At 44.0% G+C, this 72,089-nt stretch overlaps 1 protein-coding gene across 1 annotated transcript; it reads left to right on the top strand.

Moving 5' to 3' along the window:
• Nucleotides 1-26,209: 26,209 nt before the first annotated feature.
• On the top strand, nt 26,210-61,302 carry LOC138671771 (matrilysin-like). The gene is made up of 5 exons (XM_069759919.1): nt 26,210-26,328; nt 34,677-34,894; nt 58,067-58,215; nt 58,413-58,538; nt 61,124-61,302. The coding sequence occupies exons 1-5, from the start codon at nt 26,218-26,220 to the stop codon at nt 61,300-61,302; spliced, it is 783 nt and encodes a 260-aa protein (XP_069616020.1). The 5' UTR covers nt 26,210-26,217.
• The last annotated feature ends 10,787 nt before the right edge of the window (nt 61,303-72,089 follow it).

Here is a 72,089-nt window from a genome sequence, read left to right as displayed (position 1 = left end):
GCAAGGTGCTTCGGGGGTACACGTTGAAGTTGACCGGGATTGCAGGTCTGACAGATGTTACATGCATGGTTGAGTGCTGTCAGGACTGTAGAAATACCTGGAGCCCAATAGAATTTTTGTACCAGGGCTAGGGCCTGTTTTTTCCTCGATGTGTGGGCCCATGTGCCCATGTGGCAATAGCAGGGTACATCCGCTTGGGGAGACACACAAGTTGGTCCTTTTTCCAGAGACCATTGTCCATACGTGCACCATCAGCTTTCCACTGCTTCACTTCTTCCTTTGGAGACATTCTCTGCATCGTCATTAAGCGGTCTTGCGGGGTTCGACAGAAAACTTCAGTCTGTTGTGAATCATCAGGTTCCTGTAGAGGCAGTGTTTCTTGTAACTGTTTACGCTGAGAGCGTGTGGTCACCAAAGCTGGTATGGTCTGTTCAACGGGTAGGAGAGCAGCAGCTTTTGCTTGCATATCCGCAAAGGCGTTACCAACAGTCTGTGGACTCTTCCATAGTACCGTGCTCCTTAACTTTGATAATGGCCACCTGAGTATGTAATTTGATTGAGTCCATGAGGGTTTTATCAGCTTCAGCATTCTTCACTGGAGTTCCGGCAGTAGTAATAAACCCTCAATTGGCCCATAGAGCTCCGAAATCATGAGCAATACCAAATGCATACTGTGAGTCCGTGTATATATTAGCCCACCTGTCTTTGGCCAGAACACATGCAGTAGACAGAGCCTGAAGTTCTGCTTCTTGTGCTGACAGTGAGGGAGGGAGTGCAGCTCCGGGCATTACAGTGTCTTCCGTAGCAACAGTGTATCCGGTGTGGAATCTGCCAAAATCATCAGCATATCTTGAACCATCTTTCAGGGCCTTGTAGAGAGGTTGCATTATGCGGGATGCGTCCGGTATCCACTGACAACAATAAGTACATAGTCCAAGAAAACGCTGGAGTTCAGTCTCATCTTTTGGGAAAGGAAGGGAGCTGACGGCTATTTTTCATTCTTCTGTGAGGTGTCTGGCACCCTGAAGGAGACAGTGACCCAAAAATATCACTTGACCAAGGCAGAACCGAAGTTTCGAGGCCGAAACCCGACAGTTCAGATCTGCCAGATACTTGAGAAGGCTAACAGTGGCAACAATGGCTTCCTGTTCTGTCTGTGCACACAACAAAAGATTACCCACATACTGAAGCAGCGTGACATAAGGATATTTTAACTCCCAGGGTAAAAGACAATGGCCCATATTTTTTGCATACTGATTGGGACTGTTTTGGGCCCCTTGTGGCATAACTGTCTACGTCAATTGTCGTCCCTGATAAGTGAATGCAAACAGAAACTGGCAATCTGGGTGTAATGGAATGCTGAAGAAGGCATTGGCAAGGTCGATGAGTGAGAACTGTTATGATCTGGTGGCCTAGGAGCAGCATGAGACGGACTCTGGAGAAGGTGGTCCCTGTACTGACCGCAAACCCTGAACATAGCAGCGCAACTAGAAGTAGCCGTGGGGGGTACTTAACACTCCCCAGACCCCTCAGCACAGCCTCAGAACTAACTTCCCCTAAAGACAGAAACAGGAAACCTATCTTGCCTCAGAGAAAATCCCCAAAGGATAAATAGCCCCCCACAAATATTGACGGTGAGAGGAGAGGGAAATAACATACGCAGATATGAAATCAGATTTTAGCATAGGAGACCATACTAGCTAAAAAGAAAGAATAAAACAGAGTACTATGCGGTCAGTATTAAAACACTAGAAAATATCCACCACAGAAAATACAGATCGCCACATCTGACTAAAGACATGGGGGGTATATCTGCATCTCCAGAGACACAGCTTGGCTGCAAAAGATCCTTCACAGACAAAGCTGGACAAGAAAAAAACATTAATATGCACAGAACTATAAGGTCCACAGCAGGTGGACAGCAAAAACAAAGCCAGGACTTATCTTTGTAGTAAAGCACAGCAAACTGGAGAGACCAGCAGGGAATTGAATCCTCCAAAAACAATGGACAACTGGCAGGGACTAAAGAGTCCTGCAAAGATATATACCCCAGTCAGTTTTGCAATTAGTAGATACACCTGTCCAATCCTGCAGTCCAGGCACAACTGCATTACCCTCTACAACCACCGGAGGGAGCCTAAAAGCTGAATTCACAACAGAACCCCCCCCCCTTGAGGAGGGGTCACCGAACCCTCACCAGAGCCCCCAGGCCGATCAGGATGAGCCCGATGAAAGGTACGAACCAAATCAGCGGCATGGACATCAGAGGCAGAAACCCAAGAATTATCCTCCTGGTCATAACCCTTCCATTTGACAAGGTACTGAAGCCTCCGCCTCGAAAAACGAGAATCCAAAATCTTCTCAACAACATATTCCAACTCACCATCGACCAACACAGGGGCCGGAGGGTCAACAGAGGGAACAACGGGCTCCACATATTTCTGCAACAAAGATCTATGGAAGACATTATGAATAGCAAAAGAGGCCGGAAGCGCCAGGCGAAAGGAAACCGGATTAATAATCTCAGAAATCCTATAAGGTCCAATAAATCGAGGCTTAAACTTAGGGGAAGAAACCTTCAAAGGAACATGACGGGAAGATAACCAAACCAGATCCCCAACCCGAAGCCGGGAACCAACACACCGACGACGGTTAGCAAAACGTTGAGCCTCCTCCTGAGACAGCACCAAATTGTCCACCACATGAGCCCAAATCTGCTGCAACCTGTCGACCACAGAATCCACATCAGGAAGGTCAGAAGGCTCAACCTGCCCAGAAGAAAAACGAGGATGAAAACCAAAATTACCAAAAAAGGCAAAACTAAAGTAGCCGAACTAGCCCGATTATTAAAGGCAACTCGGCCAATGGCAAAAAAGCCACCCAATCATCCTGATCAGCAGACACAAAACATCTCAAATAGGTCTCCAAGGTCTGATTAGTTCGCTCAGTCTGGCCATTTGTCTGAGCATGAAATGCAGAAGAAAAAGACAAATCAATGCCCAGCTTGGCACAAAAGGCCCGCCAAAACCTAGAAACAAACTGGGAACCTCTGTCGAACACAATATTCTCCGGAATACCATGCAAACGTACCACATGCTGAAAAAACAACGGAACCAAATCCGAAGAAGAATGCAATTTAGGCAAAGGCACCAAATGAACCATCTTAGAAAATCTGTCACAGACAACCCAGATAACCGACATTCTTTGGGAAACAGGAAGATCGGAAATAAAATCCATAGAAATATGTGTCCAGGGCCTCTCAGGGACCGATAATGGCAAAAGCAACCCACTAGCACGGGAACAGCAAGGCTTAGCCCGCGCACAAATCCCACAGGACTGCACAAAAGAACGCACATCCCGCGAGAAAAAAGGCAACCAAAAGGACCTACCAACCAAATCTCTGGTACCAAAAATCCCAGGATGGCTAGCCAACACAGAACAATGAACCTCAGAAATCACTTTACTAGTCCATCTATCAGGAACAAACAGTTTCCCCACAGGACAGCGGTCAGGTTTATTAGCCTGAAATTCCTGAAGAACCCGTCGTAAATCAGGGGAGATGGCAGAAAGAATCACCCTTCCTTCAGAATGCCGACCGGCTCAAGAACCCAGGGGAATCAGGAAAAAAACTCTTAGAGAGGGCATCCGCCTTAACATTCTTAGTACCAGGAATGTACGAGACCACAAAATCAAAATGGGACAAAAACAGGGACCATCGAGCCTGTCTAGGATTCAGCCGTTTGGCAGACTCAAGGTAAATCAGATTCTTATGATCGGTCAGGACCACAATACGGTGCTTGGCCCTCTCAAGCCAATGTCGCCACTCCTCAAATGCCCACTTCATAGCCAACAACTCCCGATTGCCGACATCATAATTGCGTTCCGCAGGCGAAAACTTCAGAGTAAAGAAGGCACACGGTTTCATCAAGGAACCATCAGAATTCCTCTGAGACAAAACGGCCCCTGCCCCAATCTCAGACGTGTCAACCTCAACCTGAAATGGAAGAGAAACATCTGGCTGACGCAACACAGGGGCAGAAGTAAATCGGCGTTTAAGCTCCTGAAAGGCAGAAACAGCCGCAGAGGACCAATTCGTCACATCAGCGCCTTTCTTTGTCAAATCGGTCAGAGGTTTAACCACACTGGAGAAGTTGGCAATGAAACGACGATAAAAATTAGCAAAGCCCAAGAATTTCTGAAGGCTCTTCACAGATGTGGGCTGAATCCAATCATGAATGGCCTGAACCTTAACCGGATCCATTTCTATAGATGAGGGAGAAAAAATGAAACCCAAAAAAGAAACCTTCTGCACTCCAAAGAGGCATTTTGACCCCTTCACAAATAAAGCATTATTACGGAGGATCTGAAATACCATCCTGACCTGTTTCACATGAGACTCCCAATCATTGGAAAAAATCAAAATATCATCCAAATATATAACCATGAATTTATCAAGATAACTCCGAAAGATATCATGCATGAAGGATTGGAACACAGGTGGGGCATTAGAGAGTCCGAATGGCATCACAAGGTATTCAAAATGGCCTTGGGGCGTATTAAATGCAGTTTTCCATTCGTCACCCTGCTTAATACGAATAAGATTATATGCCCCTCGAAGGTCAATCTTAGTAAACCAGCTAGCCCCCTTAATCCTAGCAAACAAATCAGTAAGCAAGGGCAAAGGGTATTGAAATTTGACCGTGATCTTATTCAAGAAGCGATAATCAATACAGGGTCTCAAGGAGCCATCCTTCTTGGCAACAAAAAAGAACCCCGCTCCCAACGGTGAAGAAGATGGCCGAATATGCCCCTTCTCCAAAGACTCCTTAATATAGCTCTGCATGGCGGCATGTTCTGGCACAGACAGGTTGAAAAGTCGGCCCTTAGGGAACTTACAACCTGGAATCAAGTCAATAGCACAATCACAGTCCCTATGCGGTGGAAGGGAACTGGATTTGGGCTCATCGAATACATCCTGGAAATCTGACAAAAACTCAGGAATTTCAGAAGAGGGGGTAGAGGAAATTGACATCAAAGGAACATGATCATGAACCCCCTGACAACCCCAACTAGTCACAGACATGGATTTCCAATCTAACACCGGATTATGTAGCTGCAACCATGGAAAACCCAGCACAATATCATCATGCAAATTATGCAACACCAGAAAACGACAATCTTCCTGATGGGCTGGCGCCATGCGCATGGTCAGCTGTGTCCAAAACTGAGGTTTATTTTTAGCCAACGGTGTAGCATCAATGCCCCTCAAAGGAATAGGGTTCTGCAAAGGCTGCAAGGGGAAACCACAACGTCTGGCAAATTCTAAGTCCATTAAGTTCAGAGCGGCGCCTGAATCCACAAATGCCATGACAGAAAATGATGATAATGAGCAGATCAAGGTCACAGATAACAGAAATTTAGGTTGTATAGTACTGATGGTAACAGAACTAGTGATTCTCTTTGTACGCTTAGGGCAATCAGAAATAACATGAGCAGAATCGCCGCAGTAAAAACACAACCTATTCTGACGCCTGAATCTTTGACATTCAGCTCTAGACAAAATCCTATCACACTGCATAGGCTCAGGGCTCCGCTCAGAGGACAACGCCACAGGGTGCACAACTATGCGCTCGCGCAAGCGCCGATCAATCTGAATGGCCAGAGACATAGAATAACTCAGACCAGCAGGCGTGGGGAACCCCACCATAACATCTTTAACGGATTCAGAAAGACCCTTTCTGAAAATTGCCGCCAAGGCATCCTCATTCCATTTAGTCAGTACAGACCATTTTCTAAATTTCTGGCAATACGATTCTGCCGCTTCTTGACCTTGACACAGGGCCAACAAGATTTTCTCAGCCTGATCCTCAGAATCAGGCAAAAGCAGCCGTGGGGGGTACCTAACACTCCCTAGACCCCTCGGCACAGCCTCAGAACTAACTTCCCCTAAAGACAGAAACAGGAAACCTATCTTGCCTCAGAGAAAAGCCCCAAAGGATAGATAGCCCCCCACAAATATTGACGGTGAGAGGAGAGGGAAATAACATAAGCAGATATGAAATCAGATTTTAGCATAGGAGACCATACTAGCTAAAAAGAAAGAATAGAACAGAGTACTATGCGGTCAGTATTAAAACACTAGAAAATATCCACCACAGAAAATACAGATCGCCACATCTGACTAAAGACATGGGGGGTATATCTGCATCTCCAGAGACACAGCTTGGCTGCAAAAAATCCTTCACAGACAAAGCTGGACAAGACAAAAACATGAATATGCACAGAACTATAAGGTCCACAGCAGGCGGACAGCAAAAACAAAGCCAGCACTTATCTTTGTAGAAAAGCACAGCAAACTGGAGAGACCAGCAGGGAATTGAATCCTCCAAAAACAATGGACAACTGGCAGGGACTAAAGAGTCCTGCAAAGCTATATACCCCAGTCAGTTTTGCAATTAGTAGATACACCTGTCCAATCCTGCAGTCCAGGCACAACTGGATTACCCTCTACAACCACCGGAGGGAGCCCAAAAGCTGAATTCACAACAGTGAACCAAGCAGCATCCCAAGATATCTGGGACAAAATTATGTGGCTTAGGCACCACCGGAGTTTCTAGAACAGTAGCTGCATTAACTGCCTGTAGGTCTTGTACCAGCCGGTACACAGGGGGTTGGCCGGGTGGGGTCCTTTTCTTAACGGGAAACAAAGGCATGTTACATGGAGAAACACAGGTTACCAGGGCACCATTATCGAGTAATGTTTGTATTTGCCTCTTGAGGCCCTGCTCCTGATCATATTTCAAAGGGTATTGATGGACTTTGGGAAAAGGGGCACCAGGTTTGAGAAACACTTTTACTGGTTCTACAGGCATTATTGGGGGTGAATCTGGGCCTATCAGGGCCATCATAACCATGGGAAGGGCATGTAAGATACAGATCTCATTATGTTCATCTGCATAGGGGTTATATAACGTAAGTACCATCTCACCATCATTTTGGAATTATATTCTGGAGTGGAACTGTGATAATAAATCTGCCCCCAGTAAATTTACCGGACATGAGGGAGAGATTACGAACTTAGCAGTAACTTCAGGGAAAGGTCCCACAGGGATGGGTTTTGTGAGAGTATATTTATTGGGTCTGCCATCTACTCTAGTTAAAACAAGCTCTTGATCTGAGAATTGACATGGCAGGGCTTGGAGATTCCCAGACATAGGGTTAAAATGGATATTGGAGTATGGGACTGGATTTGTGTAAGGTGGGAGGAGGGCTGGAGCTGGAGTCTGGGCCACTGATAAGGAACGGAGCTGTGTCCTTGAAGCTGCAGTGGGGTCTAGAGAATGAGCAAAAATCACTGCAGCTGCTGATTTAACCTCTAATTTCCCTGCTGATGCAGAATGGGTTCTTCTGAAAACTTTGTACTACTTTTTTTTTAATGCATCGTCCGGAATGGAAATCTCAATATCGGGTCTGACTGACATTATTGCCTTTTTCAATTCAGATTTAAGGCCGGACATCAAAGCTGCCACAAAAAGGTGTAAATGGGCTTTATTATACAGTGAAAACCACAGATCTTTAAATACTACCATAAGATGCCCATAGAACTTCTCAGCAGTCCAGGATATATTGGTGCCTTGGGGTTAAGGGGCATAGGGCTTACAGTCGGGAGAAGAGGCTTAATTTCCTGGGGAGGGACCATATTACCTAACAGGGAGCCCCCCTGTTTCAGATTATTATTTTTAATTATTTGTCTTTCTAACACATTACCCTCAATCACTTTCTCAGTTCCTTCTTGCACCACAAACATCCAGTTTTTGTCATAGTAATAGACAACTTTTTCAACGTAACAAAAACAAATCAGAATTCACTTTCTCTGTTAATCCTTAATTTGCTATATATCAACCACTCAACTTGAAGCAGGTGAATCTTTTACCAATCTTTCAATTACACTGATAACCAAACTATCACTTACAAGTTTCCTTCTAAAACAAGACACCAGATCTTACTCTAAACTTACAATATTTCTTTCTAATTCAATACAATATTGTACTATTGCTTCAAACAAAACTCAGATCTCCCAGCACATACTACACAAGGATAGAAAATTCCGAGAGAACGCAGCGACTTGCCCCCTCCATACCAGAGACACAGAACAGATAAGAACATCACAGCATTCCTCATCTAACTTGTGGGGCACGGACTTCTTCTGCTTTAAGAGACGCAACATGACTCACAGAATACTACGCCCTGCTGCAGCTCAGGCCGCTGACAACGACATTCAACACTGTGTCCTAAAGCACGGAACCCCGCGTTCAACGTACTATAAATATAGAGCCTCACGCTTGATATTTCCTGTCCCTAACCTGAACAACAGTGATTACAGACTGTCCTGTCATGATATTCCAAACCGTTGGGAGGCGGTCTCCTAATGAGAGCCCTCCACTGAAATACAGGTGGTCCCCTCTCGGGACGTCTTAATTACCTATCTATACAATATCACAGAAGCTGCGTCTCCTATCCCTTTCTCTAAGCCGCCCCCCAATCTACAACTTTCTCAATCTTTCACTCTATTTCGCTACTAGACAATAGTCACGGGTAGGGTGATTGAATGGAGTACGATGACCGGTGAAGGAGGTATGGTGTACACGAGGACACGCAGAATGCGATGTCTCTCAGTTGATGGTTCGAAGCGTGGCACGGGATCGCGCTCGGTCTCGCCACTCGACCGGTCACCCCTCGGACCCAAGGAGACCACAGACAAACCAATAACGACTGAAACACTAGCAAGTGTGACACATACAGAGTATATGATCTCCACTTACCGTGTTTGGAGGGTGATCAGTCCTCGAGGTCAGCCATTACGGGTGTCGTCCACGGACGTCCAGGGATGGGTCCAGGGGGTCTCGGATCGCTGGCCACGCCCCACGTTGTTTGCGCCAAATTGTCGGGGTCGTCACGACAATACCCTTCATTCACCAGTCATTTCAAATTAGACTATGAGCATTGGTACCGGATAAGAATGAGTCAGACAAAGTGCTGGTTCAATCTCAGTGCATGCTCGTGCTTCTACAAGTATTTGCAACGGTCACAGCAACTGAGCTTTATTTCCTGATACACAGCATTATGTAGTGTATTAGGGGAAGGCGTGCAATAGGCGGGGTTAGGCAGGGTTTAAGCAATATATGTCTAGTATCCGGTCTTTCTGGTTAGTCCTGACGTCATCTGGTGGATCCTCCTCTCTCCACGTATCTCAGGTTTCGACTTCAGCAGAAACGATACTTAGCTTCTCAGAAACGAAACTAGGGCATAGGTGAATACTGGCAGCCATTTTAAATACAGTTACATTTGCATCAGCAAGCAAAGGGGAAAACTTATTGTTTTACAGCATAAGAATATAAAAGTACAAAAAGTGTATGAAGATATATCTTTTCACCTTGAAAGTGGCACCCCAATTACCCTTGTTTTCCCCAACATCACAACATTCCAACTGACTGTAGGGAACCACAGATGTCTGAGTCTGCAGATTTGTTCACACATTCCATACCATGGCCATCGGAAGTGTACTCCAAAGATTCACAGAGTCAAAAGGAGAAAATCATCTGCACCGATGCCCACATTCTTTTTCAGTTTTATCCAGGGCCAGACGAAGTAGGGTCCAAGTAGAATCCAAACCCTTGTCAATAGACGTTAACCCGGGGGTCGGTGGAGGTGATCGTGATGAGACTCAGATACTTGAGGCACTTGCAGATTGTACTGTGCTTTTCAGGACAGGAAGAGGAGGAGGGTGACTCTCAGGGTAAAGACTAGGAGAACAGAGAAGATTACAATGAGGTCGTGGATCCCACTTGGTGTAAATCCAGAGGCAAGCAGGTGAGTAGCTCACCAAAAGCGTGACGTTGCAACGATATCGTTAATGATATCGTTATGTGTGACTCCCCCTTAAGTCTTTTTTTGAGACTGCCAAAATAACACAAATGTAGACTAGCAGGCCTCTCCAACCACCGCCCAACCCATGAACCGCATCTTCTGATTCTTCCTCCTCCCTCACTGTGGCAAGTGTTGTCATACAGGTCTCCAGCCGCAGAACCTCCACTTGTTTACCTGCTACAGTCAGGGTAAGTAAGAGCCTGTCAGCTGATATGGAAGTGGACATGCTTGCTTTTTTTGTGTTATTGTCTGGATGATAGGGGCCAGCTGAGAGCTCTTTGCTCCATAGATCACATCGGGTGGTTCTGTGTGACTCATGGCCTGTGATCTCTGTGATAATTGGATTGCCAAACTAATCTGTTGGTTACAGAAATGCAGCCTTTCTGCCTTGTGGATACAGGCAATTTCCGAAAGCTGATAGCTGTCACAGTTCCCCAGTACCAGCTGCCCAGTCACCATTACTTCACTAAGAAATATGTACCTGTGCTACACCAGTATGTCAGAGACAACATCACTCGTTCTCTGAAAAATTATTTGTCTGCCAGGGTGCATTTCAACACTGACACCTGGATGAGCAAGCATGGACAGGGGTGTTAAATGTCGCTGACTGGTCACTGGGTGATTCTGTTGGCCGTGGGGGCACTTGGGTAAGGGACTGCTCCACAAGTCTTGGAATCCCCAAGGCTTGAAGGGTGCTTGGGGATTGAGAACTAAACCACTACACATCATAAGATGGAGAACTAAACTACTAGACAACAGGGGTTGTAGAACAAAACTACTGAACAGCTTGGGTTGGAGAACAAAACAAATACACACCATAAGATGGAGAACTAAACTACTAGACAAAAGAGGTTGGAGAACCTTGGAGATCACAGTCACATAGCTCAAGAGTTGTGGACAGCTATCCAGGCCTAGTTAGAGCAATGGCTGTTTCCACTGAACCTGGATCCAGGGAATGCAGTGTGCAATAATGATGAAAACCTGGTGGTGGCCCTACGCTGGGGCAACCTCACACATGTGCCTTGCATGGTTCACGTCCTTAACCTGGTGGTACAGCAATATCTTTGCCACAATCATGGCCTGAATGCACTACTGCAGAAAGCACGGTTTCTGTGTGCTCACTTCCCCCAATCGCACCCCGCAGGTAATTGACTTGCATTGCTACAGAGGTCTTTCGGCCTACCGGTTAACCATTTGATTTGCAATGTGCCGACATGGTGAAATTCCATTGTGCGCGTGTTGATGTGACTATGGCAGCAGCAATGACCCCTGGTGTAGTATGTCCTTTTGCATAGCCTGGGCCAATGCAGTTTGGACATGGTGCAAATCACTCTTGCACCTATACACCATTCTGCACAGTTTTGAAATGGCTACTAAGATGGCTAGCACTGAACATATCAGCATTATTATTACAGTCATCTACATGCTGGAGCACACTTTGAATAGTCTGCAGGATTAGGTGGTGGTCCCAATGGAAGAGGAGGAGGCAAAGGAGAATGCAGAAGGGATAATAATATATCTAAGTTCTGGACTTTTGTTGCAAAGGTGGGTGCCATGGGAGGATGGAATACAGTCAGTGAGGGGAGCTCATAGTACCAGACAAACTGTTATTGAAGGTGCATGTGCCGAGGAACAAATGGAGGAGGATGAGGAGGAAGAGATGATGGATGCGCAACAGTCAGGAAATGAAGACGATAATGACCCCCTCTCTGTTTTCCGTGGTTGGCAGGAGGGGTGGAGGAAGTAAGCTTGAGTATTACCCCACCAGCAACACACCATGGACTTGGACCTCATGGAAGCTCCTGACACATGAGCACCTTCTTGCTGCAATGTCTTCAACATGATGCCCATATTCTTAGGGTTAGAAATAATGCTGATTACTGGGTTGCCACTATGTTAGATTTACGGTACCAAAGTACATTTTGCCAAATGCTTCTCCCCTGGAAAGGGATATGCAAATGCAGGAGTATCGAAACATGCTGGTAGACAACCTTAACAGTGGTTTTCCCTAAGTTAGAAGTGAGGCACACAGTGTGCATCGCAGTTCTAGACTTTCAACCCAAGGAACATCAAGGTGTCAAGGTGTCAACGCAAAAAACATTAGCAGCAGTGTAAGTGGGATAAGCAATTTCTGTGAGTCTTTTCACACATTTTTTAGACCAGCCCTGTGCACCAGCAGAACCAAGTGCAAGTCTAACACGTTGTGAACGACTGGAGAGGATGGTGCAGGAGTATCTCGAACTCAATATCAATGCCATCAGGGGAAATTTGGACCCTTTTACATTTTGGTTTTAAAAAATGAAAGAGTGGCCTGAGCTCGCCTGTCAAGCCTTGGACGTTTTGTCATGCCCGGCAGTCAGCGTTCTCTCAGAACAAATCTTCAGCGCTGCTGTTGGTGTCCTGAAGGATAAGCGCATCCGGCTGGCCCCATAAAGTGTAGACCGCCTAACTTTCATCAAAATGAAAAAGTCATGGATCTCCATTGACTTTTGCACCCCAGTCGCAGACTTTGCAGACTAGGTGATGGTCTCGTTTTTAGTGTAATGCATTGATCTCGCATTATTGCAGTTTGTGCCACCTTTGTCGTGGCTTCTGTGTCTGCTGTTGCTACTGTTGCTGATGTTACAAATATTTTTTTTGAAATGTGGAGACTCCAAGTGGGGTCTGCTTCATGTGTGCTGCCTGTAGCAGTAGGGTTTAAAGACCAGCAGGTATGCATTTAATTTCAGTCAATTACCTGTATTATTATCCTTACATTTTTCTACCAATAATAGTCTACAAAACTGATGTTTGTGCCATCTGATTGAGGCTGGGAAGAAAAACAGTTTCAGCTGTTGCACGATGTATCAGAGCTCCCAGAACTGCAAGCTTACACTGGTCCATCATTCACCTCGTCTTAATTATACTATTTGTACTCTGGGTCAGTTGATGCCACTTTTCCTGGTGTCTACCCTCAATTTCAGCTGTTTCAGAAGATTTTTGCCCCCCCCCCTTAAGGTGTTGTGTACGTTTAGCTTTGTCTCATATTGAATTCAATGGATCAATGGAGTTTGGGTACGTTCGACCAACCATTCAGCGAACATCGGGCCGTTCATCGGACCGAACCTTGTATGGTTCACGCATCTCTAATAATGAGACACTACTTGAAGTCGATAGGAAAATAACTAAACAAAATTAATATTAATACAATTTTATTGACACCTATAATGTATTCCACAAGGAAATACAAGTTTTCCAAGAGAACTGGCACATCTATTTAAATGATCCCATTTTACATAATTACACAAAAACCTGGCAATGACCTTATGTAAAGCACCTACAATTAAAAACATTGTGGCCTTGAGCCAATTCAAATCACAGGTTAATAACAATACTTATAGTGTGAATCATTCACACTTATCATACGGTATTTTCAAATGCAACTTTTCTCTAATAAATATTGCTAGAAATATTCTGCATCAACAACTACCTTTCGTGCATAACATCTTTTGTGATATATGTCATTAAATACCAATGTAAAAAGCAGCATGTTGGTATGTCCGTGCAACCCCTCTTCGTGTTCTCTCCCTCTACTAGCCTACCTTTGCCTGACATTGCCATCTCCGTGTGCGGGTCCATCATTACTCCAAAGCAACATGCCCGCTGCCTTGGGGTCATCCTTGATTCCGAGCTTTCATTCACCCCCACACATCCGATATCTGGCTCGCTCTTCTTATCTGCATCTCAAAAACATTTCTAGAATTTGCCCTTTTCTTACTTTCGACTCTGCAAAAACTCTTACTGTTTCACTTATTCATTCTCGTCTGGACTATTGTAACTCTCTACTAATCGGCCTCCCTCTTATCAAACTCTCCCTGCTCCAATATGTCCTGAATGCTGCAGCCAGGATCATATTCCTCACCAACCGTTACACCGATGCCTCTACCTTGTGCCAGTCATTATACTGGTTACCCATCCACTCCAGAATCCAGTACAAAACTACTACCCTCATCCACAATGCACTCCATAGCTCAGCAGAACCCTACATCTCCTCTCTAGTCTCAGTCTACCACCCTACCAGTGCCCTCCGCTCCTCTAATGACCTCAGGTTAGCATCCTCAATAATCAGAACCTCCCACTCCCGTCTCCAAGACTTTACACGTGCTGCGCCGATTCTTTGGAATGCACTACCTAGGTTAATACGATTAATCCCCAATCCCCACAGTTTTAAGTGTGCCCTAAAACTCATTTGTTCAGATTGGCCTACCGCCTCAACGCATAAACCTAACGATTCCTGTGTGGCCTATCATAAAAAAAAACAACAAAAATACAAAACAAAACCATAATCAGGTTCCTCGCATCATGTTCTCATACACTTTATGCAGTATTAGCCCTCTGTGTCTGTACTGCTACATACTTAGGGTATGTTCACACGTTCAGGATTTCCATCCTTTTTTTTTCCTGACTGTTTTTTAAAAAACTGCAGCTCTTGGCAGAAAACGCAGGTCCTTTTTTTGGTCCTTTTTTGGTCCGTTTTTGATGCGTTTTTTGATGCGTTTTTTTGATGCAGTTTTCTAGCCAGAGTCTGTGTGTTTTCTAGGAATTTTTTTAGGGTTAAAATGGCTGAAAATACCCTAACCCTACCCCTAACCCTACCCCTAACCCTACCCCTAACCCTAACCCTACCCCTAACCCTACCCCTAACCCTACCCCTAACCCTAACCCTACCCCTAACCCTACCCCTAACCCTACCCCTAACCCTAACCCTACCCCTAACCCTAACCCTACCCCTAACCCTACCCCTAACCCTAACCCTAACCCTACCCCTAACCCTACCCCTAACCCTAACCCTACCCCTAACCCTAACCCTACCCCTAACCCTACCCCTAACCCTACCCCTACCCCTATTCTAACCTTAGTGAAAAAAAAAAAAAAAAAATTCTTTATTTTTTTTATTGTCCCTACCTATGGGGGTGACAAAGGGGGGGGGGTGTCATTTACTATTTTTTTATTTTGATCACTGAGATAGGTTATATCTCAGTGATCAAAATGCACTTTGGAACGAATCTGCCGGCCGGCAGATTCGGCGGGCGCACTGCGCATGCGCCCGCCATTTTGCAAGATGGCGGCGCCCAGGGAGAAGACGGCCGGACGGACACCGGGACGCCGGGTGAGTATAAGGGGGGGAGATTAGGGCACGGGGGGGGCATCAGAGCACTGGGGGGGGGCATCGGAGCACTGGGGGGGGCATCGGAGCACGGGGGGCGGGATCGGAACACGGGGGGGGCAGCCACACTCCGCCCACGCACTTCCGCCCGCTCCCCGCACTTCCTGCTGCAGCGGTTCTGCACATCAAACCGCAGTAAAACCCGCAGATATATTTTTGATCTGCGGGTTTTACTGCGGTTTGGACCTCACAATGGAGGTATATGGGTGCAGAACCGCTGCGGCTCCGGAAAAAGAATTGACATGCTCCTTCTTTTTTCCGGGAGCTATTCAGCGCGTCTTTTTTTTTACAATTTCCGGACCATGTGCACAGTGTGTCCTGTTTTCCATAGGGTACAGTGTACTGTACCCTGCATGGAAAACAGCTGCGGAACCGCAGCGGCAAAACCGCCGCGGTTCCGCGGTAAAAAACGCACTGTGTGAACATGGCCTTAGGCAGTTAACTGGTTCATGCAGCTTTACATGAACACCCGATCCTTACACTATGGCTGGTCCGAATAACTAAAGCAATTGTTACCATCCACCTCTCGTGTCTCCCCTTTTCCTCATAGTTTGTAAGCTTGCGAGCAGGGCCCTCATTCCTCCTGGTATCTGTTTTGAACTGTATTTCTGTTATGCTGTAATGTCTATTGTCTGTACAAGTCCCCTCTATAATTTGTAAAGCGCTGCGGAATATGTTGGCGCTATATAAATAAAATTATTATTATTATTATTATTATTATTAACCTCAGCATAAGAGAATTAGCTGCAATAGATCAAAAATGAGAAAAGGTTTTTTCAAGCGTGGATTACATCCATCATTTTAGTATTAAGCATAACAAAGTCTATAAAGATCTCCATTTTGGTCCCATTGAACACATTTCTCAAGACAAGCGGAAGAGCATTCAGCAATTAGACAGGAAAGAGATCTATTGGATTTATAGACTAAACCCACTGAATTAAATTACTGATGTATTCCTATGATAAAGTCATCAAATTATAATATATATAATTTTTATGATAAGCGCAGCTTAATACCTTATATGAACTGCCTTGGTGCACTTATTGATGTATACTTATGATGAATTTATTAATGGATGTAATATAGACGCACGTGGTCAAAATTGTTTGTACCCCTCATTTAATGACAGAAAAGCCCACAATGGTCAAGGAAATAACCTGAATCTGACAAAAGTAATAATAACTAAAATATCTATGATAACGAACAAATGAAAGTCAGACATTGCTTTTTAACCATGCTTCCACGGAATAAAATAAATAAATAAATGATGGACAGAAATGATGGTACAAAAGGGACATGTTAAATCACGGTGTGTCCACTAATTAGCATCACAGGTGTCTACAATCTTGGAATCAGTGAGTGGGCCTGTATATATGTAAGCAGGCTGCGAGATGCAGTGACGCACGAGAGGCAGAGCAAGGGTTAACAACTTCATTGAACAAAAACAGTACACCTCGCAGGAAGATAAATAGTTAAATTGCAAATGCAAGGAAAGAATAAAAGTGAATAGCAAAAATAGCAACAGTTCATCCAGTAAACTTATTGTGTATGGTTTCCTCAGCTGCAAATGTTCCGATGAGGGTAGTAGTCCTTGTAGCTGTCAACAAAATGTACTCAAGGGGTACAAGGTTAGCGATCCATCTTCTGGCGGCAGTGGTTGGTCTCAGGTACCTTCCCTGAGCCCCTAGTCCATAAGCTGGTGCAGCCAATGCAACAATAGCTGCAGAAATCCGGGGGGTAAGGCTACTTTCACACTAGCGTCGTTTGGGATACGTCGCAATGCATCGTTTTGGCGAAAAAACGCATCCTGCAAAGTTGTCTGCAGGATGCATTTTTTCCCCATAGACTAACATTAGCGACGCATTGCCACACGTCGCAACCGTCATGTTGTGGTGGACCGTCCAAACAAAAAAAGTTGAAAAAAATCATTAAAAAACAGACTGTAATTTGCCAAACTACATGTTGACTAGCCACAAAGCTTCTGGGAGAATGTCCTATGGACAGATGAGACAAAAATGAAACTTTTTGGCAAGGCACATCAGCTCTAGGTTCACAGACAGAAAAATGAAGCATATCAAGAAAAGAACACTGTGATGAAACCTCCACGAGGGGGAGCTGGTGAGGGAAGAGAGGTTAAACATTAAGCAAAGTAACCCAGAGCTCAGGCACAGGTGTCACAGGTAATGAGAGAAGTCAGACAAGCCTAAAGTCATACACAAGAATATCAGCGTGGCACAGAAGGGGCGAGCAGGAAATAGTCAGGGACAAGCAAGACGTCAGAGCCTACTGGGAACGTGGTAACCAAATCGTGAGACGTAAGACAAAGTCGGGACACAAGCAAAGTCAGAACCAGGAGGGTAACGTGGTATCAGAGACAGAAAACCAGAGCCGAAGTCCAGGGAACAGATCGAGTCATACACGGGTACGGGCAGACAGAGAAACAAGGATCACCAAGATCAGGATACAGGTCAGGGGCTCAAGCTGGGAAGCATGAACTATCAGTAACAGTGGTAAGCAGGCTGTGAGGGACTGAAATAGCCCAGCTAGCTCAAGAACGAGGCTGATGAGATTAACCCCCACATGACCTGTCTCAAAAGAGGAAAAATGAAAATAAACTCCAGACTGGACCATGACAGTACCCCCTTCTCAATGGGGGGCCACCAAACCCCCAGGCTTCCCTGGATGATGAGCGTGAAAGGCCCGGACCAAGCGATCAGCATGGACCGAACGCGCTGGCACCCATGACCGGTCCTCAGGACCGTCACCTTTCCAATGGACCAAGTATTGAAGTGAACGGCGGAGCATATGAGAATCCACCACCTGTTCCACCTCGTACTCGGTCTGGCCATCTACCACAACAGGCGACGGGTGCGAGGGAGACTCGCCAGAGGAGGGCACCGACGACTTCAAAAGTGCCTTATGAAACACATTGGGGATCCGCAAAGACGGAGGCAAACGCAGACGAAAGGCCACAGGATTAATCACCTCTAAAATTTCATACGGACCAATAAACTTGGGGCCCAACTTAGCAGAGGGAATTCTCAGCCTTATATTTTTAGTGGATATCCATACCTTATCCCCCACCTGATAGGCCGGCCCCACAGAACGTCATTTATCCACAAAAAAATTATATTTACCCTGAGCCTCCCCAATGTTTCTCTGGACCTCCCTTCAGATCTCCCCCAAGCGCAGAAAGGCCGAATCAGCCCCTGGACACCCCGAATCCAGCCGGGAGAACTGACCAAAATGAGGGTGAAATCCATAATTGCAGAAGAATGGAGAAGTACCAGTGGACTGATTGACACGATTATTGTAAGCGAATTCCGCTATAGGAATTACAGAGAACCAATCATCCTGTCTAGACATAACAAGACACGGTAAAATCTGTTCCAAAGACTGATTGGTCCTTTCAGTCTGACCATTGGTCTCAGGATGGTAGGCCGATGAAAAGGTTAGACTGATGCCCAGCCTTTTACAAAAGGCCCTCCAAAATTTTGCCACAAATTGCACCCCTCTATCAGACACCACACTGACAGGCACACCATGCAACCGGATAACATGCTCAATGAATAGTGTAGATAGAGTCTCAGCATTAGGAAGGCCAGTTAAAGGTACAAAATGTGCTTGTTTACTGAACCCATCAACCACTACCCAGATCACAGTTTTTCCATTAGAGAGGGGAAGATCAGTGATAAAATCCATGGACAGAAGAGTCCATGGTCTATCTGGAATTGGCAGTGGTACTAATTGCCCGGCTGGCCGGTTGCGGGAGATTTTTGCACGAGCACAAATTTCACAGGACGACACAAACCCTATGACGTCAGAAGTCAAAGAGGGCCACCAGAACAGCCTAGTGATGGCTTTACGAGTGGCCGAGATTCCAGGATGTCCACTCAAAGCAGAGTTGTGGAACTCCTGAAGCACCCTCAACCGATACTGGACAGGCACAAAGAGCTTATTTTCAGGGATGGACGACAGAGCAAGAGATTGGGCCTCTCGAATCTCCTGTTCCAATTTCGGGTACACCACAGCCACCACCACCCCATGCTGAAGAATGGAGGAAGGAGGCTCAGGCGGTGATACTGGATCTAGACTGTGAGACAAGGCATCCGCCTTCACATTCTTGGACCCTGGTCTGAAAGTGATGGAAAACTGAAATCGGGAAAAAAAAAGTGACCACCGTGCCTGTCTCGGAGTTAAACGTTTGGCGGACTCGATGTAAGACAGGTTCTTGTGATCAGTATTAACAGTTATACGATGGACCGCCCCCTCCAAAAAATGCCTCCATTCTTCAAACGCCAATTTAATGGCCAATAACTCCCGGTTACCCACATCATAATTCCTCTCAGCAGAAGAAAATTTTCTCGAAAAGAAGGCACAGGGTCTTAAGTTAGTTAATGTGGTGGGACCTTGGGATAGCACAGCTCCCACCCTCACCTCAGAGGCGTCCACCTCTATGATAAATGGTTTAGATAAATCAGGTTGAATCAGTACAGGGGCAGTCATGAAATAGGTTTCTTAATGAAGAAAATGCCGCCACCTCTGGGGCTGACCAGTTTTTGAGATCAGCCCCCTTTTGAGTGAAATCAGTGAGAAGTTTGACCACTTGAGAAAACTCCTTGATGAATTTTCTGTAGTAACTGGTGAAACCTGGAAACCCATAGCTGTGAGATATTATGCCTTTAAGCCACTGTGTGCACTCTGCACCCTCCACCTGTGGGAGTACTATTCCTTTATGCAGCTGTGTGTTCTCTGCACCTCATCCACCTGTGGGAGTACTGTTCCTTAAGCAGCTGTGTGTTTTCTAGTAGTCTTAGAAATAAATAAGTGACATCAGCTATCTCAATGCAATTATTAGGCAAAACAATAATATTTCAGGACCTCTTTGTGTTTACTAGTAGCCTGAAAACAAATACTCTCATCATTGCCATTGCCAAACAATCATCTCATTGCCATTTCTGGGCCAAAGAAATACATTTTCTTGACCAATATATGTTTTCTAGTACTTTTGCATATCAATAACTGTCATCAGCCATCTCATTGCCATTTGCAAACCAAATACTGTATGTACTCGCGCATAAGCCAAGAATTTCAGCCTATTTTTTTAGGCTGAAGTTGCCCCTCTCGGCTTATACTCGAGTCATTCCCAGGGGTCGGCAGGGGAGGGGGAGCAACAGCTGTCTAATCATACTCACCTGCTCCTGGCGCGGTCCCTGCAAGTCCCTGGTTCTCTGGGCGCTGATAGCTTCTTCCTGTGTTGAGCGGTCCCGTGGTACCGCTCATTACAGTAATGAATATGGACGTGATTCCACTCCCATAGGGGTGGAGCCGCATATTCATTGTCTGGTTCTCCGGGCTGTCAGCGCCCGGAGAACCAGAGACTTGCAGGGACCGCGCCAGGAGCAGGTGAGTATAACATGGGCATTGCACAATATTCACCTGTCCTCGCTCCACCGTCAGGCTCCGTCTTCCGCGTGCTCTGTCTGTGACGTTCAGGTCAGAGGGCCCGATGATGTGTTAGTGTGTGTGCCACCCTCTGCCTGAAAAGTCACTGCGGAGGACGCCGAGGAGCAGCGGGCAACGACGAGCGGTGAGTATGTCATTTTTTTTATTGCAGCAGCAGATATACTGTATAGTTAATAATATCAACATAAACTGCATCTTATGGGGCAATAATCAACTTTTATGCAGCATTATATGGGGCAAATGTTTCCATGGAGCATCTTATGGGGCAATAATCAACTTTTATGCAGCATTATATGGGGCAAATTTCCTATGGAGAATCTTATGGGGCAATAATCAACTTTTATGCAGCATTATATGGGGCAAATTTCCTATGGAGCATCTTAAGGGGCAATAATCAACTTTTGTGCAGCATTATATGGGGCAAATATCTCTATGGGGCACCTAATGGGGCCATAATCAACATTTGTGCAGCATTGTATGAGGCAAAAGTCTCTATGAAGCATCTTATGGGGCCATTATTAACCTTTGTGCAGCATTATATGGGGCATATTTTATATGGAGCATCTTATGGGGCCCATCATGAACTATATGGAGCATTATATGGGGCTCCTGATTCAATATGGATATTCAAAAACACTTAACCTACTGATATCTCAATTCATTTTACTTTTATTGGTATCTATTTTTATTTTTCAAATTTACTGGTAGCTGCTGCATGGTAGCTGCTGCATTTTCCACCCTAGGCTTTTACTCGAGTAATTAAGTTTTCCCAGTTTTTGGGGGCAGAATTAGGAGTCTCGGCTTATACTCAGGTCGGCTTATGCTCGAGTATATATGGTAAATATTTTTCTGGACCAGTGTGTTATCTATTAGCCTGGCAAATATGTAATTGGCATTAGCTGTCTCATTGCCATTAGTAGGCCAAAGAAATATCTTTCTTGACCACTGTGTTTTCTAATACTTTTGCAAATAAATAATTGGCATCAGCCACCTTGTTGCCATTTGTAGGCTAAAGAAATAATTTTTCTGGAACGCTGTGTGTTTTCTAGTACTTTTGCAAATCAATAATTGGCATCAGCCATCTCTTGCCATTGGTAGGTCAAAGAGATATTTTTTCTGGACCGGTGTGTGTTTTCTTGTACTTTGGCACAAGATATTGAAAAGGTGTTAGATTGGATGGCTGAGAATGGCTCCAGTTCCTTTGCATTATCTTCCACCCGATCTACTGCAGAAAGTGCACAGTTGGCACCTGAGGACCATGGTCATCCGGCTTCCACCTCAACCACTTGCAAATCAGCCAAGCAGTCTGAGCCCCAAGTCATGCAATAGTCTATTCTGCTTTTTTATTAGTCTGCTGGATGGGGTTCTGAGGTCCGTCCACATGGCTCTGCCTCACAAGTAAAACAGACTGAGTGCACTGATATTCTCCAATATAACAAGTGGTTAGGCGAGTCTATGGGAGGGATAGCGCCCACGGTCAGTGGACAACTACAGCACATGTCAAATGAAGACGAAACTCAGTTGTTAACTGTAGTCTTTTTCAGAAATGTGCAGACCGGAGGGCAGGGTTGAGAAGTCAGGGAAAGATAATGCAGGGATGATGTGATCCAAGACCCAACATGGAGTGGAGGCCATCCTAGTGACGTTCGTAGTTTGTTAGAAGAGGCGGTGGCCACACTGCCCCAGCAGCACAGCAAAAGAGGAAGCAGGGTGCAAAGGCATAGCAAGATAGCTTTAGTTTGGTGAAATCTAGGTTATTTTGAGTCAGTTCCATAAAAAAAAATACAATAAAAAAACAAAATGAAAAAAAAATACAAAAATAACAAAAAAAAGAAAAAAAAACATGAAAAACATAAAAACAGTGTTGGATTACTCCCCCCTTGCCTCTTCCAGCCATACCGCCACATCCAACTCTTCCTTCACTTGGACCTACGCCTCCTGGTTTTAGATAGCTAGTTTTAGTTTTGTAAATTCTAGGATGTTTTAAGTCAGTTCCTTAAGAAATTTAAAAAAAAAAGTGGTGGTGATTACTCCTCCTTTGACACTTTGTTTATTTTATTCACTTATATTGCGGTATTATTTCCATAGTGTTTTACAGTCATTATCGGCACTGCCACCTTTGGGGCTCACAATCTACTGTAAATTCCCTATCAGTATGTCTTTGGGGTGTGGGAGGAAACCAGAGTGCCAGGAGACACCGTGTGCTTTCTTTGCGCCTTAATTTGAATTTAACCCCTTTAAATTTGTCTGTTTTATGTATCTACATGTGAATCCGCAGGTGAAATCCGCACAAAAAACACTGGAAATCCGCGGTAAATCCACAGGTAAAACGCAGTGCCTTTTACCCACGAATTTTTCAAAAATGGTGCTGAAAAATCTCATACGAATCAGCAACATGGGCACATAGCCTTAGGGTTAGGGTTGGAATTAGGGTTGTGGTTAGGGTTGTGATTAGGGTTATGGCTACAGTTGGGATTAGGGTTAGGGGTGTGTTGGGGTTAGTGTTGGAGGTAGAATTGAGGGGTTTCCACTGTTTAGGCACATCAGGGGTCTCCAAACGCAACATGGCGCCACCATTGATTCCAGCCAATCTTGTATTCAAAAAGTCAAATGGTGCTCCCTCACTTGGGAGCCCCGACGTGCGCCCAAACAGTGGTTTACCCCCACATATGGGGTACCAGCATACTCGGGACAAACTGCGCAACAATTACTGGTGTCCAATTTCTCCTGTTACCCTTGTGAAAATAAAAAATTGCTTGCTAAAACATCATTTTTGAGGAAAGAAAAATTATTTTTTATTTTCACGGCTCTGCGTTATAAACTTCTGTGAAGCACTTGGGGGTTCAAAGTGCTCACCACATATCTAGATAAGTTCCTTTCGGGGTCTAGTTTCCAAAATGTGGTCACTTGTGGGGGGTTTCTACTGTTTAGTCACATCAGGGTCTCTGCAAACGCAACGTGACGCCAGCAGAGCATTCCATCAAAGTCTGCATTTCAAAACGTCACTACTTCACTTCCGAGCCCCGGCATGTGCCCAAACAGTAGTTTACCCCCACATATGGGGTATCACCGTACTCAGGAGAAACTGGACAACAAATATTGGGGTCAAATTTCTCCAGTTACCCTTGGGAAAATTAAAAAATTCTGGGCTAAATAATTATTTTTGAGGAAAGAAAACGTATTTATTATTTTCACGGCTTTGCGTTATAAACTTCTGTGAAGTACTTGGGGGTTCAAAGTGCTCACCACACATCTAGATAAGTTTCTTTCGGGGTCTAGTTTCCAAAATGGGGTCACTTGTGGGGGGTTTCTACTGTTTAGCCACATCAGGGGCTCTGCAAACGCAACGTGACGCCCACAGAGCATTCCATCAAAGTCTGCATTTCAAAACGTCACTACTTCACTTCCGAGCCCCGGCATGTGCCCAAACAGTGGTTTACCCCCACATATGGGGTATCAGCGTACTCAGGAGAAACTGGACAACAACTTTTGGGGTCTAATTTCTCCTGTTGCCTTTGTGAAAATAAAAAATTGCAGGCTAAAAAATCATTTTTGAGACAAGAATTTTTTTTTATTTTCATGGCTCTGCGTTATAAATTTCTGTGAAGCACTTGGGGGTTCAAAGTCCTCACCACACATCTAGATTAGTTCCTTTGGGGGTGTAGTTTCCAAAATGGGGTGATTTGTGGGGGATCTCCAATGTTTAGGCACACAGAGGCTCTCCAAACATGACATGGTGTCCGCTAATGATTGGAGCTAATTTTCCATTTAAAAAGCCAAATGGGGTGCCTTCCCTTCCGTGCCCTGCCGTGCGCCCAAACAGTGGTTTACCCCCACATATGGGGTATCAGAGTACTCAGGACAAACTGGACAACAACATTTGAGGTCCAATTTCTCCTATTACCCTTGGCAAAATAGGAAATTCCAGGCTAAAAAAATCATTTTTGAGGAAAGAAGAAATATTTTTTATTTTCATGGCTCTGCGTTATAAACTTCTGTGAAGCACCTGGGGGTTTAAAGTGCTCAATAGGCATCTAGATAAGTTCCTTGGGGGGTCTAGTTTCCAAAATGGGGTCACTTGTGGGGGAGCTCCAATGTTTAGGCACACAGGGGCTCTCCAAACGCGACATGGTGTCCGCTAATGATGGAGATAATTTTTCATTCAAAAAGTCAAATGGCGCTCCTTCCCTTCTGAGCCTTACCATGTGCCCAAACAGTGGTTTACCCCACATGTGAGGTATCAGTGTACTCAGGAGAAATTGCCCAACAAATTTTAGGATCCATTTTATCCTGTTGCCCATGTGAAAATGAAAAAATTGAGGCTAAAAGAATTTTTTTGTGAAAAAAAAGTACTTTTTCATTTTTACGGATCAATTTGTGAAGCACTTGGGGGTTTAAAGTGCTCACTATGCATCTAGATAAGTTCCTTGGGGTGTCTAGTTTCCAAAATGGGGTCACTTGTGGGGAGCTCCAATTTTTAGGCACACGGGGGCTCTCCAAATGTAACATGGTGTCCGCTAAAGAGTGGAGCCAATTTTTCATTCAAAAAGTCAAATGGCGCTCCTTCCCTTCCAAGCCCTGCCGTGCGCCCAAACAGTGGTTTACCCCCACATATGAGGTATCAGCGTACTCAGGACAAATTGGACAACAACTTTCGTGGTTCAGTTTCTCCTTTTACCATTGGGAAAATAAAAAAAATGTTGCTAAAAGATCATCTTTGTGACTAAAAAGTTAAATGTTCATTTTTTCCTTCCATGTTGCTTCTGCTGCTGTGAAGCACCTGAAGGGTTAATAAACTTCTTGAATGTGGTTTTGTGCACCTTGAGGGGTGCAGTTTTTAGAATGGTGTCACTTTTGGGTATTTTCAGCCATATAGACCCCTCAAACTGACTTCAAATGTGAGGTGGTCCCTAAAAAAATGGTTTTGTAAATTTTGTTGTAAAAATGAGAAATTGCTGGTCAAATTTTAACCCTTATAACTTTCTAGCAAAAAAAAAAATTGTTTCCAAAATTGTGCTGATGTAAAATAGACATGTGGGAAATGTTATTTATTAACTATTTTGTGTCACATAACTCTCTGGTTTAACAGAATAAAAATTAAAAATGTGAAAATTGCAAAATTTTCAAAATTTTCGCCAAATTTCCATTTTTATCACAAATAAACGCATAATTTATTGACCTACATTTACCACTAACATGAAGCCCAATATGTCACGAAAAAACAATCTCAGAACCGCTAGGATCCGTTGAAGCGTTCCTGAGTTATTACCTCATAAAGGGACACTGGTCAGAATTGCAAAGAACGGCCAGGTCATTAAGGTCAAAATAGGCTGGGTCATGAAGGGGTTAAAAATGAGTAAACTTATTGACAGATTCCCTTTAAGGAAGTCACTATGTATTGTAAGTGAGTAGGTTTTCCACAGTATAAAATATGTGGGCTGATATTTGCTCCTCTATGATTACATTGGACATGTGTCTGTAATGTTAATTTAAAATTAATGAAAAATGACCTCGGTTAGTTTCATAACTAATTACTACATTGCAACATACCTTCAGCTATAAAGCATGACGATGTGAGTGGCACAGTACAGTGCAGGCTGTGTACTCTGACTGCCACCATGATGCAAGTACATTACCTGGTCCTGCTTTCATTGTGTTGTGGTGCTCTTGCCATGCCAAGGCCCCAAGTCGACTCTATCTTCAGTTCTTCAGAAAAAGATTTAGCAGAGGTATGTTTCTGTAAAAAAATAATAACATAAAACTAAAAAGGGGTAATATAGTAAAAATCTTAACTTATTACAAGACACAGTTGTGATGACTGTACTGTAAGTGTAACCGGTCCTGCATCTGTGTATCCCTCACATGAGTAATGTAGATTTTTAGCCTTCAGTCATAAACAATGACGTATGAATGGCAGAAAGCAGAGTTGAAAAATATGAGGAACTTATGCAGATAGTAAAATGGAAAGCTTTGTTTGTAGACGATAAAAAAAAACACTACCCCAGTGAAATAATAATATTGTACTGAAACTTTGTAATCTGCCTTGTTTTAATTTATTAGCATTTTCAATATATATACAGGTGCATCTCACAAAATTAGAATATCATCAAAAAGTTAATTTATTTCAGTTCATCAATACAAAAAGTGAACCTCATATATTATGTAGAGTCATTACAATCAGAGTGATCTATTTCAAGTGTTTATTTCTGTTAATGTTGATGATTATGGCTTACAGCCAATGAAATCCCAAAAGTCATTATCTCAGTAAATTAGAATACTTTATAACACCAGCTTTAAAAAATGATTTTAAAATCCGAAATGTTGGCCTACTGAAATGTATGTTCAGTAAATGCACTCAATATTTGGTCGTGGCTCCTTTTGCATCAATTACTGCATCAATGCTGCGTGGCATGGAGGAGATCAGCCTGTGGCACTGCTGAGGGGTTATGGAAGCCCAGGTTGCTTTGATAGCACTTGCCAAGCCTCTGAATCCAGAAGTTGTTTCCTCACCATGCACCAGCCTCTTTAGCTTGTTTGATAGCTTTAGCTTACTGTCTGATTTCCTTGCCTGGCTCCTGATAGTGACTCATCAACCAATATAAAAAGGTTACAATATGTAGTAATGTATACATTAATTTGTCACAATTTTCAAGATTTCTGCTTCTGTTGAGCAATAGAAACCTTCATTGCTTACTCCTAGGAATGAAAGAAACAGTTGAGATGTGAAAGACACAGTTGTGATGACTGTACTGTAAGTGTAACCAGTCCTGCATCTGTGTATCCATCAGATGAGTAATGTAGATCTTTATTCTTTATTTGCAAATAATAAAGACTAAATGACTGAAAGCAAAGTTGAAAATGTAAGGAATTTATACAACTAGTAAAGTGGAAAACTGGGTAGATTTTGATCAACAAATATTACCCCTGTAAGCTAGTAATAATGTCACTCAGATGGATTTTCTAGTTGATTTAAAAGTTCTAAAACATTATCAATATAGGTTTATGTCAGTAAACACGAATACTCTATTGTCTAAATTAAAAGGCTGAAAAATGTGCATTGCTAGTCGTGGATATATTTGCAACCAGTCTAAGCAATGCTCTGAGAGCTAGAAATATTAGCAAATGTAAATTAGTAAAATATAAGTAACAAGCAGCATAAAGTATGATTGCTTAGTCAGTGTAAAACAATGTTTGATATGTAGTGAAAAATCCAGCACCAAAAGGTTGCACTCCAACAAACTTTATTCCAAAATCTTCATATGAAAACATAGACAACCGACAATAGGAAAAATGGCAAAAATAGCAGAGGTCCCAGACAGCGGTTTACGCGTTTCAGGGCCGAATACGCCCCTTAGTCATAACCTAGTGTTATACCAGTGAGTCAGGATTTTTAATGGCAAAGGAATCAAATAAACCCTGCCCCATCACATGGTTAAAATTTTTCACACCCACAAATATTAAAAACCTTTTACCAGTATATCAATACAAACTTAAAACCAATGAATACAATGCTTTCATTATATACATTCAAAAGATCAGTGAACAATATTAATAGAACAATTTTATATATGTGCGCTTGTTTAAACCGGTGGGATGGGCGGTCTCCATCATCAGTGTCCAATAGGTTTCCCAGCTAAGAAATTTTTGTAGCCAAGCTCTGCCCCTTCTGGGCTTGCTGACCCTTTCCATTCCAAAAAACTGGAAACAGCTCAAATCACCACCGTGCACTTGAAAAAAAATGTGTCGATACATTAGAGGGATTAGGTGCATTTCTGTTCACTGAATCCCTATGGTGTTCATTGATGCGCTACCGGCGTTGTGCAGCCTATGTAGGAGAGATCACAAATACTGCAGGTAACCATGTATATGACATATGTTCTACTGCAATGAATAAAGTCACGAATAACCATTGTTTCAGACCTCACTTTCTTAACAAATTGATTGGTATTTACTGCATATTTGCATTATCCACATTTGCCACCCTGCAGCTGAAGAAATCTTTAGTAGACAGCCAGGTCCTTTCAGCAGGACCATACTAGGAGTTAATAGATTAGATAGGGTGGGAACCAAACTACTATCCAAAGTAGGATCGCTTTTAAGCATTGGCAAATATTTATTGATAATCGTCTTAATCTGGTTATATTCTCTGCTATAGGTGGTGACTAGGGTTGAGCGAAACGGATCGGACAAATTCAAAAGTCGCCGACTTTTGGCAAAGTCGGGTTTCATGAAACCCGACCCGATCCTAGTGTGGGATCGGCCATGCGGTCGGCGATCTTTGCGCCAAAGTCGCGTTTCGTATGACGCGTTTGGCGCCATTTTTTCAGCCAATGAAGGAGCGTGGGCAGAGTGATGACATAGGTCTTAGGGGCATGGACGCCTATTGCCATCTTGTGGCTGGTGCGCTGTAGCGATTTGCAATGTGTAACACCAGCTTTTCTGTTCAGGGACGGAGGAGGGAGAGAGAGAGAGAGAGAGAGAAAAAAAAAGTTAGATTTCCCATTGACTTTGCGTTGGGTTTCGTGTTTCGGTCGATCCCCGACTTTTCGCCATAATCGGCCGATTTCACTCGACTTTTGAGATAGTCGGGTTTCGCAAAACCCGACTCGACCCTAAAAAAGTAAAAGTCGCTCAACCCTAGTGGTGACAAATATGGGTTTTTGATTCTCCTGTTGTTTCGGTCTTTTTTTATCAGAACTCCCAACCCTTATCCTGGGAGACTTCAACATCCCCATTAACAGCCCCACTTCCACATCTGCATCCCAGCTTCTATCACTAACCACATCTCTAGGCCTCTCACAGCTCTCAACCTCTGAAACACACAAAGACGGTAACACCCTGGACCTGGTCTTTGTCTGGCTCTGTTCAATCTCCTACCTAGATAACTCACCGCTTCCCCTCTCTGACCACAACATTCTATCCTTCACACTCACAGTTCCTCGCCCACCCCAGCACTCTCCTACCTACCACACATTCAGAAATCTACATGCCATTAACCCTCATACACTTTCAGACTCCTTACACTCATCATTGTCCCCAATCTCTTCTTTTTCCTGTCCTGATCTGGCTGTACATCACTACAATGACACTCTTAGAAGCATCCTTGACCAAGTAGCTCCCCTCACCCTCAGAACCTCCAAACACAGAGTGAAAAAGCCCTGGCTCACATCGCAAACCTGATTTCTCCAGCGATGCTCTAGGAGTGCTGAACACTTATGGATGAAAACTCACACACCAGAAGACTTCATACACTTCAAATTTATGTTAAGGACCTATAACTCTGCCCTTCACCTCTCCAAACAGTCCTACTATATCACCTTGATCTCCTCACTATCCAACAACCCCAAGAAACTTTTTAATACCTTTCACTCCCTCCTCAGGCCAAAAGCACAAGACCCTATCAGAGACATTTGTGCTGATGACCTGGCTTCCCACTTTATAGAGAAAATAGACAATATCTGTCAGGAAATCCACTCCCAGACACCAAGTGCAATGACTCCCATCCCTCCCTGCATCTCCCCTGGCTCAATCTCCACATTCGATCCTGTCACAGAAGAAGAAGTCTCTAAGCTCCTCTCCTCTTCTCGTCCGACTACATGCACCACCGACCCCATTCCCTCACACCTCCTCCAGTCTCTCTCTCCAGTCGTCACAACTCACCTAACTACAATTTTTAATCTCTCCCTCTCCTCCGGCATTTTCCCCTCCTCCTTCAAACACTCTATCATTACTCCATTACTAAAAAAAAAAAACCCTCGACCCATCCTGCACAAACAACTACAGACCGGTCTCCAATCTCCAATTCATCTCTAAACTCTTGGAGCGCCTGATATACTCCCGCCTTACCCGTTACCTCTTCACTCATTCCCTCCTAGACCCTTCACAGTCCGGTTTCCGCCCCCTACATTCGACAGAAACCGCACTCATCAAGGTGACCAATGACCTTCTGACAGCAAAATGTAACGGTGACCACTCTCTGCTCATTCTCCTTGACCTTTCTGCAGCTTTCGACACCATTGACCACCCTCTCCTACTCTCTAGGCTCCAGCCACTTGGCATTAAGGACACTGCTCTCTCCTGGTTCTCCTCCTACCTTTCTGACCACTCCTTCAGTGTTCTGTTCTCTGGCTCCACTTCATCTCCTCTTCCTCTCACTGTTGGGGTACCTCAGGGCTCAGTCCTTGGCCCCCTTCTCTTCCTCTACACAGCCCCAATTGGATAGACCATCAGCAGATTTGGCTTTCAGTACCATCTTTATGCTGATGACTCACAACTATACACGTCATCCCCTAACCTTACCCCCGCTGTACTACAGAACGCCACTGTCTGTCTGCAGTCTCCTACATCATGTCCGCTCTCTATCTGAAACTCAACCTCTCCAAAACTGAACTTCTTCTGCTCCCACCTTCTACTAACCTCCCTAAATCTGACTTTTCCTTCTCTGTGGGTGGCACCATAATAACACCCCGGCAGCAGGCACGCTGTCTGGGTGTTATGTTTGACTCCTATCTCTCCTTCACCTCCCACATACAATCTCTTGCTTGCTCGTGCCGCTTACACCTAAAGAACATCTCTAGAATCCGCCAATTTCTCACCATTGAGACAACAAAAACCCTCACTGTCGCCCTAATCCACTCCCGCCTGGACTATTGCAACGCTCTATTAATTGGCCTCCCCCTCACTTGACTTTCCCCTCTCCAGTCCATCCTTAATGCGGCAGCCAGGGTTGTCCATCTGGCTAATCGTTACTCAGATGCATCCGCTCTTCGCCAGTCATTACACTGGCTGCCCATTCATAACAGGATACAATTCAAAGTACTTGTTCTCACCCACAAAGCTCTTCACAGTGCAGCACCCCCTTACATCTCCTCCCTCATTGTGGTCTATCGGCCTAACCGACCGCTGCGCTCTGCAAATGACTTCCAACTAACCTCTGCACTAATCCGTACCTCCCACTCCCGACTCCAAGACTTCTCCCACACTGCGCCAATCCTCTGGAATGCTCTACCCCAAGATATTAGGATGATCCACAACTTGCATAGTTTTAGGTGCTCGCTCAAAACACATTTGTTCAGAGCGGCCTACAACGTTAACTAATCAAAGTCATTTTATGTTTGTGTGTGTAGCCCACTCACTATCTCCATCTACCCCCCACCCCCTGAAGATGGCTGGACCATCATTGTAAATACATCATTGTAAATACACACCTGTACTTTGTATCTCCCCCACCTCATTGTAGATTGTAAGCTCTCACGAGCAGGGTCGTCTTATTTTGCTTTATTGTATTGTTAACGTTGTTACCTATGACTGTTGTGTTTGAAACTGTTAAATTGTAAAGCGCTGCGGAATATGTTGGCGCTATATAAATAAAGATGATTATTATTATTATTATTTTGGAATTTTACCATGTCGGTTCTGGGAATTTTTTCCATTCTCCCCTTGGAATATTAACCTTCACATTTCTGGTATGACAGGATTCAGCTCTCAAAATGGTGTTGAACATAGTTTCCTTGTGGAAAGAAGTAGTTTTTACCTTATTCCTGTCATCCACAGAAATCAATAAATCCAAAAAACTGATGATGGTTTTATTATGTGTGGGTAAAAGAGGGCTACAGTTATTATTATTCAAGTATCTAATGAATTTGGGAATGTCAGAAATGTCAGCAGACCAAATAATAATCATGTCATCCATATATCTAGCATAGCTGAATATACTAGACCAAAATGGATTGTTTTCAAAGACAATGTTTCCATGTTCCCACCAAGACACAAATGAATTTGCGAAAGATGGAGAGAATGTCGCCCCCATTGACACGCCTTTACACTGCAAACATTTTTTTTATTATACAGAAAATATTTGTGTCTGAGTAGGAAATCAAGGACAATGCAAGCAAAAGAAAACAAGTCAAGGCTATAGGTAGAATACTTGAACAGCATTTCGGAAACAGCTAATATGCCCATACTATGTGGGATACACGAATAGAAAGATTCTAAATCGCAAGTAACCCACACAAATTTGTCATCCCACACAGTATGGTCCAAAAATGTCAAGAAATGACATGTGTCTTTGATATAACCTGGACAAATTTGGACCACAGGCTGTAAGATGGAGTCCACCCATTCAGATATTTTTTCTCTAAAGGATCCCATCCCAGAGAGAATGGGTCTCATGGGTGGGGGAAACCTCTCTTTATGAAGCTTGGGTGCAAAATGAAAAATTGGGACCACTAGATCACTTACGTACATATACTCTACCTCTTTCTCGGACAACACCCCCATAGAACGACCTATATCAAGAAGTTTCTTAAGTTCATCATTAAATCTCAATGTTGGATTACCTTGCAAAACAGAATAAGTATTAGAATCCTCCAGAATTTGGCAATGTAAGATATTATATAAGGTTTTGTTCAACAGGACAACTGCTCGACCTTATCCCCTTTTCTTATTACAAATTCAGGTTTATCCTGTAAAGACTGGACCACACTATTGTTCTGCTTACTATATGAGGAACTCAAATACAAATTTTTTAATTCATTCTGCACTAATTCCTGAAAACATAGTAACATAGTAACATAGTAACATAGTAAGTAAGGCCGAAAAAAGACATTTGTCCATCCAGTTCAGCCTATATTCCATCATAATAAATCCCCAGATCTACGTCCTTCTACAGAACCTAATAATTGTATGATACAATATTGTTCTGCTCCAGGAAGACATCCAGGCCTCTCTTGAACCCCTCGACTGAGTTCGCCATCACCACCTCCTCAGGCAAAGAATTCCAGATTCTCACTGCCCTAACAGTAAAGAATCCTGTTCTATGTTGGTGGAAAAACCTTCTCTCTTCCAGACGCAAAGAATGCCCCCTTGTGCCCGTCACCTTCCTTTGTATAAACAGATCCTCAGCGAGATATTTGTATTATCCCCTTATATACTTATACATGGTTATTAGATCGCCCCTCAGTCGTCTTTTTTCTAGACTAAATAATCCTAATTTCGCTAATCTATCTGGGTATTGTAGTTCTCCCATCCCCTTTATTAATTTTGTTGCCCTCCTTGTACTCTCTCTAGTTCCATTATATCCTTCCTGAGCACCGGTGCCCAAAACTGTACACAGTACTCCATGTGCGGTCTAACCAGGGATTTATACAGAGGCAGTATAATGCTCTCATCATGTGTATCCAGACCTCTTTTAATGCACCCCATGATCCTGTTTGCCTTGGCAGCCAAGGGGTCCAATACCGGCACCCTTGACTGAACCGGATAGAAAGAGCGATTTTTTGTCTGAAAGTATTCAGCAGCTGAGGTAGTGGATTGTTCTCTCCTCGACCCAAAGTCCAGCTATATCAGAGTCTTAAGCACAAATTGGTCATCCAAATCCATAAAAACAAGCATATTTTCACTAGGTGTCACAGTTGAATCATTAGCTTCCAATGGTTTCTTGAAAAAATGTCTTTTGACTGTAAGACCCGTGACAAAATGGTTTACATCCAATACTGTATTAAACAAAGTTAAAATGGAACTCCGGAGCGTATCCCAGACCTTTGGACAGCAGATTCAATTGGTTATTGTTGATGGTGAAAGAGGACAAATTCACTACATTAATTTCAGGGATTAATACCTTTTGCGTCTCACCCTGCACCGTTGTGGATATCGTTTCGATTTTTTATTTCTGAAAATGCTACGGAATCCGAACACAAATCTGAATGTGCAATGTTCGTGCCGAATTTGAGATAGGCAAACATTTTCAAACAAGTTCACTCATCTCTAGTAATGAGCCCAGAGTAGGAGGGTTTCTTAAGGAAAAACTAACAGGTCTGTGAGAGCCAGATATCTGGCTGGTTGGTAGGTGATCAAATACCTATTTTATGCCATAAAATTGAATTTACGGTAATTATCTAAAAATCATACAAATCATAAAAATTACAGACCTCTCCATTCTTTGTAAGGGGGAAAACAAAATCATCAGTGTATCAAATACATATTTTCCCCACTGCATGTATATAATTATAATACACATAACATCAAGTAGTATACAATTTTTCCCTAACCAGTCTTTTTGTCTTTGACTTTCTCACAGAAATTTTTAAACAAATTTTACTCCTCCACTGCTACAGAAAATTCACTTAAGGAAAAGATTGAGGCAATGCAAAGATTTGTAAGGTTGAAAGTTACAGGACTGCTGGACACAGACACAATCAATATGATGAAGGCACCAAGATGTGGCATGCCTGATGTGGCGGAGTTCTCTACGTTCAGTGGAAGACCAGGATGGCAGACAAACTCTATTACCTACAGGTAGGTTTCATGAATCAGGGGATGTTAGTACAAACTCGGTTCAAATTTTCTTTTTAACTTCCTACCTAAATAGGCAATAAAGAGCATGTATCATTCTGAAGGCCGTAGCATGCTTATTTTCGTTATTAGCTTTTGTACACATTTTCTTAATCCCTTCAAGACATTTGACATACCTATATGTCATGGTCAGGAAAGGGTTAACCCCGCACAACTACGTTCGCTGGGATTGGCTGTTCAATTCTGTAATAGTAGTAATCAGCTTATACCACAGCATTTTTGCTAAAATATTACTACAATCAGCGTCAGATAGTTGCTGGGGCTCAGCAATTTGTTTTTGCTGACATCCATTTAGCAATAGTAATTTCAGAGTTTTAGTTTAAAATTATTGTAGTAAATATACTATAGTTTTTTCTAACTGCATAGAATTACGGGTAGCGCAATTTAGTTACTGGTGCTCAGTAATTGTTTTTCACTGTCGTCCATTTAGAAATTTTTGTATTTTACCAAATTTTCATATTCTCCTTTTTATTTTTATCTTTTATTTCTAGATTCTTTTATTTTATTTTTTCTATTATTTTTGTTCCTTTTTTATGTTCCAAATTTAACAAATTAATTAAAAAAAACATTTACGCCAAACACACACCTAAATAAAATTTGATACACACACACCACCTATGTGAAAACTAAACTGTCCTCCTGCTGTTCCCACAGACGGTATTCAGCTGAGGAGGCATGCACAGTCCTTGCCTCCAACACTGGTAGTGAGAGAGCGGATCCCACCTTCTTCTATTTTTCCTCATCCTCCTCTTCCTCTATCGATAATGAACCCAAATGAAGATGCCCCAGAACAGCAATTGAGCTTGATCTTACCATTATTGATCCCCTATGGACCTCACCCCATGAAGATTACAGGCCAAAGATTTCTTAATTTGTGGTGCAATCAGGAATCAAATTAGACAGTGCCAGTCTCACTGAGATCTACTTTTTCAAAGTCTCTTTCTCTGATAATTTTGTAGATCTCATGGTAGCCCAGACAAATTTGTATGCCCAACAATTTTTATCCCAAGATCCCATTTCAACATTTGCTAACTGGACCCCCATAGACGCAGTAGAAATGATGAAGATTTTGGGCCTTGTCCTTCACAAGGGGTTATGTTGTGAATTCTGCTCTTGGGTTCCCTCCAGTGGTTGTAGGTGGGAATGCAGTTGTCTCTGAGTCACAGCACTGGCCAGGTGTATCAGCTAATTGCTGTTCTAACTGGGATATTTAAGTGTGCTGGATTCATTAGCCCTTGCCAGTTGTCAATGTTTCTTTGGAAGTATTGGATCTCTGCCTGGCCTCACCTGCTTAGCTGCCAGTTCAGCAAAGATAAGTGTCTGTTTCTTTTTCTGAAGCACACTTGTTGTGTGCTTATTTTCAGTGCTGATCTTTTGTTTCTATTTGTCCAGCTTAGACTGTGTCAGCTGTTTTTCTCAGTCTGGTTAGATTCTCTGGAGTTGCAGTTATACTCTCCACGTCTTTAGTTAGATGGTGGAGTTTTTGTATTTTCTGCTGTGGATATTTTGGAAGGGTTTTATTACTGACCGCACAGAACTCTGTCCTGTCCTTTTCTATTTAGATAGAAGTGGCCTCCTTTGCCAAGCCTGTTTTCTGCCTGCGTGTGTCTTTTCCTCTCCTTCTCACAGTCAATATTTGTGGGGGGCTGCCTATCTTTGGGGATCTACTCTGAGGCAAGACAGTTTTCCTATTTCCATCTTTAGGGGTATTTAGTCCTCCGGCTGTGTCGAGGTGTTGTTAGGTACACCCCCGGCTACTTCTAGTTGCGGTGATAGGATCAGGGTTTGCGGTCAGTATAAGTTACCACCTACTCCAGAGATTGTTTTCATGCTGCTCCAAGGCCACCTGATCATAACAGGGTTAGTGAAGAAGCCAGAAGTTTAGCACCAATGAAATGTTGATGTTTTATATAACACTCCAGATGTTCACATGGCTATGCCGTGGACATGCTTTGAGGCCACGCTTCAAAAACTTTTGCAGTACAACCATAATACACATTGTCCACCACAAGATGACCACAATTTTGACCGACTTTTCAAACTTAGGCTGTTTATTGATCACTTCAGTAACTAATTTGCTGAGGTGTACGTTTCCCAAAGGGACAATTGTGTAAATACAGGGGTTGGACAAAATAATGGAAACTCCGGGAAACATCAACAAAAGTTAGTTTAATATGGTGTAGGTCCACCTTTTGCGGCGATTACAGCCTCAATTCTCCGAGGTATGGATTCATACAAGGCGTGAATTGTTTCCAAAAGAATTTTAGCCCATTCTGCAGTTAAAACACCCTCCAGTTCTTTGAGCGACGATGGCGGCGGAAATCGACGTCTAACTTGAATCTCTAAAATCGACCATAAATGCTCAATAATGTTTAGGTCTGGGGATTGTGGGGGCCAGATGAGATGCTCAACTTCATTAGAATGTTCCTCATGCCACGCTTTAACGATTCTAGCTGTATGAATTGGTGCATTATCATCCTGAAAGATGGCGTTCCCAGTGCTTGAACCATTAGATGCACTTGGTCGCCCAAAATGCCTAAATAATCTTGGCTGTTAATTCTTCCATGAAGGGATATCATTGGCCCGGCGGATCTCCACAAAATAGCACCCCAGATCATCACAGAACCTCCGCCATGTTTTACGGTTGGGAGAAGGCAGTCTGTATGGAACGCTTCTTTCGGCTCTCTCCAAACGTACACTCGACCAGAGGTCGGAAATAGGGTAAACGATGATTCGTCTGAGAATATCACATGTTTCCACTGCTCGAGGGACCAATTCTGGAGGTTTCCACACCATTCTAAACGCTTGGAAACATTTGTCATTGAGAGCAGTGGTTTTCTAATTGCAGCTCTTCCGTGGAATCCAGATTTGTGCAGCTCCCAACGAACAGTTTTCGTGGAAACTGGGTTCTGTAGGTGTTCATTGAGCTCAGCAGTGATTTTCGGAGCCGTGGTCTTGCGATCCTCTCTCACAATTCACTTTAGAGTCCGACGGTCTCTCTCAGTCAACTTTGACTTTCGGCCGGACCTGTGCTTTGCTGCGGACGTTTTTCCTTCTCTTTCAAATGCAGTCATTACTTTGAAGACAGTACCTCTTGACACGCCAAGCATTCGGGCACTTGCTGTTACACTAGCGCCTGCCATACGAGCACCAACAATTTGGCCTCTTTGAAAATCCGAGAGGTCTGCCATTGGTATCAGGTTCTCATCAATGTTCTTACAATTATGCAAAACAAACAGTTCATTTACATACACATATCACATAACACAAATAAGCAACTACAAAACATTACCATATGTCACAGTTTGCATGTTTATCACATGTTCGAAGATTATGATGCCAAAACGTTAGGTGTTTCCATTATTTTGTCCAACCCCTGTAAGTCCCTAATACTCTTCAAGGGGAGGCCTAGATTCTGGCAATATCTGTCCAGTAAGAGGGCCAGCTACGGATTTAAACTCTACAAGCTATACGAGAGTACCTCAAGGTACACCCACAGATTTAGGGTTTATGAAGGGAAGGACACCCACCTTCAACCCCCTAAATGACCCCCCTGACCTGGGAGTGAGTGGGAAAATTGTGTGGGAATTGATGTACCCACTACTAGGTCAGGGTTATCACCTCTATGTAGTTAACTTCTACACTAGTACTTTTCAAATCCCTCTCTGTCAGAGCTACCACAGCTTGCGATACTGTCCGCAAAAATCAAAAAAGAATCCCTAAGACACTAAATGGGCAGCTGCTCAGAAAGGGTGAGAGCAGATGTAGCAGTGGTGGGGGCTGGTGGCTTGCTCCCTGACACTCTAAGGCTGTGTCCAAAGAGAAACAAAAGACCAGCGCTCCATCCGGATGTAGTATTCCAACGTGCAAACTTTATTGAGCCATGTAACAGCGACGTTTCGACCCGAAGGTCTTTATCAAGCACCTTCGGGTCGAAACGTCGCTGTTACATGGCTCAATAAAGTTTGCACGTTGGAATACTACATCCGGATGGAGCGCTGGTCTTTTGTTTCTCTTTGGACTATGTGGATGATCCAGGAAGGTTCCCTGGATGCGGACCTGGCGCCCCAATAAGTGAGTGCTGTCAGTCTTCTTTTTCTTCGTTACTCTAAGGCTGTGTGTCCATGTGCAGGAAACGCTGCGTGTTTGACGCTGCATAGAGACGCAGCGTCAAACACGCAGCGTCCAGATGTTACAGCATAGTGGAGGGGATTTAATGAAATCCCGTCTCCACTATGCGTGGTAAAACTCACGCGGCGGCCCTGCGACTACGGGGCCATTACAGTTAACCCTGTCTAAGCTAACTGCAGCCCCAGTGGGAATCATCCTTTTATAACATACATAAACATCAAATTCATTTAACCCTTAGGCTGCGTGTCCACGAGCTTTTTCAAAAGGGGTTAACAATCAGCTGTTCAGATACCTTTAAATAGTCCGGAGACCGGAACTGCCGCTGGAGTCCGGCGCATACGCAATTGAGCCCAGGCTCCACAACACCTGTGGCCGTCACCGTCATGCGCGCATTAAGGCGGAAGTCCGCCGCGTGACGGTACGCATGTCATATGACGTCACGCGGCGGACTTCCGCCTTAATGCACGCATGACGGTGACGGCCACAGGTGTTGTGGAGCCTGGGCTCAATTGCGCATGCACCGGACTCCAGCGGCAGTTCCTGTCTCCAGACTATTTAACCCCTTAGCGACCACCGATACGCCGTTTAACGGCGGCCGCTAAGGGTACTTAAACCACAGCGCCGTTAATTAACGGCGCTGTGGAAAAAGTGAATAGCGCCCCCCAGAGTCGGATTTTCTCCGGGGTCTCGGCTGCCGGGGGTAGCCGAAACCCCAGAGAACATGATTCGGGGTTTTTTTTACCGACCCCGCATTTGCGATCGCCGGTAATTAACCGTTTACCGGCGATCGCAAAAAAAACAAAACGCGATCTCTTTTTAATTTCTCTGTCCTCCGATGTGATCGCACAGCAGAGGACAGAGAAAGGGGGTCCCAGGAAGCCCCCCGATACTCACCTATCTCCCCCGGTGCTCCTCGTGGCTCCCGGTGGGCGCCGCCATCTTCAAAATGGCAGGCGCATGCGCAATGCGCCCGCCAGCCGGCCCCGGGAGAATCTTTGGGGTCTCGGCTGCCGGGGGTAGCCGAAAACCCAAAGAGCATGATCGGGGTCGGTTTTACCAACCCCTGTTTTGCGATCGCCGGTAATTAACTGTTTACCGGCGACCGCAAAAAAAAAAAAAAAAAAAGTCAAAGTGTAATTCTCTGTACTCTGATGTGAGCGCACATCAGAGGACAGAGAACTAGGGGGATTCGGGGACCCTGCCATACTCACCTGTGTCCCTGGGTCCTCCTGCTGCTCCTCCTGGTCGCCGGCAAAAGAAAATGGGGGGCGCATGCGCAGTGCGCCCCCCATCTGTCTCCATCTGCCGGCCGGCAGGAGAACAGCAGTTGGGGCTAAAATTAGGGTTAGGGCTATGGTTAGGGCTAGGGTTAGGGTTAGGGCTAGGGTTAGGGCTAGGGTTAGGGCTAGGGTTAGGGCTAGGGTTAGGGTTAGGGTTAGGACTAGGGTTAGGGCTAGGGCTAGGGTTAGGGTTAGGGCTAGGGTTAGGGCTAGGGTTAGGGTTAGGGCTAGGGTTAGGGCTAGGGTTAGGGCTAGGGTTAGGGCTAGGGTTAGGGCTAGGGTTAGGGTTAGGGCTAGGGTTAGGGTTAGGGCTAGGGTTAGGGCTAGGGTTAGGGCTAGGGTTAGGGTTAGGGTTAGGGCTAGGGTTAGGGCTAGGGTTAGGGCTAGGGTTAGGGCTAAGGCTAGGGTTAGGGCTAGGGTTAGGGCTAGGGTTAGGGTTGGGGCTAAATTCAGGGTTAGGGTTCTTTCACACTTACATCGGTATGGGGCCGTCGCAATGCGTCGGCCCGACATACCGACGCACATTGTGAAAATTGTGCACAACGTGGGCAGCGGATGTAGTTTTTCAACGCATCCGCTGCCCAATCTATGTCCTGGGGAGGAGGGGGCGGAGTTACGGCCACGCATGTGCGGTCAGAAATGGCGGACGCGACATACAAAAAAACGTTACATTGAACGTTTTTTGTGCCGACAGTCCGCCAAAACACAACTGATCCAGTGCACGACGGACGCGACGTGTGGCCATCCGTCACGATCCGTTGGCAATACAAGTCTATGGGCAAAAAACGCATCCTGCGGGCACATTTGGGGGATCCGTTTTTTGTCCAAAACGACGGATTGCGACGGATGCCAAACGACGCAAGTGTGAAAGTAGCTTTAGGGTTAGGGTTGGGGCTAAAGTTAGGGCTAGGGTTGGGGCTAAAGTTAGGGTTAGAATTGGGATTAGGGTTAGGGTTTGGATTAGAGTTGGTATTAGGGTTAGGGTTGGCATTAGGGTTACGCTTGGGATTAGGGTTAGGTTTGGGATTAGGGTTAAGGTTAGGGTTGTGATTAGGGGTGTATTGGGATTAGGGTTAGGTTTGAGGTTAGGGTTGAGATTAGGATTAGGGTTGTGTTGGATTTAGGGTTTTGATTAGGGTTATGGTTAGGGTTGACATTAGGGTTGTTTTGGGGTAAGGGATGTGAATATCGTTAGGGTTAGTGATTAGGATTATGGATTGGGTTGGGATTAGGGGTGTGTTGGGGTTAGGGTTGGAGCTAGAATTAGGGGGTTTCCACTGTTTAGTTACATCAGGGGGTCTCCAAACACGACAGCCAATTTTGTGCTCAAAAAGTCAAATGGTGCTCCCTCCCTTCTGAGCTCTGCCGTGCGCCCAAACAGTGGGTTACCCCCACATATGGGGCATCAGCGTACTCGGGATAAATTGGACAACAACTTTTGGGGTCCAATTTCTCCTGTTACCCTTGTGAAAATAAAAACTTGGGGGCTAAAAAATCTTTTTTGTGGAAAAAAAAATATTTTTTTATTTTCACGACTCTGCATTCTAAACTTATGTGAAGCACTTGGGCATTCAAAGTTCTCACCACACATCTAGATAAGTTCCTTGGGGGGTCTAGTTTCCAAAATGGGGTCACTTGTGGGGGGTTACTACTGTTTAGGTACATCAGGGGCTCTGCAAACGCAACATAACGCCCAGAGACAATTCTATCTATGTCTGCATTCCAAAACGGCGCTCCTTCCCTTCCGAGCTCTGCCGTGCGCCCAAACAGTGGTTTACCCCCACATATGGGGCATCAGCATACTCTGGATAAATTGGACAACAACTTTTGGGGTCCAATTTCTCCTGTTACCCTTGTGAAAATAAAAACTTGGGGGCTACAAAATCTTTTTTGTGGAAAAAAAAATATTTTTTTATTTTCACAACTCTGCATTTTAAACTTTTGTGAAGCACTTGGGCATTCAAAGTTCTCACCACACATTTAGATAAGTTCCATGGGGGGTCTAGTTTCCAAAATGGGATCACTTGTGGGGGGTTTCCACTGTTTAGGCACATCAGGGGCTCTCCAAACGCGACATGGCGTCCGATCTCAATTCCAGACAATTCTACATTGAAAAAGTAAAACGGCACTCCTTCTCTTCCAAGCTCTGCGGTGCGCCCAAACAGTGGTTTACACCCACATATTGGGTATCGACGTACTCAGGAGAAATTGCACTACAACTTTTGAGGTCTAATTTCTCCTGTTACCCTTGTGAAAATAAAAATTTGGGGGCAAAAAGAACATTTTTGTAGAAAAAATGTGATTTTTTATTTTCACGGTTCAACGCTATAAACTTCTATGAGGCACATGGGGGTTCAAAGTGCTCACCACACATCTAGATAAGTTCCTTAAGGGGTCTAGTTTACAAAATGGTGTCACTTGTGGGGGGTTTCCACTGTTTAGGCACATCAGGGGCTCTCTAAACGTGACGTCCGATCTCAATTCCAGCCAATTCTGCATTGAAAAAGTCAAACGGCGCTCCTTCACTTCCAAGTTCTGCTGTGCGCCCAAACAGTGGTTTACCCCCACATATGGGGTATTGGCGTATTCAGGAGAAATTGCATAACAAAATTTATGGTTACATTTCTGTTTTTACACTTGTGAAAATAAAAAAATGGTTCTGAATTAAAATGTTTGAAAAAAAAGTTAAATGTTCATTTTTTCCTTCCACATTGTTTCAGTTCCTGTGAAGCACGTAAAGGGTTAATAAACTTCTTGAATGTGGTTTTGAGAACCTTTAGGGGTGCCGTTTTTAGAATGGTGTCACACTTGGTTATTTTCTATCATATAGACCCCTCAAAATGACTTCAAATGTGATGTGGTCCCTAAAAAAAAAGGTGTTGTAAAAATGAGAAATTGCTGGTCAACTTTTAACCCTTATAACTCCCTAACAAAAAAAAAATTTGTTTCCAAAATTGTGCTGATGTAAAGTAGACATGTGGGAAATGTTATTTATTAACTATTTTTTGTGACATATCTCTCTGATTTAAGGGCATAAAAATACAAATTTAGAAAATTGCAAAATCTAAAAAATTTTCGCCATATTTCCATTTTTTTCATAAATAATCGCAAGTAATATCGAAGAAATATTACCACTAACATGAAGTACAATATGTCACGAAAAAACAATCTCATAATCAGCGGGATCCGTTGAAGCGTTCCAGAGTTATAACCTCATAAAGTGACAGTGGTCAGAATTGCAAAAATAAGCTCGGTCATTAAGTACCAAATTGGCTCTGTCACTAAGGGGTTAAAGGTATCTGAACAGCTGATTGTTAACCCATTTTGAAAAAGCTTGGCGGCGAAACATGCGTCAAGGGGCTCCTGGTACACAGTGGGTGAGCTGTCCGGTCATAACATGGGTAAGCATGCATAGGCTACTATTCACTTATTGATCTATCCAGCATTTTTCTCATGAGATATTATCTCTGACATCTAGGGACTTTTGCAGGAATCATTCCACTATGATATGACTATGTAACAGTCGCATTGCTAGCAGCATACTTACCCCCGGATACATGTAATGTTCCCCATGTACACCAGTATACCTAGAGTTTTCTCTCTATCTATCACCTGTTGTGGTGCATAATTTTAATTGGTCATATGTTTTTGTTGTATTTTTGTGTTAATAAAATTATTTTTTCTATTATGTTTTTTGGGATTTTTATACTCCGTTTTCTTGCTGTAGTATATTCATCAAGTTTGTTTGTTTTTATGAATCTCATGTCTCCTGGGTAAATTGGTGCTCTGGTTCCAGAAGAGAGATTTCTGGACTCAGAAGAAGAGGCCTGCAGCCCTAAAATAAGTGTGATGCACCTCACACACAGCAGCACATCGGGACTGGAACAGAGATGTCTGTAGGATGCCAAAGCGAGTGGGAACAGAATCTCACCCACGACTACCTCGCATGGGCATCTTACACAGAGGCCAATGTAGCTACAATATACTGGTAGTCGGGTATAAGGACAAGAGGGATGTCCTTTTCTTGACCACAATACACGGTAATGTATGCTGCTGTACGAGGTACCACTACACATGTCCCCAAACCATACTGTCTCCTGGAGTACAATAAGAACATGACGGGAGCTGATCGCTCTGAGCAAATCCTCTAGCCCTACAGTGCCATGCTGAAAGCTAAAGTGAGGTAGAAAAAGCTGGCTGTGCCCAATGTACAGATGGCAATGTATAATGCTTAAGGGCTATCATGATCTGCAGGCAATACCGACTTTCCTTCGGTTTCAGGAGGTAGTGATCAAGGCCCTAATATTTGGAAACAGGAAAGGGGAAGGCCCCAGTACTTCTGCAACTGAAGGTGCCCATATAGTACCACGGCAAATTTTCCCTGGTGAGGTCCCTTAAACTGCAAAGAGAGGAAGGGCGCAAAAAGGTGCAAAGTGTTTACAGAAGCGGAATACGAAAGGACACCATCTTCAGTGTGACACGTTGTTAGGAGTCGAGTTTCCTCTGCTGCACTGGGGGAATCTCGATCCGTCTCCGCTGCGGTCTCCCATTCTTCTCCAGCCGCGGTGAAGTCTGCTCAGCAGGGACGTCGATCGCAGCGTCTCGCTCAGTCTGACTCTGTGCGAAGAGTTACTGCTGCTTTTCCTGCTTCTGCTATTGTAGCCAGTGCTGGGCAGCGGCGAGTGGACGTTTCTGGATCTAAGTCCTGCTTTTCTCTGTCTGAGCATGCCCAGGGCAGGATCTCCCGTTGGAGATCGAGGGTCACATGCTCAGGTATTGCAGCACATCCCATTGGTCCTCTTGGCAGGTCCTGGAAGGGCAAAACTTCTGGAGCTGCTTCCTGTGCTGCTACTAAATAAACTGCGCATGACCGCACGGCCATGCGCTAGTATTGTCTTGTAAATATGTGTGTGTGTTGTGAGTGTAAGTCGCTCTTTAAATAACCCTCCCTATTGAATGTCTGTTCGCGGAAGGTGTATGTTTGCTATCTAGCGCCCGACTTATCCAACAGCACGAAACACACATTACAGCTACCAGTTGCTGTGTCTGCCAGTACGGCGCCGTGCGCTTGCTCTGCGCTTTCCTGACCCAAGCCTGGGTGGTTAGTGGCATCCGTCAGTGCGGCACCGCACGCACTCTTGTGCCTTTATATTATTATTTATATTCCTCTGACACACCCAGTTGCGGTGTTGTGTCAGCAAGTGTCTAATCGGACTTCAATCCTGTGTAGGGGTTGAGTCCGCTGACTTCTTGCTCGCGCTTTATGTGCGGTACTGCGGTCCTGTGACGCAACAGGATCGCTTCCTTCACGCAGGGTGAAGTTAACCCATGTGTGTATACTTAGTACCGCCATATAGTCCGTCTTACTAGCAGCAGGGTCTTTTATCTGCACGGTGGACCTCGGACTGCGAACGTACCTAGTTTCTTATTATCTATACTTGGTGTGTTCCGCCGGTCCTTAACACACGTGCCTGTTGTGAGTTCTGTTTTTGGGCTCCCTCTGGTGGTTACTGATGGTACTGGGTGACTTGTGTTCTCTGCGGTCTCTGGTGTCCACCTGTTCCATCAGGTTATGGGAGTTTCCTATTTAACCTGGCTTTTTTGTCATTTCCTCGCCGGCTATCAATGTAATCAGCGTGTCTTTTTACCTCTGCTCCCTGCGTCTGTTATCTTCAGGACAAGCTAAGTTTTGATTTTCCTGTTCCACGTTTTGTTTAATTTTTGTCTTAGTCCAGCTTGCAGAGATGTGATTCCTTGCTGCTGGTTGCTCTAGTGGGCTGAAATTACTCCTCATGTTCCATGAGTTGGCACATGAGTTCAAGTAATTTCAGGATGGTTTTTTGAAGGGTTTTTCGCTGACCGCGCAGTTCACTTTTGTATCCTCTGCTATCTAGCTTTAGCGGGCCTCATTTTTGCTGATTCTATTTTCATAACTACGTATATGCTTTCCTCTCATTTCACCGTTATTACATGTGGGGGGCTGCTATTTCTGTGGGGTGTTTCTCTGGAGGCAAGTGAGGTCTGTGTTTCTTCTTATAGGGGAAGTTAATCCTTCGGCTGGCGCGAGACGTCTAGGAATCATCGTAGGCACGTTCCCCGGCTACTGCTAGTTGTGTGTTTAGGTTCAGGATCGCGGTCAGCTCAGGTTCCATCACCCTAGAGCTTGTTTTGTTTTTGTGATTGTCCTTTTGTGATCCCCTGCCATTGGGATCATGATAGTATAGCCGGCCTATAAAAAATTGGTCATCGTTTTGGCTGAAGTAGGAGGAAAAGTAGTCTGAGGAAGTTTTTTTTTTTTTTCCCCTCCTCAGTGTTTGCTGCCTAGCCTTAATTGCAGCTTGACTGCTTCTTTCCTCCTCTTAATCCTTGAATGGCTCTGACCTCAGCTGTTTATCATGGACGTCCAGAGTTTGGCTTCCAGCCTGAATAATCTTGCTGCTAAGGTTCAAAATATACAAGATTTTGTTGTACATACGCCTATGTCTGAACCTAGAATTCCTGTCCCAGAGTTTTTTTCTGGAGATAGATCTAGTTTTCTGAATTTTAGGAACAATTGCAAGTTGTTTCTTTCCTTGAAATCTCGCTCCTCTGGAGACCCTGCTCAGCAGGTCAAGATTGTTATATCTTTCCTGCGGGGTGACCCTCAGAATTGGGCATTTGCATTGGCACCAGGGGATCCTGCGTTGCTCAATGTGGATGCGTTTTTTCTGGCATTGGGTTTGCTCTATGAGGAACCTAACTTAGAGATTCAGGCTGAAAAAGCTTTATTGGCTCTCTCTCAGGGGCAAGATGAAGCAGAAATATATTGTCAGAAATTTCGGAAATGGTCGGTGCTTACTCAGTGGAATGAGTGCGCTCTGGCTGCAAAATTCAGAGATGGCCTTTCTGAGGCCATTAACCCCTTCATGACCCAGCCTATTTTGACCTTAAAGACCTTGCCGTTTTTTGCAATTCTGACCAGTGTCCCTTTATGAGGTAATAACTCAGGAACGCTTCAACGTATCCTAGCGGTTCTGAGATTGTTTTTTCGTGACATATTGGGCTTCATGTTAGTGGTAAATTTAGGTCAATAAATTCTGCGTTTATTTGTGATAAAAACGGAAATTTGGCGAAAATTTTGAAAATTTCGCAATTTTCACATTTTGAATTTTTATTCTGTTAAACCAGAGAGATATGTGACACAAAATAGTTAATAAATAACATTTCCCACATGTTTACTTTACATCAGCACAATTTTGGAAACAAAATTTTTTTTTGTTAGGAAGTTATAAGGGTTAAAATTTGACCAGCGATTTGTCATTTTTACAACGAAATTTACAAAACCATTTTTTTTAGGGACCACCTCACATTTGAAGTCAGTTTGAGGGGTCTATATGGCTGAAAATACCCAAAAGTGACACCATTCTAAAAACTGCACCCCTCAAGGTACTCAAAACCACATTCAAGAAGTTTATTAACCCTTCAGGTGCTTCACAGCAGCAGAAGCAACATGGAAGGAAAAAATGAACATTTAACTTTTTAGTCACAAAAATTATCTTTTAGCAACAATTTTTTTATTTTCCCAATGGTAAAAGGAGAAACTGAACCACAAAAGTTGTTGTCCAATTTGTCCTGAGTACGCTGATACCTCATATGTGGGGGTAAACCACTGTTTGGGCGCACGGCAGGGCTTGGAAGGGAAGGAGCGCCATTTGACTTTTTGAATCAAAAATTGGCTCCACTCTTTAGCGGACACCATGTCACGTTTGGAGAGCCCCCGTGTGCCTAAAAATTGGAGCTCCCCCACAAGTGACCGCATTTTGGAAACTAGACGCCCCAAGGAACTTATCTAGATGCATAGTGAGCACTTTGAACCCCCAGGTGCTTCACAAATTGATCCGTAAAAATGAAAAAATACTTTTTTTTCACAAAAAAATTCTTTTAGCCTCAATTTTTTCATTTTCACATGGGCAACAGGATAAAATGGATCCTAAAATGTGTTGGGCAATTTCTCCTGAGTACACCAATACCTCACATGTGGGGGTAAACCACTGTTTGGGCACATGGTAAGGCTCGGAAGGGAAGGAGCGCCATTTGACTTTTTGAATGAAAAATTATTTCCATCGTTAGCGGACACCATGTCGCGTTTGGATAGCTCCTGTGTGCCTAAACATTGGCGCTCCCCCACAAGTGACCCCATTTTGGAAACTAGACCCCCCCAAGGAACTTATTTAGATGCCTAGTGAGCACTTTAAACCCTCAGGTGCTTCACAAATTGATCTGTAAAAATGAAAAAGTACTTTTTTTTCACAAAAAAATTCTTTTCGCCTCAATTTTTTCATTTTCACATGGGCAGTAGGATAAAATGGATCATAAAATTTGTTGGGCAATTTCTCCCGAGTACGCCGATACCTCATATGTGGGGGTAAACCACTGTTTGGGCACACGGCAGGGCTCGGAAGGGAAGGCGCGCCATTTGACTTTTTGAATGGAAAATTAGCTCCAATTGTTAGCGGACACCATGTCGCGTTTGGAGAGCCCCTGTGTGCCTAAACATTGGAGCTCCCCCACAAGTGACCCCATTTTGGAAACTAGACCCCCAAGGAACTTATCTAGATGCATATTGAGCACTTTAAACCCCCAGGTGCTTCACAGAAGTTTATAACGCAGAGCCATGAAAATAAAAAATAATTTTTCTTTCCTCAAAAATGATTTTTTAGCCTGGAATTTCCTATTTTGCCAAGGATAATGGGAGAAATTGGACCCCAAATATTGTTGTCCAGTTTGTCCTGAGTACGCTGATACCCCATATGTGGGGGTAAACCACTGTTTGGGCGCACGGCAGGGCTCGGAAGGGATGGCACGCCATTTGGCTTTTTAAATGGAAAATTAGCTCCAATCATTAGCGGACACCATGTCACGTTTGGAGAGCCCCTGTGTGCTTAAACATTGGAGATCCCCCAGAAATGACACCATTTTGGAAACTAGACCCCCAAAGGAACTAATCTAGATGTGTGGTGAGGACTTTGAACCCCCAAGTGCTTCACAGAAGTTTATAACGCAGAGCCATGAAAATAAAAATAAAAAATTATTTTCTCAAAAATGATCTTTTAGCCTGCAATTTTTTATTTTCCCAAGGGTAACAGGAGAAATTTGACCCCAAAAGTTGTTGTCCAGTTTCTCCTGAGTACGCTGATACCCCATATGTGGGGGTAAATCACTGTTTGGGCACATGCCGGGGCTCGGAAGTGAAATAGTGACGTTTTGAAATGCAGACTTTGATGGAATGCTCTGTGGGCGTCACGTTGCGTTTGCAGAGCCCCTGATGTGGCTTAACAGTAGAAACCCCCCACAAGTGACCCCATTTTGGAAACTAGACCCCCAAAGGAACTTATCTAGATGTGTGGTGAGCACTTTGAACCCCCAAGTGCTTCATAGAAGTTTATAATGCAGAGCCGTGAAAATAATAAATATGTTTTCTTTCCTCAAAAATAATTATTTAGCCCAGAATTTTTTATTTTCCTAAGGGTTACAGGAGAAATTGGACCCCAAAAGTTGTTGTCCAGTTTCTCCTGAGTACGCTGATACCCCATGAGTGGGGGTAAACCACTGTTTGGGCACACGTCGGGGCTCAGAAGGGAAGTAGTGACTTTTGAAATGCAGGCTTTGATGGAATGGTCTGCGGGTGTCACGTTGCGTTTGCAGAGCCCCTGGTGTGCCTGAACAGTAGAAACCCCCACAAGTGACCCCATTTTAGAAACTAGACCCCCCAAGGAACTTATCTAGATATGTGGTGAGCACTTTGAACCCCCCAAGTGCTTCACAGACGTTTACAACGCAGAGCCGTGAAAATAAAAAATCATTTTTCTTTCCTCAAAAATTATGTTTTAGCAAGCATTTTTTTAGATTCACAAGGGTAACAGGAGAAATTGGACCCCAGTAATTGTTGCGCAGTTTGTCCTGAGTATGCTGGTACCCCATATGTGGGGGTAAACCACTGTTTGGGCACACGTCAGGGCTCGGAAGTGAGGGAGCACCATTTGACTTTTTGAATACGAGATTGGCTGGAATCAATGGCGGCGCCATGTTGCGTTTGGAGACCCCTGATGTGCCTAAACAGTGGTAACCCCTCAATTCTACCTCCAACACTAACCCCAACACACCCCTAACTCTAATCCCAACTGTAGCCATAACCCTAATCACAACCCTAACCGCAACACACCCCTAACCACAACCCTAACCCCAACACACCCCTAACCCTAACCACAACCCTAATTCCAACCCTAACGCTAAGGCTATGTGCCCACGTTGCGGATTCGTGTGAGATATTTCCGCACCATTTTTGAAAAATCCACGGGTAAAAGGCACTGCGTTTTACCTGCGGATTTTCCACGGATTTCCAGTGTTTTTTGTGCGGATTTCACCTGCGGATTCCTATTGAGGAACAGGTGTAAAACGCTGCGGAATCCGCACAAAGAATTGACATGCTGCGGAAAATACAACGCAGCGTTTCCGCGCGGTATTTTCCGCACCATGGGCACAGCGGATTTGGTTTTTCATATGTTTACATGGTACTGTAAACCTGATGGAACACTGCTGCGGATCCGCAGCCAAATCCGCACCGTGTGCACATGGCCTAATTCTAAAGGTATGTGCACACGCTGCGGAAAACGTTGCGGATCCGCAGCAGTTTCCCATGAGTTTACAGTTCAATGTAAACCTACGGGAAACAAAAATCGCTGTACACATGCTGCGGAAAAACTGCACGGAAACGCAGCGGTTTACATTCCGCAGCATGTCACTTCTTTGTGCGGATTCCGCAGCGGTTTTACAACTGCTCCAATAGAAAATCGCAGTTGTAAAACCGCAGTGAAATGCGCAGAAAAAAACGCGGTAAATCCGCCATAAATCCGCAGCGGTTTAGCACTGCGGATTTATCAAATCCGCAGCGGAAAAATTCGCAGAGGAACAGAATACGTGTGCACATACCGAAACCCTAACCCTAGCCCTAACCCTACCCCTACCCCTAACCCTACCCCTAACCCTACCCCTAGCCCTAACCCTAGCCCTAACCCTAACCCTACCCCTAACCCTAACCCTACCCCTAACCCTAACCCTATTCTAACATTAGTGGAAAAAAAAAATTTCTTTATTTTTTTATTGTCCCTACCTATGGGGGTGACAAAGGGGGGGGGGTCATTTATTATTTTTTTTATTTTGATCACTGAGATATAATCTATCTCAGTGATCAAAATGCACTTTGGAACGAATCTGCCGGCCGGCAGATTCGGCGGGCGCACTGCGAATGCGCCCGCCATTTTGGAAGATGGCGGCGCCCAGGGAGAAGACGGACGGGACCCCGGCTGGATCGGTAAGTATGATGGGGTGGGGGGGACCACGGGCGGGAGGGGGGGACCACGGGGGGGGGATCGGAGCACGGGGGGGGGGGGAATCGAAGCGCGGGAGGGGTGGAACGGAGAACGGGGGGCGTGGAACGGAGCACGGGGGGGCTGGAACGGAGCACCGGGGGGTGGAACGGAGCACCGGGGGGGGTGGATCGGAGTGCAGGGGGGGTGATCGGAGCACGGGGGGGTGATTGGAGCACGGGGGGAGCGGACAAGAGCACGGGGGGGGAGCGGAGCACTGGACGGAGGGGAGCCGGAGCAGTGTACCGGCCAGATCGGGGGGCTGGGGGGGCGATCGGTGGGGGCACATTAGTATTTCCAGCCATGGCCGATGATATTTCAGCATCGGCCATGGCTGGATTGTAATATTTCACCCGTTATAATAGGTGAAATATTACAAATCGCTCTGATTGGCAGTTTCACTTTCAACAGCCAATCAGAGCGATCGTAGCCACGAGGGGGTGAAGCCACCCCCCCTGGGCTAAACTACCACTCCCCCTGTCCCTGCAGATCGGGTGAAATGGGAGTTAACCCTTTCACCCGGCCTGCAGGGACGCGATCTTTCCATGACGCCACATAGGCGTCATGGGTCGGAATGGCACCGACTTTCATGACGCCTACGTGGCGTCAAAGGTCGGGAAGGGGTTAAAGATGTTATGGTGGGGTTCCCGGCACCTACAGATCTGAATGAGTCCATGACTATGGCTATTCAGATTGATCGGCGTTTACGGGAGCGCAAACCTGTGCACCATTTGGCGGTGTCTTCTGAACAGGCACCTGAGATAATGCAATGTGATAGAATTCAGTCCAGAAGTGAACGGCAAAATTATAGGCGGAAAAATGGATTGTGTTTTTATTGTGGGGATTCAGCTCATGTTATATCAGCATGCTCTAAACGCACAAAAAAGGTTGATAAGTCTGTTGCCATTGGTACTTTACAGTCTAAGTTCATTCTGTCTGTGATGCTGATTTGTTCATTATCATCCATTTCCGTCGATGCCTATGTGGATTCAGGCGCTGCCCTGAGTCTTATGGATTGGTCATTTGCCAATCGCTGTGGGTTTAGTCTGGAACCTCTGGAAGTTCCTATTCCTTTGAAAGGAATTGACTCTACACCTTTGGCTATGAATAAACCTCAGTACTGGACACAAGTGACCATGCGTATGACTCCCGTTCATCAGGAGGTGATTCGCTTCCTGGTACTGTATAATTTACATTATGTCTTAGTGCTTGGTCTGCCATGGTTACAAACTCATAACCCAGTCCTGGACTGGAAAACAATGTCTGTGTTAAGCTGGGGATGTCAGGGGGTTCATGATGATGCATCTCCGATTTCTATCGCTTCATCTACTCCTTCTGAGGTTCCGGTATTTTTGTCTGATTATCGGGAGGTTTTTGAGGAGCCTAAGCTCAGTTCGCTTCCTCCTCACAGGGATTGCGATTGTGCTATAGATTTGATTCCTGGCAGTAAATTCCCTAAAGGTCGTTTGTTCAATCTGTCAGTGCCAGAGCATACTGCTATGCAGAATTATGTTAAGGAGTCCTTGGAAAAGGGACATATCCGTCCATCTTCGTCCCCTTTGGGAGCAGGTTTTTTTTTTGTGGCCAAAAAAGATGGTTCCTTGAGGCCTTGCATAGATTATCGTCTTTTGAATAAGATTACAGTCAAATATCAGTATCCTTTGCCATTGTTGACTGATTTGTTCGCTCGCATTAAGGGGGCTAAATGGTTCACTAAGATTGATCTTCGGGGTGCGTATAATCTTGTGCGGATAAGGCAGGGTGATGAGTGGAAAACCGCATTTAATACGCCTGGGGGCCATTTCGAGTATTTGGTGATGCCTTTTGGACTTTCTAATGCTCCTTCTGTCTTCCAGTCTTTTATGCACGATATTTTCCGTGAATATCTGGATAAATTTATTATCGTGTATTTGGATGATGTTTTGGTTTTTTCTGATGACTGGGAGTCTCATGTTCAGCAGGTCAGGAAGGTGTTTCAGGTCCTGCGGGCCACTTCTTTGTTTGTAAAGGGTTCTAAATGTCTTTTTGGAGTCCAGAAGATTTCTTTTTTGGGGTATATTTTTTCCCCTTCTACTATTGAGATGGATCCCGTCAAGGTTCAGGCTATTTGTGACTGGACGCAGCCTACATCTCTTAAGAGTCTACAGAAGTTCTTGGGCTTTGCTAATTTTTATCGTCGCTTCATAACTAATTTTTCTAGTGTTGTTAAGCCTTTGACGGATTTGACTAAAAAGGGTGCTGATGTTACTGATTGGTCTCCTGCGGCTGTGGAGGCCTTTCAGGAACTTAAGCGCCGGTTTTCTTCTGCTCCTGTGTTGCGTCAGCCAGATACGTCGCTTCCTTTTCAGGTTGAGGTCGATGCTTCCGAGATCGGAGCGGGGGCGGTTTTGTCACAGAGAAGCTCCGATGGCTCAGTGATGAAGCCATGTGCGTTCTTTTCTAGAAAATTTTCGCCCGCTGAACGGAATTATGATGTTGGTAATCGGGAGCTTTTGGCCATGAAGTGGGCATTTGAGGAGTGGCGTCATTGGCTTGAGGGTGCTAGACATCGTGTGGTGGTCTTGACTGATCACAAAAATCTGATGTACCTTGAGTCTGCCAGGCGTCTGAATCCTAGACAGGCTCGTTGGTCACTGTTTTTCTCCCGTTTCAATTTTGTGGTTTCATACCTGCCAGGTTCAAAGAATGTGAAGGCGGATGCTCTTTCTAGGAGTGCCTGACTGCCCTGGAAATTCTGAGCCCACTGGTATCCTTAGGGATGGGGTGATTTTGTCGGCTGTCTCCCCAGACTTGCGACGTGCTTTGCAGGAGTTTCAGGCGGATAAACCTGATCGTTGTCCGCCAGAAAGACTGTTTGTTCCGGATAATTGGACCAGTAGAGTCATCTCCGAGGTCCATTCTTCTGTGTTGGCAGGTCATCCTGGAATATTTGGTACTAGAGACTTGGTGGCCAGGTCTTTTTGGTGGCCTTCCTTGTCGAGGGATGTGCGTTCTTTCGTGCAGTCTTGTGGAGTTTGCGCTCGGGCTAAGCCTTGCTGTTCTCAGGCCAGTGGATTGTTGTTACCTTTGCCTATCCCGAAGAGGCCTTGGACGCACATTTCCATGGACTTTATTTCGGATCTCCCTGTCTCTCAAAAAATGTCCGTCATATGGGTTGTGTGTGACCACTTTTCTAAGATGGTTCATCTGGTACCCTTGCCTAAGTTACCTTCCTCCTCTGAGTTGGTCCCTCTGTTTTTTCAAAACGTGGTCCGTTTGCATGGCATTCCGGAGAACATCGTTTCTGACAGGGGATCCCAGTTTGTGTCTAGATTTTGGCGGACGTTCTGTGCTAAGATGGGCATTGATTTGTCCTTTTCGTCTGCATTCCATCCCCAGACGAATGGCCAGACGGAACGAACTAATCAGACTTTAGAAACTTATTTAAGGTGTTTTGTTTCTGCTGATCAAGATGACTGGGTTTCCTTTTTGCCGCTTGCCGAGTTTGCCCTTAATAATCGGGCTAGTTCTGCTACCTTGGTTTCTCCTTTCTTTTGTAATTCGGGGTTTCATCCTCGTTTTTCCTCTGGTCAGGTGGAGCCTTCTGATTGTCCTGGAGTGGACATGGTGGTGGATAGGTTGCATCGGATTTGGAGTCATGTGGTGGACAATTTGAAGTTGTCCCAGGAGAGGGCTCAGCAGTTTGCTAATCGCCGTCGCCGCGTGGGTCCTCGACTTCTTGTTGGGGACTTGGTGTGGTTGTCTTCTCGTTTTGTTCCTATGAAGGTCTCTTCTCCTAAGTTCAAGCCTCGGTCCATCGGTCCCTATAGGATCTTGGAAATTCTTAACCCTGTGTCATTTCGTTTGGATCTCCCAGCATCGTTTGCTATTCATAATGTGTTCCATCGGTCGTTGTTGCGGAAGTATGAGGTACCTGTCGTTCCTTCGCTTGAGCCTCCTGCTCCGGTGCTGGTGGAGGGTGAATTGGAGTATGTTGTGGAGAAGATCTTGGATTCTCGTGTTTCCAGACGGAAACTCCAGTATTTGGTCAAGTGGAAGGGTTATGGTCAGGAGGATAATTCTTGGGTGATTGCCTCTGATGTTCATGCTGCCGATTTGGTCCGTGCTTTTCATAGGGCTCATCCTGGTCGCCCTGGTGGTTCTCGTGAGGGTTCGGTGACCCCTCCTCAAGGGGGGGTACTGTTGTGAGTTCTGTTTTTGGGCTCCCTCTGGTGGTTACTGATGGTACTTGGAGACTTGTGTTTTCTGCGGTCTCTGGTGTCCACCTGTTCCATCAGGTTATGGGAGTTTCCTATTTAACCTGGCTTTTTTGTCATTTCCTCGCCGGCTATCAATGTAATCAGCGTGTCTTTTTACCTCTGCTCCCTGCGTCTGTTATCTTCAGGACAAGCTAAGTTTTGATTTTCCTGTTCCACGTTTTGTTTAATTTTTGTCTTAGTCCAGCTTGCAGAGATGTGATTCCTTGCTGCTGCTTGCTCTAGTGGGCTGAAATTACTCCTCATGTTCCATGAGTTGGCACATGAGTTCAAGTAATTTCAGGATGGTTTTTTGAAGGGTTTTTCGCTGACCGCGCAGTTCACTTTTGTATCCTCTGCTATCTAGCTTTAGCGGGCCTCATTTTTGCTGATTCTATTTTCATAACTACGTATGTGCTTTCCTCTCATTTCACCGTTATTACATGTGGGGGGCTGCTATTTCTGTGGGGTGTTTCTCTGGAGGCAAGTGAGGTCTGTGTTTCTTCTTATAGGGGAAGTTAATCCTTCGGCTGGCGCGAGACGTCTAGGAATCATCGCAGGCACGTTCCCCGGCTACTGCTAGTTGTGTGTTTAGGTTCAGGATCGCGGTCAGCTCAGGTTCCATCACCCTAGAGCTTGTTTTGTTTTTGTGCTTGTCCTTTTGTGATCCCCTGCCATTGGGATCATGACACGTGCCCTGACATAATTAGTCTGTGTATAAAAGAATGTTTCAAACTGTACCACACAACCATGGACTACTAAATTAATTTATGACTTACACAACTCACATATTCCAACCTGATGCACTCTACACAACTTACATGTGACAACCTGATGTACTTTAAACAATTTACATATGCCACCATATTATAAAATTCACATACCAAGAAAGCAGTAGATCAATTCCAATATAGGGTCACTTGTAGGGGGTTTCTACTGGTATGGCATCTCAAGAGCTCAGCAAATGTGCCATGGTGTATGCAAAAAATTCCATCAAAGTCTGCATTCCAAAACGTCACTCGTTTATTTCGGAGGTCAGCTGTTACTCTTTTGAAAATGAAACAATTTAGTGCTGAAACAACATTTTTGTGGGAAAAATCAAATTTTTTCCTTTTTGACGGGTCAACATGGTAAAATTCTGTGAAGTATCTGGGTGTTCAAGGTGCTCAACACATGTCTAGATAAATTTCTTAAGGGTTCTAGTTTCCAAAATGAGGTTGCATGTGTTTTCACTGTTTAGGCAAATCAGGGACTCTCCAAACGCGACATGGTGCCTGCAGACCATTGCATCAAAGTCTGGGCTCCACAATGTCACACCATCTTTTTGGATCTCGCCAGTGTGTCCAAACAGTAGTTTACCACCACATATGGGGTTTCAGGTTATTCAGGAGAAATTGGATAACAAACTTCGGGATCCATTTTCTCCTGTTACCCTTGCGACAATGCAAAATTTGGGGCTGGAACAACATAGAATCTGCTATTGATTCCAGCCCAATTTGCGTTGAAAAAGGTCAAACAGTGCTCCTTCCCTTCCGAGCCCTGCTGTGAGTGCAGTTGTTTTCCACCACATATGGGGGATGAGCATACTCAGGAGAAACTATACGACACATTTTGGGGTACATTTTATACTGTTACCCTTGTGAAAATAAAAAAATGGGGCTTCATTAACATTTTTGTGAAGAAAAGTAAAATGTTCATTCCATGTTCCTTTCACTTTTTTTAATTCCTGTGATGCACCTAAAGGGTTAATATACTCCTTGAATGTTGTTTTAAGAACCTTGAGGTATGCAGTTTTTAGAATGGCGTCATCTTTGGGTATTTTCTGTCACATAAGCCCCTCAAAGCCCGTTCAAATGTGTTGTGGTCCCTAAAAAAATGGTTTTGTAAATTTTGTTTGAAAATTGAGAAATTGCTGATAAACGTGTAAACCTTCTAAAAAAAAAAATTATGTTTCAAAAATCATGCAGCTTTTTAGTTGTCAAGTATGGCATTTATGTTTTTTGTTGAATTAGTCCAAAAATAGAAGATTATTACATTTAAGAGATATATTGTCTTCTTGCACAGAATTGTGAATTACACCCCAGATCTTCCCGCTCGTGTGGTTGATGATTCGATCCAGTTGGCATTCAGTGTCTGGAGCCAAGTCACTCCTCTGAGGTTCACCAAAGTGAACCGTGGAAATGCAGATATCCTCATCCAGTTCAGTGCAGGAGGTAAGTACTTTGTGATACTTTTAAATAATGGTAAAGTAGAATATATTGCAGCTTTGTTAAAATTTTATAGATTTTTTCTGTGTTGTCAGTGAATTTTTTGAATTTTTCAGTATTTGGTATTTGTTCCATCAAAATATCAGAATCTCAGCAGCATCAAAGTCAAAAACACAGTGACGTTAATTTATTCGTTTTTGCAGCACATGGTGATAATAGTCCATTTGATGGCCCCGATTCTGAACTCGCTCATGCATCTGCTATTGGTGATGGAATCAGTAGTTATGCCCACTTTGATGAAGATGAAAAATGGACAAATAGCCGAGAAGGTACGATACTGCACAGTTACAATGTCTCACCTTCAAATACATTTCTTTAAAATACTGCAAAAAATGCATAAATATTTCTCAATAGCCCAATGGGACTTTATTATGTATTTAACTTTAGTTTCATGAATCAGAAGAGCAATAGTTTAAACTATTATTATTATTTTTTTAATTTAAATTTAAAAACCTGGTGGTGGCCATATTGGAGGCATGGACTTCCTTCCTTTTTTCTCTGCATGGACACTGCAGCAGCATGTGGGCGCTTCAGGTCATCTACAAGAAATTGAATTTATTTAAAGAGTGGGCCCAGTATGGTCTAAAACTGTAACAGAAAAAAAGTATATACTGATTGTCTAAAGAGGTCTCACATTGTTCTTGATGAAAGAGGAAGTGATGGTGGCACCTGGACTGCTATATGAAGGAATGGTGGGGAATTGGTTGGGGAAGACCATGCTGGGCATATTTTTTAAATAGAAAAAAAGTTGATTCTGTCCCAGTCTACACAGGAAAGTTTCAAAAAACCTGATCTGCACATCCAAACATAGACACAGTGTGAACAGGTGCTGAACCCAGAGTCGCCAACTCGTATATATTTAAGTAAATAGGGCAGCACACTGCAGCGCTGCAGTGTGCTGCCCTATTTACTTAAATATATACGAGTTGGCGACTCTGGGTTCAGCACCTGTTCACACTGTGTCTATGTTTGGATGTGCAGATCAGGTTTTTTGAAATGTATTCTCTAGCCTTCTGATCGTGCACTCCCCGCCTCCTAGCTTCAGGTGTTTTAATTATAATAGGTCCAATACCCCTCCACAGTGAGAGAGAATTTGAGTCCAAGGAGAGGTTTCACATGTACCCATTCAGATGGAGACGTTTATTCTCAGAGAGGTAGGTCAAGCGTAGGGCCTCGTATAAGAGAGATGCCTTATCGTGGCTACGAGGTACACATAAAATTGGCCATTTTTATGCGCTAAAAGCTCTCATTTTTCATATTTTCAGTGCAGTAATGCAGTTCAAATTTTGTGTTTTCAAGTTTGCATGTTTTGGCGCTGCAGTGTGCTGCCCTATTTACTTAAATATATACGAGTTGGCGACTCTGGGTTCAGCACCTGTTCACACTGTGTCTATGTTTGGATGTGCAGATCAGGTTTTTTGAAATGTATTCTCTAGCCTTCTGATCGTGCACTCCCCGCCTCCTAGCTTCAGGTGTTTTAATTATAATAGGTCCAATACCCCTCCACAGTGAGAGAGAATTTGAGTCCAAGGAGAGGTTTCACATGTACCCATTCAGATGGAGACGTTTATTCTCAGAGAGGTAGGTCAAGCGTAGGGCCTCGTATAAGAGAGATGCCTTATCGTGGCTACGAGGTACACATAAAATTGGCCATTTTTATGCGCTAAAAGCTCTCATTTTTCATATTTTCAGTGCAGTAATGCAGTTCAAATTTTGTGTTTTCAAGTTTGCATGTTTTGGCGCTGCAGTGTGCTGCCCTATTTACTTAAATATATACGAGTTGGCGACTCTGGGTTCAGCACCTGTTCACACTGTGTCTATGTTTGGATGTGCAGATCAGGTTTTTTGAAATGTATTCTCTAGCCTTCTGATCGTGCACTCCCCGCCTCCTAGCTTCAGGTGTTTTAATTATAATAGGTCCAATACCCCTCCACAGTGAGAGAGAATTTGAGTCCAAGGAGAGGTTTCACATGTACCCATTCAGATGGAGACGTTTATTCTCAGAGAGGTAGGTCAAGCGTAGGGCCTCGTATAAGAGAGATGCCTTATCGTGGCTACGAGGTACACATAAAATTGGCCATTTTTATGCGCTAAAAGCTCTCATTTTTCATATTTTCAGTGCAGTAATGCAGTTCAAATTTTGTGTTTTCAAGTTTGCATGTTTTGGCGCTGCAGTGTGCTGCCCTATTTACTTAAATATACACAGGAAAGTTGTCAGGTGAGCTGCAGAAAGCAGAAGATGTCAGCCTATTGTTTACCCCAGCGAGAGCACTGGAATATCTCAAGATTTTGTATATTCATAGTCTCATTAGGAAAAGAAACTTTAAATGTGTTTACCACTCTAATTTTAAAGTAGACCAGCATAAATTAAAAAAATCATTGTCTCCAACTTATCCTTCGCTGTTCCTCCCCTTGCAGTGCTCAGGTGCACTGTCTTCCTTGCCTCCTCTTCCAATTGGCATGTGATTAGTTCTAAATATCCTACTTGGGTTAGATGGACATGTGACAGCTGCAGCCAATCACTGGCAGCAGCAATGATGCATAGGTCACCGCTTCACAAATTATTGGCTGCAGCATTCACACAACCATTTTTGTTGGAAGAGGAAATAAAGAGACTGGTTGGTAGTGACCTGGGTGTAGCTTGGAGAGGAATAGTGGAGATCAGTTAGTGAGTGTTGTAGATTGTTGTACTTTTTAGATGATGATGTTAGGTCACTTTTTAATTTTTTTCAGTAAAGCATTACTTAGTAGAGCAACACAAGCGCAAAAAACAACAACATCTGCCTACGATACAACAAGCTATGTACATCTGCTGAATATATCTCCTTTTAACCTGTTTAAACCTTTTCTTTAGACGTCAATCTGTTTCTGGTGGCTGCACATGAGTTTGGCCATTGCTTGGGACTCAATCACTCTGAAGATCCGCAGGCCCTGATGTATTCATACTACCACTATATAAAGACAGACAATTTCCGCCTGCCACAAGATGACGTCAATAGAATACAGTCCCTGCATGGTCGAAGGCGCAATTAACTCCTTAAACCTGCCAGACGGAGCTATATCCAAGTGCGAAAAATGCTATGTGTTGCTATAAATGTGTAATAAATCATATACAGAAGTACAATATAGATTACAGCAATCTTAGCTTGCTGCATTTGCAATATAACAATACCTATTCTGCTACTGAATTGTATAAGATAGTTTTCTACTTATGTTGCGTCACTGAAGGGGGGCTTAATTGTCTCCTCTCTAAATCGCACATCACCACCTGTGCACTCGACCCCATCCCATCCCACCTCCTCCCCAACCTCACCATCACTCTTATCCCATCCCTAACCCACCTCTTCAACCTGTCACTAACTTCTGGCACTTTCCCTTCTGCTTTCAAACATGCCACAATCATGCCTATCCTTAAAAAGCCAACCCTCGATCCAACAGCTATCGCCCAATATCACTGCTCCCATTCGCTTCCAAACTCCTGGAGCAGCACGTCCACGCTGAACTTTCCTCCCACCTCTCATTTATCTTGCTCTTTGACAATCTACAATCTGGTTTCCGCCCCCATCACTGAACTGAGACAGCCCTGACCAAAATCACTAGCGACCTATTTACAGCCAAAGCTAACAGACAATACTCTGTTCTCCTCCTTTTAGACCTGTCCTCTGCTTTTGACACAGTTGACCACTACCTCCTACTACAGATCCACTCCTCCTTTGGCATCAAAGACCTCGCCCTATCATGGATCTCCTCATACCTTTCCAACCACACATTCAGTCTCCCACTCCCACACTACCTCCTCATCCCACTCTCTCTCTGTTGGAGTCCCTCAAGGCTCTGTTCTAGGACCCCTACTCTTCACTCTTTGGCCTGGGACAACTCATAAAGTCTCATGGAATCCAGTACAACCTTTATGCTGATGACAGAAAGATCTACCTTTCTGGTCCAGACGTCACCTCCCTGCTGTCCAGAATCCTGGAGTGTCTATCAGTCATATCTTCCTTCTTCTCCTCTCACTTCCTCAAACTCAATGTTGACAAATCTGAACTCATCATCTTTCCTCCATCTCATAGATCTTCCTTACCTGACCTATCTATCGCAGTAAAGGACATCACGTTTTCCCCCGTACCAGAAGTCCGCTGCCTCGGAATAACCCTTGACTCTGTCCTGTCCTTCAAACCACACATCCAAGCTCTTTCCACCTCATGTCACCTCCAGCTCAAAATTATCTCCAGAATCCGTCCTTTCCTCAACCGTTAATCTACTAAAATTCTTGTGCATGCCCTCAACTCCCGCCTTGACTACTGCAACATCCTTTTCTGTGGCCTCCCTGCTAACACCCTTGCACCTCTCAAGTCCATCCTTAACTCTGCTGCCCGACTAATTCATCTCTCTCCTCGCTACTCCTCCACTTCCCCCCTCTGCAAATCTTTTCACTGGCTCCCATTCCCTCAGCGTATCCAGTTCAAATTACTAATACTGACCTACAAAGCCATCCATAACCTGTTTCCTCCATATATCGCTGAACTAATCTCCCGATATCTTCCCTCACATAATCTCTGGTCCTCCCAAGACCTCCTTCTCTCCTCCACACTTATTCGCTCCTCACCCAACTGCCTCCAAGATTTCTTTCGAATATCCCCCATCCTCTGGAATTCTTTGCCCCATCTCGTCAACCACATTCGGATCCTTCAGACGGAACCTGAAAACCCACCTCTTCAGGAAAGCCTACAGCCTGCACTGACCCTGCTGCCTCCTCACCACTACCGAAGATACCGCCTCAACAACACCGGAGTTCAACCTATTGTCTCCATCCCCACCATCCTGTAGAATGTAAGCCCGCAGGGGCAGGGTCCTCACCCCCCTGTTTCAGTCTGTAATTGTTAATTTGATTACTGTAAGTGGAATCAATGGTGCTATATAAATAAAAATAATAGCAATAGAAGACTTGAAAATGAAGGTTCAACTAATTTGCATCACGTGTGTATAGTCGGCTCAAGAGAAAGATCTTTTATATATATTGTCTTCCAGAAGATGTTTTGCTTGAGTTTTCCAACATGTACCAATAACATGATAAAAAAAACATTTTCCCCTATGGTTGTCCAGAAACAAAATAAAACTCTGTACACACAGAGTTTTTCGAAGAGTTTTTGGAAAATGATCTGAACTCCCCAAAGTCTCATCCAAGTCTCAAACAGCCTCCAAAACACTTGAGTTTGCGCCAAGTTGATGCTTCGAAAACTTAGCAAAAAGTCGCCACGTGCACATAGCCTAAGAGGTCAACTTTTGTTTGTAGGCTGTGACTGGTATTGCTGCTCAGCCTAATTCAAGTGAATAAGACAGAGTTGCAATACGATGGACATAGGACATATCATGCACACTGGAAAATCCAAACCCCATCTTCTAATCAGTAACAACCCTTCGAAATGTAAAATGTAACTTTAACTAAAATTCCTGTACAAATACAACAATAAACCATAAAAATGAAAGCCAGTTTCACTGTCCATCGAACCTTGTGTATGGAGTTATGGGGCACTTACAAAACACACGTCTATGGCTACCTGTAGTGCTGCCACAATGACATTTCAAAGCTAATTTAATTTTACAATCTAAAATTCACAATGGCTTTCTTTATACCACGAGGAATTTGTTCAGTAACGTGCTTTGTTTTTTTGTGCAAATGCAGTAATAATATAAATTGATAAATATTCAACTGCTATTCTTGAATCTGTACGTATAATTTAGTAATCCTGTGTGGTCTGACCTTCTGTCATGACGTGATGCTTCTGCAGGCTGAGAGGTCCAAGTGTGACGTCTTCGGAAATCCATTGTACTCTTTATAAAGTTTGTTGAAAGGCTGCAGCACATTCAATTAATAAGCTTTTAGTGCTGGCAAGTATTGGCATGGCTGTGATTGGCAGACGCTCCACGTGACCCGGCTTGTATAATCACCGGATCATGGGTGGTGCCGCCATTCTGCTCTAACTAGCGTAAACTCAAGCTAACTAACACAGCAAAAGTGAGGGTCAGTATTCGGTTCTGTGGGTGCTATCAGCTATCAGCAAACAGCCTGTGTGGGTGTGGTCTGCCAAATAGCCCCTTTGGGGGTACTCTGTACCCGTCTCTGTGGGAGTAGTTTGCACCCATCTCTGTGGCAGTACCCTACTTCTCTATTCATCCAAAAGGTACAGACAAGTCCTGTAGGATCCATGCCTGGCTTATTTTAAATAGTGTGAGCATGTCCACGTTGGTTGTGGACCAGGGACCGACTGGCCTAGCGGGGTGCCAGTGAAAGCACCGGCGGACCCTTGCTCAGGAGAGAGGGAGAGAGGAGAAAAAATAAAAAATTAAAATAAAAGCGCAGGGGCACGCACACGCAGCTTAACCACCGCAATGCACAGGACAGTGGTGGGCTGGGCCAGAGATCACGAGCAAGGGAGCGGGGAATTCACACACTGCCGCATCATAGTAAGCAGACCCTGCCGCAACTGTATCCGCTAAAAATTATGCCACTCAGCGAGCCGTGCACACTGCTGCGGTTTTTGGGCCGAGCAAGACACCAGCCAAGGTAGGGAAATAACACTGCTAATATGTGTATATGTTAATATGAATTTTTGTCTATGTGCCTGTATGTATGTATATATATATATATATATATATATATATATATATATATATATATATATGTATATATATATATATATATATATATGTCTGTGCATGTGTTTCTGTATATGTTTGTGTGTGTACTCATGCACGTGTGTCTCCACATGTGTGTCTACCTGGGTGTGCGTGTCTGCATATGTATTTCTGTAATTAATAAAACACACTAGTGATACCAAGGTACCATATAGGGTATAATTATTTAAAACAGACTATATAAACAGAGATACCCAGAAATCACCAAATGTGTCAATAATGTAGTGTAGCACTACAGAGGACTAGAGGGATCGTGCTCTTAACATAGTAAGGCCAAAAATAATCACAACAGAGAATATAAGTACCGTATATAATTCTTTATTTATTAAGTAATGGTATATCAGATCATAAAATCACAAAATTAAAAACCAAGAATAATTTAATATATATGTATATAATATACTAGTGCCCATATCTATATGGCTGCCATCATATATATTTTATATATACTGTATATATATATATATATATATATATATATATATATTGTAGCGTTTCACCCGCTATGGGTCTTGGGGATACTCGCTTGGCAGCAGGATAAACACTTTAGGCACGATATCTCACACATATCAGTCCATATGGTTTATTCAAACTCCGCATAAACCAAACAGGGTACAGTCCATTTCATTACAGCCATGAAACATTGGTCAGTTCACGTAGCAGATAGGCTTCTCTGCTGTATATTATAATCCCGTTGTCCGGGGTTACCTCTCAGAAGTTCCACTCCTTACACTGACTTCAGGTCAGTCCCAGGTCCTCAACACAGACCGTCCAGGTCTACGGTCTCCAGGTGCTTCCAGGACAACTCCACTCCCAGGAGCCTCCAACACCGACCGTCCGTGTTATGTCCAGCACGCAGGCTCTCCAGCCTGGAATGGTCTCTGTGTGCTTCCAGGACGTCCCCACTTGGAACCGTCCAACACACAGGCCATTCTGCAGTGTCCTGCCAGGACACACGGAAGTGTGTCCACCCTGACAGACACTCACTCAATCTCTCTCCTATGTGCTACACACACCTCCTTTACATAGGTGTAACCACACCCAGGTACCTGTCACATGGCTAGTCAGGTGAGCGTGACATCACCACAGGTCCTTACACACAAAACCATCTTACGTGTTCAGACACGCCTCTTTGGCTGGGTTTGTAGGTGACTGAACCCACCCATCTCTCCAATCACCTGGAAGCCTTCCCAATGTAAGCAAACCCCTAAGCAGTAGATCTGCTTGAGCAAAACATACCCAGGCTTCCATCACAGGGCCACCCACCTCTGCAATACATACCATCCATCATTCACATGATCAGTCGCTATGCTACAATATATATATATATATACATATATATATATATGTATATATATATATATATAAAAAATATATGATGTATACTTATACTGTATATATATATATATATATATATATATATATATATATATATATATATACCCGTAAGGACCTTTTATACAGGTCCTTCTCAAAAAATTAGCATATAGTGTTAAATTTCATTATTTACCATAATGTAATGATTACAATTAAACTTTCATATATTATAGATTCATTATCCACCAACTGAAATTTGTCAGGTCTTTTATTGTTTAAATACTGATTATTTTGGCATACAACTCCTGATAACCCAAAAAACCTGTCTCAATAAATTAGCATATTTCACCCATCCAATCAAATAAAAGTGTTTTTTAATAACAAACAAAAAAACCATCAAATAATAATGTTCAGTTATGCACTCAATACTTGGTCGGGAATCCTTTGGCAGAAATGACTGCTTCAATGCGGCGTGGCATGGAGGCAATCAGCCTGTGACACTGCTGAGATGTTATGGAGGCCCAGGATGCTTCAATAGCGGCCTTAAGCTCATCCAGAGTGTTGGGTCTTGCGTCTCTCAACTTTCTCTTCACAATATCCCACAGATTCTCTATGGGGTTCAGGTCAGGAGAGTTGGCAGGCCAATTGAGCACAGTAATACCATGGTCAGTAAACCATTTACCAGTGGTTTTGGCACTGTGAGCAGGTGCCAGGTCGTGCTGAAAAATGAAATCTTCATCTCCATAAAGCATTTCAGCCGATGGAAGCATGAAGTGCTCCAAAATCTCCTGATAGCTAGCTGCATTGACCCTGCCCTTGATGAAACACAGTGGACCAACACCAGCAGCTGACATGGCACCCCACACCATCACTGACTGTGGGTACTTGACATTGGACTTCAGGCATTTTGGCATTTCCTTCTCCCCAGTCTTCCTCCAGACTCTGGCACCTTGATTTCCGAATGACATGCAAAATTTGCTTTCATCAGAAAAAAGTACTTGGGACCACTTAGCAACAGTCCAGTGCTGCTTCTCTGTAGCCCAGGTCAGGCGCCTCTGCCGCTGTTTATGGTTCAAAAGTGGCTTTACCTGGGGAATGCGGCACCTGTAGCCCATTTCCTGCACACGCCTGTGCACGGTGGCTCTGGATGTTTCCACACCAGACTCAGTCCACTGCTTCCTCAGGTTCCCCAAGGTCTGGAATCGGTCCTTCTCCACAATCTTCCTCAGGGTCCGGTCTCCTCTTCTCGTTGTACAGCGTTTTCTGCCACATTGTTTCCTTCCAACAGACTTACCATTGAGGTGCCTTGATACAGCACTCTGGGAACAGCCTATTAGTTGAGAAATTTCTTTCTGGGTCTTACCCTCTTGCTTGAGGGTGTCAATGATGGCCTTCTTGACATCTGTCAGGTCGCTAGTCTTACCCATGATGGGGGTTTTGAGTAATGAACCAGGCAGGGAGTTTATAAAAGCCTCAGGTATCTTTTGCATGTGTTTAGAGTTAATTAGTTGATTCAGAAGATTAGGGTAATAGGTCGTTTAGAGAACCTTTTCTTGATATGCTAATTTATTGAGACAGGTTTTTTGGGTTATCAGGAGTTGTATGCCAAAATCATCAGTATTTAAACAATAAAAGACCTGGCAAATTTCAGTTGGTGGATAATGAATCTATAATATATGAAAGTTTAATTGTAATCATTACATTATGGTAAATAATGAAATTTAACACTATATGCTAATTTTTTGAGAAGGACCTGTATGTCTAAAAAACACCCATTGCAGTTTATCAGAAAAGAGTTTAAGGGCAGAACAAAAAAACCTTTTTATATAAAAAGTGCAACAATGTGCATATAACAAGGAAAAAGAGAAAACAAAAAAGTGCATTAAGTGCAAACCAATGTATCAAAAAGGTGCTTGTAGGTGGGCAATATATGAAGTCACTTACCGTACTTTCTTATTATACTGGGATTTGTTATATGGACCACCAGTTAGATATGGTACACTCCGACGCGCGTTTCGGACGCACTGTTCCTTCATCAGGGGGTATATATTGCCCACCTACAAGCACCTTTTTGATACATTGGTTTGCACTTAATGCACTTGCATTTCTCTGCACTGAATGCATTTTTTTTGCTTTCTATTTTTCCTTGTTATATGCACATTGTTGCACTTTTTAGATAAAAAGGCTTTTTTGTTTTGCCCTTAAACACTTTTCTGATAAACTACAACGGGTGTTCTTTAGACATATAAAAGGTCCTTATGGGTTTATATATATATATATATATATATTATGGCAGCCATATAGATATGGGCACTAGTTTATTATATACATATATATTAAATTATTCTTGGTTTTTAATTTTGTAATTTTATGATCTGATATACCATTACTTAATAAATAAAGAATTATATACTTATGTTCTCTGTTGTGATTGTTTTTGGCCTTACTATGTTATGAGCACGATCCCCATATGTATTTCTGTGTGTATATGAGCGTTTGCATGTGCATTACTGTGCGCACATGTCTTTGTGTGTCTATCTGTGCATGCCTGTGTGTTTACGTGCGCATTTCTATGTACAGTATGTGTATCTGCACATGTGTGTGTGCTTCCCTGCGTGTGTATATGTGCGTGTCCACATTTCTGTGTGTGTACATCTGTGTCTGTGCATGTGTGTGCTTGTCTGAGTGTGCATTTCTGTGTGCGTATCTACAAGTCTGTGCATGACTATGCGTGCGCTCATGAGTCTGCGTGTACATGTCTGCGTGAGTTTACGTATGCATTTCTGTTTATGTGTCTGCGTTTCTGCATAAGTGCTGTGTGCGTGTTTGAGTGTGCATTTCTGTTTGTGCAACTGCGTATGTATTTCAGTATGTGTGCCTGCCTGCACGTGTATGTGTTTGTGCGCGTGTGAGTGCATGCCTGCATCTGTATGCGTGCATGCATTTCTCTGTGTGTGCATGCTTGCATGTGTGTGCGTGTGCGTGCCTGCGTGTGCATGTCTGCATGAATGTGTGCGTGTCTTTGTGTGTGTATGCGCAGTTCTGCATGTCTGTGTGCATCTGCATGTGTGTCTTTGTGCATGTCTGCGTGCTCTTCTAAAGTTTTGTTATAATTGGGGAGAGATGGTGGAGAAAGTTGAGGAGACAGTATGGGGAGAATGCGTGAAGAGACAGTATGGTGAATGGGTGGGAAAACAGAATGGGGAAGGGAAATGTACCAGGAGACAGTATGGAGAGTGAGGGGGGAATGTGATGTGTGAGGAGACTATTGATGGCAATGGTGTGAGGAGACTGTATGATCAGAGAAAAGTGTGAGGGGACAGAGGATAGAGACTGGGTAGTATGGGGGGAGATATAGAGAGTGGGCAGTATGGGAAGACAGTGTGAGGCCACAGCAAGGAGGGAACAGTTTGCTGAGGAGGGTTAGTGTGAGGAAGGGGCACAATATAAAAACTGGGCAGTGTGAGAGGACAGTCTGAAGAGGAGATCCAGTATAGAAAAGAGAGGACAGAGTGGAGGATATTTACTATAAGAGAAGGTGGTCTCAAGGTGGTCTCAAGTTCCGGCCAACCCATATGTAGGCTTTGCTGAGAGAGGTGTCCACATTCACCCATGCATACAGACATTAGCCTTCGGTAAGTGTTCACATTTGGACAGGGAGGTCAGGTACCCATCAGTTTAATGAGACCACCTTGACGATGGTTGAAGGGCTCACACTATTTGGCCAAATTCTGTGCTAAGCATCTCAAAAATGTTTTCCTAATGTTCAGAAATCCATTTTGCTATTCATATTTCATGTATTTCATATTTGACGTGTTTTGGCACGATAGAGTGCAACCTCTTTTTGTATATTATATATGGAGGTAGCTGCTCCTGGTATGCACCTATTCATGCTAGTTTGGATGTGCCAGTCGTTTTTCTGTCACAAGCTTTAAGCCCTATTTACCTGCAGATTAACCCTACATCTGAAGATAAATAGCCTTTCTCAAGTTGACAAGTTACCCTTAAAGGGACTCTGTCAGTATAGAATGACTGTTGAAAATAAATTCCGCCACATTGTGCTTCACAGCGGGGCCAATCATTTAAATTCACCTGGCTATTTGCTTGTCTTCACCCCCACTCTAATTTGATTGACAGCTCTGGCTTCATAGAGCCAGAGAAGGGTGGAGGTGAATGGAAACCAAGCAGGTGGAAAGGTGTATTTAAATGATTTGCCGCCATGATGCTCCGAGCTCCTGTGCTTGGTTTGAACAGTCATTCTGTGCTGACAAAGTCCCTTTAAAGAGGTGTCCATTATACTTGAAGAATTTTACTCTGGTTCATAATATTGTATATAATACACCTGGCATTATACATGCATATATATCAGTATAATCCTCCTCCAGAGCAGGTCACTGTGGTATACAAGCAGAGTGTTTCACGCAGTGGACTCACTCATGTGAAACTACCCTGAAGGTGTTAGCCAGGGAATCTGTCACCGATTTTATGGTATCCTAACTAAGGGTAACAAACTAGTGACAGATCCCCATAACAAATAACTGGGTTACTCAGTTGTACCAAAAGCTGGTATTAGAAGCTCCAGCACATAATGATGAGTCCTGAATATTCATGAGTTCCTGACTTTCTCCTCCACCATTGCTAATTTAGTTTAAAAGAAAAACCTGTAAATCAGGGGCCGGTGTTATGACCTGGTGGTTAAGACAATAATGGACCTGGTGGATAAGAGCACACGGAATGACCTGATAGTTACAGTAATACAGGACAAGCTCTGGGACGTGGGAACTCTGCTGACCGCAATCCCTAATCCTATCACACACACTAGAAATAGCCGTGGATTGCTCCTAACGCTCCCTAGGCAACTCGTCACAGCCTAAGAAACTAGCAAGCCCTAAAGATAGAAAAATAAAGCCTACCTTGCCTCAGAGAAAATCCCCAAAGGAAAAGGCAGCCCCCCACATATAATGACTGTGAGTTAAGATGAAAATTACAAACACAGAGATGAAATAGATATAGCAAAGAGAGGCCCGACTTACTGAACAGACAGAGGATAGGAAAGGTAACTTTGCGGTCAGCACAAAAACTACAAAAAGACCACGCAGAGGGCGCAAAAAGACCCTCTGCACCGACTCACGGTGCGGAGGCGCTCCCTCTGCGTCCCAGAGCTTCCAGCAAGCAAGACAAAAATCAAAATAGCAAGCTGACAGAAAAATAGCAAGCAAGAGAAAAACAAGCAGGAACTTAGCTTCTGCTGAGAAGACAGGTCACAAGAACGATCCAGGAGCGAACTAGACCAATACTGGAACATTGACAGGTGGCATGGAGCAAAGATCTAAGTGGAGTTAAATAGAGCAGCCAGCTAACGAATTAACCTTGTCACCTGTGGAAGGAAACTCAGAAGCCGCAGCCCCACTCACAACCACCAGAGGAAGCCCATGGACAGAACCAGCCGAAGTACCATTCATGACCACAGGAGGGAGCTTGACAACAGAATTCACAACAGGCCGGGTGTTGAGAAAGCCAGGAGCTCATGAGCATTAAGACTTGTCATTCGCAGCTGACAGAAACTTAATTTTCTAATGAAGTATATTACAAATATGTTTAACATCCCTGTCCTTACATTGTATAAAAAGGAACAAGTAATGAAACCTTTTATGGTAGCTATAGTGTGGGCCCCTAGAGTAAATTCCACTGGTGGGCCCTAGGTACCCCAGTCCGACCCCGCTGTGGACAGGTGAATGCACCTGTCTGTGAATACACCCCCTGCCATGCTAAGCACACGATTCCACGGTACATTTTCCGCAGGGCAG

This window comes from Ranitomeya imitator, chromosome 3 (genome assembly GCF_032444005.1).
Source record: "Ranitomeya imitator isolate aRanImi1 chromosome 3, aRanImi1.pri, whole genome shotgun sequence".
Taxonomy (NCBI): domain Eukaryota; kingdom Metazoa; phylum Chordata; class Amphibia; order Anura; family Dendrobatidae; genus Ranitomeya; species Ranitomeya imitator.
This window is presented reverse-complemented; position numbering and strand designations above follow the sequence as displayed.

Coding starts and splice junctions, on each gene's coding strand:
- LOC138671771 (XM_069759919.1), top strand. CDS start 26,218: ATGATGCAAGTACATTACCTGGTCCTGCTTTCATTGTGTTGTGGTGCT. Junction 26,329..34,676: donor CAGAAAAAGATTTAGCAGAG/GTATGTTTCTGT, acceptor ACTTTCTCACAG/AAATTTTTAAACAAATTTTA. Junction 58,216..58,412: donor CATCCAGTTCAGTGCAGGAG/GTAAGTACTTTG, acceptor TCGTTTTTGCAG/CACATGGTGATAATAGTCCA.